This window comes from Protopterus annectens, chromosome 4.part1 (genome assembly GCF_019279795.1).
Source record: "Protopterus annectens isolate FY-2018-M chromosome 4.part1, PAN1.0, whole genome shotgun sequence".
NCBI classification, from domain to species: domain Eukaryota; kingdom Metazoa; phylum Chordata; order Ceratodontiformes; family Protopteridae; genus Protopterus; species Protopterus annectens.
The window spans coordinates 894,015,898-894,087,986 of NC_056734.1; positions in this window are offsets into that span (position 1 = coordinate 894,015,898).

Consider the following 72,089-nt stretch of genomic DNA (forward strand, 5'->3'; position numbering starts at 1 on the left):
CTTTTTGCCTGATGGTTTAACTTTTCTGTAATGATACCACAGGGCTTTCTCCTCTTTTGGATTTATTTAGTCATCCCTGTTCCAGTTGCTTGTTCTGCTCTATTCTGCACTTTAGATGTCATTCCTTATGAGTATTATTATTATACTAAAGATGGCACAGTGGTGCAGTGTTAGCATTGTCACCTCACAGCAAGAGGCTCTCCTGTTTGCTTCTCGACTGGAGTGCCTTCTCTGTGGAGTCTGCATGTCCTCCCTGTATTCATGTGGCTTCCTCCCACATTGCAAAGACATGCATCTGGAGCATTTCTGCCCAGGTCTCCACTGAAAATTGGCTTTGTTGCAAGTTGGACTGTCCCTGTAAACAAATGTTAAAAAAAAAAAAAATAAAATATTATTATTATTCCCACTGTCTATTGAATCATCAATCCCCTCTCAACCAATGGAGCAATTTGTTCCCACTCATTGACAGAGTCTATTATGTAGGTAGCTATCAGCAGTGGTTGTTTTCTTTTTCACTGCTTATACCATATACATTTGCACAGACTCATCAAAGCATGTGAGGGGTCATGTAGTGGGTTGGCCTTGGAGGCTGCCCTTTCACTTCTGGCAATTGCATTCCTTCCAAACAGCCCCATTCCTCCTCAAGAGGCATGAGAGCTGGTTTCATCTGTCTCTACCAAGGAAACTGCCTTTGCACCATGTCCCTCTAATGAGTGCAGTCCTCCCCGGCCCCAGGCGATGTGAGTGGGTCATGCTCTTTCATTCCGACTGTGATGCCCCAACACTGGCCCAGTAATCAAACAGCCTCAGTCCTCACCACTACCACCAGTGGGGGACGTATATTGGGAGAATGACAAGTTACACATACAGTATTTCCAGATGCAGCTCTCTGCATCAAGTGCAGTTTCCATTAAGAGCGCACAGAGACCACAGTCAGTCTGGGGCTAGGTTCTCCCTCTTTCTCCAGACCCCAGTAAGACTCCCCATTGGCACAGCTGTCTCAGCTGAGTGCTCAAGACAAGGCCTCCAGCACCCTCTATGTCCAACCAGTGCTTCATGTCCCTGCCGAAGTAGCTGACACACACACTGTTAGAGATTTGTTTTACACACACATGCACACAACTGGGAAAGGCTGGCACAGGTTTAATAGCTATGCCCCCTTTTGCCCACACTATAAGGTAGTTATCACTGCCACTAGCCACATCCTTATCAGCTACTTTAAGGCCCTTAACAAAGGGTGTCCAATCTTAGTGTGTAATGTTACTATCAATACAAATGGTAGTTTGACCAAGGGCCAGGCTCTTAGGAGTGGCCTGCACAGTGTCACCAAATAAATATGCAAGTATTCCCAGAATTTAAATTTGTGTCACAAATATTAGCAACAATGATAGATTTAAATATATTTATTAATAAATAATAAAAGAATAAGAAAATACTCAGTATATAATCACAGTTACATCAGAGTTCAAAATCACAGGAAATATTTAAAACAACATTGCAGGACAGGCTCAAATAAATAAAGAAAAACATTTAAATTAAGCTCAGCTATATTCCTGACTTACTTACAGAGCAAGCAGGCAGATGTGGTGAGTGCATGTTCTTGTCAGGTCAAAGACAAAATACAAAATGTGCAGTCTCTCTCTCTCTCTCTCAGAGAGTTCTTAAATTAATATCCCAAATATTACTTGCTGGGATTCTTGCAGAATGACATAATTTCTTGTCATCTGACTTTATCCAGGGTCAAAATCCCCACTGATGCAGTTGGTAGCATTTAGCATCTACCTTCGAAAACACATAAACAAGGGCATTTCTTAGATCTAAGGCAGATCCTGGAAGTCATAAAACAATAAACACTTCCAAGACAATACAAAAAACTTCTAGTTTCAGACATTGTGTCTGTTACTGCGAGATAACATCTTTTGTTTATGGCCCAGCCTTAAAGTAACTTAATTTCAACTATTCTTCTGAAGTTTTGCAAGTTAATTTCCTGTGTTCCATACTCCCGTTAAAATATATACATCTAAACAGTTACAATAGTGCATATACATTTCTGCTCAGTACTTTACAAAGTATCTCTTTAGCACACATCTGTACGATATGACATACAATTCTAATATATCTGTAACACAAGCATCTTACATGAAACATGTTGACATTCACAAATGACACATAACCATTCACAAAATTCCAGACAGCTGTGCTGGCAGTATCTCCTTTTGTTACACTTCTATATAAATCATGTTAATATTCACAAATGACATACAATCCTTTACAAGATTCCAGCTAGCTGGGCTGGCAGTATCTCCATTCGTGACACCTACCTCTGTCTGTCTGCTCCACTGCTGGACCTACAAAATAAACCTTAGCTACCTGCGTTGCATTAAGGGCTCCATCCTTGTGTGCCACTTAGCCAGGTGTGTGCAGCCTTATTATACTTGTTGAAGCACCATGCTTTAGACTACACCTGCAGTCCCCATAGAGCTTTGTTATGCTTGCTCCTTCATCTGTCTTCACTTTTATCAGACTAAATGATTTTGCATACTACTGTTCTCACCTGTTTCCTTGGTGATTACTGCATACTGAAAGATAAAAGTCAACATAAAATAATGAATTTACATAAAACGCTGTGGTCCTGAAGGGAAAGTTATTCAAATAAAAAAATGCTCATTCTGTACAAATGGAGATGGCAGGTAGAGGAGTGTACATAAGTAGCAGATAAAAGATGTAATATAGGTAGGTAATAGGCTATTGGCCCTAGGGCCTATACAAGCCTAGCCAAAATGTATTCTGGCTTTTGCCACCCAAGAAAATTATTTTCCTGTGCCCCTGTCAAGCAGAGCCATAGAAGTGATCCCCAGGGTGAATTTCCTATTACCCATCCAATCATCAAGATTTTTCTTGAAGATTGCTAATGAGGAACTCTGTTTGACATAGATAGGTAGTCTGTTCCAGAGTATGGGAAGTCTCTGGGACAGGAATCTATCCCTCCAGCATGTTCTGTTTATTGTGGTGACAAGGTTTAGGTCCGTAGCACATGTAGCTTGGAGGGATTGGGATTTCTTTAAGTGGAGCATGTCCAACAGCTCTGGGTTTGACATAGCTATGTATGTTAGGCAGAGATCACCTCTGAGTAGGCGATATGCGATGGAGTAAAGCTGGAGTTTTTTGAGACGGTCTGCGTAGGGCATCTGTTCGAGGCCAGTAATCTTCTTTGTGAGGTATTTCTCCAGCCTTTCCAGTTGTTGTAGATGTCTTGTGAGATACATACCAAAAGGGGCGTTGTACTCTATAATGGGTCTAATGAGTGATGAGTAGAATATATTTGTTAACAAACATAAATAAATAAATAAACTTTATATCTGAAGTAACAAAGTACTTTTTACTGAGAAGATAGTTGGACTGTGGAGAAACGTTTTGAGAACCTGGTAGAGTGCAGGTCTCTGGACACAATATTGTTGATTGGTGTGTGCAAATGAGGAGGATTGAAAGGGAAGGGGAAGCAGCGTCTGCATATAGATGGGCTGCAACAGTTGAGACACGTGGTCAGCCAGGCACTTGATAACATACATATGTCTGAAATTTATAGTCACTAATCATGTAGGTTAACTGGATGTGATGAAAGCAAAGGTGCTCCTGAAGACAGGAAAAAATGTATTCATTGTTATTTTAAAGCATTCTGTCTTTCCCTTGTAGAATTCAGTAACTTTGGTGATATAGAGATCAACAAGTCATTTCCATGTCACTAGGTCATATAAAAAAATACCACATACAGATCATGTTTCAGCATTGTATTTAGCTAACATTGTTTCAAGAAGAGACAATAACTGCACTTTAAACATCAAGTTACAATCTAAAAATATGGCAGTCAGGCTCTATCTTGTAAGAATTTTATATGTGTGGACTATTAATGGATCATGAAGCCTTAGGCAGACAGGTTATTTTTTGTCACAGGGCCAATGACCACTGTTACTGAGCAGTGTATACTTTGTGTAATGGCCTATAAAGGAATTTTGTGCTCAGACTCTGGCTGAAGTCATTACATGATTTATGTGTAACCTGCCCTTGGAGCAGACAAGCACGATCAAAGATTGAGGCTAACAAACACTTGATCATGCCTAGCAAAAAACTAAGGAAAGAAGGGGGATGAGAGGAATGATCTGGGCTCACCATAGTGTCAGGGTTCGAAATGAGTGTGTGGATTATAGAGTAAAGGACAAAGAAAGTAGGGGTATGCCTAAAAACAAAATAGAAGATAGAAGACTAACAGGCTTAAATAAATAAGAGATATATCGGAATTAAGGAAGTATTTTTATTGAAAACATAGTTGGACTCTGGATGTGAAGTAGTGCAGGACTCTAGACACGTTAGTGGACTTAATTGTGTAAAAGAGGGGAATCAAAAAGGAAAGAGAAGAAGCATCTGTATATAGATGGGCTGCAACATCTGGAACACAGCTTGTGTGCTGAATGTCAGCCAGAAACGTGATGGTATATATATATATATATATATATATATATATATATATATATATATATATATATACACATATAATATGTTTTCTTCAAAAAATGTTGCTGTGGTTGACATTATCTCTTACCCCGAGGTACAGCAACCTCAGAGTTGTGTACGCTTAGTTTGGAGATTACTTCACAAAGCCCTCTGTGTAAAGTTATGGGTGGGAGGCTTCCCTCTCAACTTCCATCCCCAGAAAAAAACATGTTTCTGTAAACCATATTTATCACTGTTTTTTTTTTTTTTTTTTTTCGGGGGGAGGGGGAATCTGTCTCAAATCTGCAAACATCCTTTTTTAATGGTATCATGACATCCAAATGGGTGGACTACATAGCCCACTGTATTTCTTCTGGAAGTTTGCTGCAACATCTGGAACACAGCTTGTGTGCTGAATGTCAGACAGAAACTTGATAGTATATATGTCTACAATATGGATTCTTTCAAAAAATGTTGCTGTGGTTGAGATTTTCTGTTACCACGAGGCACAGCAACCTCAGAGTTGTCTACACTTAGTTTGGGAATTACTTTACAAAGCCCACTGTGTTAGGGTATGGGAGGCTTTCCTTCCATCCCCACCCCCAGAAAAAAAACAAACGTAAACCATATTTATAACTGTTTTTCTGGGGGATGGTGGGATCTTTCTCAGTCTGCAAGCATCCTGTTTCGATGGTGTCTTGACATCCAAAAGGTGAACCACATAGCCCACTATATTTCTATTGCCTAGTTTGCAGGTTTGCAGTTAACAAGTTCATGCTATGAAATTAGCTTTTAGATGACAGGAAGTTAATGTTTTGCAGGGAGTTCATTTCAATGTTTTACAAGTTGAACTACCTTCTGTGTCTGGAAGAAATGACTAATAGCAAACATCTGCAGTGCAGTCAATTTTTTTTCCTGCAAGGTACGGATGAACTGATGTTTAACTTTTGTCTCCAGAATTTGACAACTACCAGGCTTGATTTCTCACTATGGCATAATTTTCCATTATTCTTTCCACGCTTGCTTTAACGCGGCTAGGTGTTAACACACTGACACTGTCTGCACAGAGCAGGCACAGAATGCAGGAGACAGTTTTAGAAGAGTACGAATCTTAACGACTATAAGAACAGCTTCAGATCTTCTGCCTAAAGAAACATTTGTATCATGTGAAAGAAATATCATGTTTGCTGGTGATAAAAGAATTGCAAACAGTCTCTAAATAGACTTTTTAGCTTTTTAAAGGGATTTTTATTTGCTGCTTTTCACACTGAACATTCCTGTCTGAAATTCCAGACTTTACACTCATTACACTTCTTTGTGCATGTGTTTTGTTCTGTAATGAGTCTGCCTTTGCTTTTAAATGATAGCCATTGTTAGAGTCTGGGTTTTACAAATGAATGGAAGCAGGTATAGCAGACTTCTACCAACACCCAGGCAGGAATATGTGTTTCAGCTGCTTTACTAAACATAACATTCCTGGCAATATAGCATAACTGCAATGCATTTTCTTAAAAATATTAAACATTTTGTTTATTGTCTTTATTTATTATTTGGCTATTACTAGCTTTGAGACATAGTCCCTGCAGCTCTGAAATAGCATTTGTTTTTGTATGTCCTGCTTGCCATTAGCACCTCACATTATGATAATGATGTATCCCTTTCCAGGGGTGATTTGTCTTTTGAGAGTCTGCTACCTTAATGCCCAAACAGTGGGAAGGACAGCTTGCGAGTTGTTAGCCATCCGTAACAGCTGGCATGTAAGGTGTAATATACAGACAACTCCTTCTCTGTCTGGCACTTGGCATTTACATAATGCTGGCAGCTCCATTCTATGCCAAACTTTTAATTTTAGAATGGTAATGAAGGGGGGGGGGGCTTAAACAGGAGGGCTCTAACATCATCTTTGCATAAAATGTCTACTTTTTCTTACTGTTGAGCACCACAAGATTCTTTGCAGTATAGTATAATAAAAATATTTTCTGCAGAAATAGAATCATTCTATTTAAAAGTATGTGCTGCCAGACCATCACATTGCACCAATCCTGTGTTTGATTCCAACATCCTCCATTTTCCTTCTTTGTGACTGTAAGCAGATCACTTAACCAGACATTGCTCCCAGTTCACCCATGAAAGGGGACTGTATGTCCAATGGGCTTACCCAGGTAACATTTCTTTGACTTGTGCAGTCTATCAATCCCTCATCTAATCCTCTTATTTCCACTTGCTCTTTCTGATTTACCACCCAAGCACGTCATCATAAGGTAAGATCTCCCATTTTTTGGAGGGATTTACTTTTCAGAGCCATACTCTCTTCTGGACAGATTTTAATTCTTGTACTTTTTTTTGGCAATGGGGTAGGTCAAGAAGCAGAATAGACTACAATAGATTTTGTGGTTTGTAGTGTATGTCATAACAGCAGTCTTGTCTGTTGCAGTTTTCACATATATACTGCCTGCAGTTCTGGGTCAGAACAAGAATAAGGTTTCTCACCATCTATTCACCAAATATCTTGATCCTTTTAGCAGATCATCATGGGGTAGCCTTGCAGCAGAGTTTGGAACATGTTTTAGGCAAACCAGGACTGGTGACTTATTCACATCCCACCAACTTGGATTGGTTGGGATGTGGGCACAGCTTGATCAGTCCATTCCATGGATCTGGCATTTTCAGAGATTTTATTTCTTTCTAGTTTTGATAAGTTGGTAACTCGGTGAGAAGTATCTACTTTCGGGATTCTGGAGTACAGTTGTTTGGCTTTATCTGTTTTTTACTGTCCATCTAAGGCCTCCATATTTTTCCTTAGTTGGTTTATTCACCTCCCCATTCAATTTACACATAAGTCTCAGTGAGACCGGTTTTCCAACAGGAAAATCATCATAAGTCTGCGATAGTGCTGTTATATTCCCAGATGATTAGGTTGATTTATTTATTTATTTTTATGACGCATTTCTTCTCACAGATGGCCGTTAGCATATACTCAGTAAGGCTGATGGCTGACTGCACATCCGTCACTTAGTTAACACATGAGTGATATGGTGGTTAGGTGCTGCTGCAGCAGGGAAAACAGTACCTTTCCCTTCAAGGATGTGAGCTTGTACTGCACCTCTCCTTTCTAACCCCCATGTTCCAACACACAGCTTGCTAATCAAGCCTAGGCTTCTGGCAATACAGACAGTTCACTGAACTCTTTGCTACTAGACTGGTAAAGTATTAGTTACTTAAATGATTTCTCTGGTATCCCATAATGTGCAAAAGGAAGCTTTGTGAAGTGAACCCATATAGGAGAGTTTCATCTTTAGGCTACACTGACAGAATAACACTAATCTTTTTGGAATATGAACCTATAGCTCTAATGTGTCCTCTGATAATATTACAAGGATACACAGTAAATCAATTTTATTTCATACATTTATAAACTGAGTAAGCAGCACCCTGTACACAAATGTCTCTTTTCAGGGGCGACCCAGGAGCAATGTCCAATTAAGTGACTTACTTAATAAAGTGATCAAATGGAGGTGGAAAAAAATCAAACCTGGTATCCTTTAGTCAAAAGAAGTAGCTCAATAACAGTTTACAATTTTAATTCTGTCTGCTTTCTGCCTATTTGTATTCTGCTCTGCTGACCCAGGGCCATTCACAATCATTAAAGTACTTAGTACAGTAACTCTTTAATACTTAATTTATTTTTACAAGTGGACAGTGTTCTGTCTACTGGTAATAATGAAATTTGGTGTTGCCAACCATTTATTTTCCATATGGGACCCCATCCATCCCAACTACAGCTACTGTAGTGCTGCAATTAATTCCCAGGTCACTTCTCAGAAGACAGCAGGCACAATATACGGTCAGCATTACTGACATTTTTGTACTAATGTCCATGGGAATGTTAGTAAATGTGGGAATTGGTTTCTAATGATGAGCTTTCCCCGTGACTCTGTTCTGTTGTTGCATATTGATTGTAATTTACCCCTGAATGGAGGAAGAACATTACAACAAACTCAGACTGCCTTACCTCTCACCTGTAACAATTTCTTACCACATTTCTAGGGATGTCTAGACATGGCCTTGTATCCTTTTAACATGGTATCTCTGCCAGCAGTCTTACTTCTAGCTAGTCATAACATAATACATTGCTAGATTGACAAAACATTTCTATTATTTCTATATTGAACTTAGCTGAGACAATTAACTAGAAGAAGTCTGTTTTGATAGGTAATCTGAGAGTGTTACTCTAAGAACAATTGTTAGCAATCCACAACAAGAATTAAAAATTAGATTCAAAATGCTGAGATGGCAAAAAAATATTTTTTTATGGAAACAACCAAAAAAAGAAATTCAGAAACATATATGCATACTGCACAACAATAGTAACAAAAGCTGTTATTAAGGTTTGTTTTCTATTAAAATTATATCAACTCATGTTGTAGCTTGAATTGTAATGATTTTTTAGTGATGTTTAAAAAAGAATAGCAAATGATGGGAAATCCCACAGTAGTATATGAAGGAGGAAAGTGTATTTGAAGAAGAGGGTCTGTGTTTAGCCATTGAATTAATATTACATCGAATGGCTGAACATCGAACATTAGACATCAAAGTAGACTTTTACTGAACAGTCAAATCTTCAAAAATGAATACATTGAATGGCCATAGTTGGCCAACATAAATGAACCCAACCTATTACTTACTATCTGGCAATGTAGCTGTAACAGAACCTACCCTTTCCCCAATTTAGTGTGACCTTGGAGTTGGTATATATAACTAGCAAGGGGTGTGGGGGGGCAAAGCCCTCCACATGACCAATGTCCAGTGTTCACCATATCCTTTTGTTTTGGGGTGCTGCACCCACCCAGACCCCCGCTAATTATATATATGCCAACTCCAAGGTCACACTAAATTGGGGAAAGAGCAGGTTCTGTTATAGCTACATTACTGGTTAGTAAGTAGTAGGTCGCAGTTTGTTTATGTTGGCCAACTATGGCCATACCATGTATTTCTTTTTGAAGATTTGCCTGGCCAGTAAAAGTCAATTTCGATGTCTAATCTTCAGTGTACATCTGTTCAATGTAATATTAATTTGATGGCTGAACACAGACCCTGAAGAAGACACACTGGTGTATTGTAATCTAATAATCTGTTTTCAAGTGTAGGCTGACACTGCACAAGTATCGAAGGAAAAGTAAAAAAACACACCAAGATACCCAAGTAATAAATATTCAGGGCAATAGATAAGGCAGTATGGAGAAGTAGTTCATTGCTTCAACAAGGCTTAACAAATCAGAGACCATTATGACAACCCCTTTGGAAAACTGTTGCTTTCCCAATAAGTTTTTTTGAGTTCATCACAGCTAATACATGCTATGTTCTCTTGCAGACTCGGTTTGTTTGCAGTCTAGGGCTGCACATGGTTTGTTTGAAGTAACCCTGTCTACACTTCCCTTCTGTGTTTTGTTACTTTTTATGAATATCTTCAGATAACTTATCTCCATGACTTAATTGCTAAAGATGGCTGACTTTTCTCCTTGTTTAATACAAAATGTATGGATTCTAGAATATCAGTATGTGTAGCATTAATGACGGAACACTAAAGCCTGACAGAAGTTCTATAATCCTGACCTGCAAAGCTCGGTGGCAGATGAAATCAAACAGTTGAAGATGTTGTGCTGTTGGCTGTTTAGTGCTAGAGAGTAAGGCAGTTGATAAGGACAATTTGTTTGAAAAAAATAAATTTACATTGACACCATTTTTTCATCACATTGTCCAGAATTTGGTTTGGTTGAATGTCACGTTGAATGAAAGGACTGTCGGTCAGTGACCTTAGGGTTTACATTTGGTATTTGGTTTGGAGTAAGTAAGATATGAAGTTTACAGATAGGGTTATGATTATGGTTAGGGTCAGGATTTTTAATAGGAACAGGATGGTGTTGTTCTTTGTATGGAGTATTTGGTGTGGATTAACTTCAACATAAACCCTATGAGTAACTCTGTGTATGTGCTTGGTTCTGTATTTTGCATTTTCAGTGAGTTGTGCAGCAGTTAAATGTTTTTGCACTTGCTGATATCTGATTGTGTATTTATCACCTAATCTTTAATGATGTCAATGTCAGTAAAATCCTATAGTTTTCAGAGTGGTATCTTGCTTCTGATTTTTTATTTTTTTTACCATGTTCTTCCTATAAAACAATATTTCATTCATTTATTCATTCACTCATTCATTTATTCTGTATCTACTTTACCCTGCTCAGGGTCATGGGGGAACCAATTCCCATCCCAGTAATCAGTGCAAGTAAGAGAACTGATCTTGGGTGGGGTCTACAATACACATGTTCCCACTACACACATGTATGGGAAATTTAGTAGATGATCAGTTCAGTCAATGTCATATCTTTGAGATGTGTGGGATGGCAAAGCAGATCACCTGATGTAAACCCATGTGGAGAAATGCAGAACTTGCAGAATCTTTGTAGTAGGTGCCCCAATCAGGAAGTGATCAGGAGTAAGAAAAGCCATAATGCAATAATGTCAAGAGCTGCATCACTGAGCCACACTATTATAGTTTTGATAATTATGTTGCCTGAAATACATTTCCCAAAATTCTAATGACTTCATTTATAAATAACTTTGCAGCTTTCTGACACTATCTGGTATTTGTCTGAGTTCCTTACCACATCATCTTCATTTTTAATTTTAGGAAATTTACCATCTACTTAATTTGCTGATGTCCTTCATGGATGCATCTGCAGTCATAACAAATGGGTTGTCCTGTCGTCAGGCAGCCCTTCGGTCGGCCGGATTCCAAAGTCTGGGTCCGGCTTCGGCTGATGTCGCACTTCGCCCGACGTCATCTCTGCTGGTCTTCGGGTATAAAGGCATCAGCCGATGCCATTTTCCTCCGTCTTTCTTGCCGCGTGGCACCCGAAGCAGAAGCTGTTCGCAAGTGCCGGTCGGTCCGATCCAGAGATTACTACTACCGAATACTACTTCGAAGACTTCTAAAAAGCTAAGTACCGGGGACTCTTTCTTGCCTCAGCCGATGTCAGAAAAAGTCAATAACTGTTTAACTTGTGGGAAACAAATACCTCATAAAGATTTCCACTCTTACTGTCTGCCTTGCTTAGGCCCAGACCACGACGTAGCAGCCTGTTCGGCCTGCGCTTCCTTCAACCGACGAGCGGCTCAGGCGTCGGTCGGAGTTTGCTGAACAATTTTTTGGGCCAGACTTTGTTTACATTATGCCGTCGGATCCTCTGACTACCCAAATTGTTAAAAAACGCAAGGAAAAAGACCGACACTCGCGGTCCGCTGTTTCGGCCGAAACCACGGTTAAGCAAGCCGCGAGTGTCTCGGTTTCGGCCGAAACCGAGAAAACTGGTCAATCCTCAGCCGAATCCATGGCTACTACTGAGGCTCCTGCTACCTTACCTGAATCGGCCTCAGAAATTTTGCCTAAAATTGTGGTTTCTAGTGAGTTATCAGACACCATCCCTTTGGATGTTTCTACCCCAGCACGTGGTGCTGCTAGACCCCCTGCAGCCATGTCTATCAAGGCCTTTGCCAGGGCTAAAGCAGCCAAATCTGCTAAGTCAGTGCCTGTTAAACCTCCCTCACACAGGCCCACCTCTAGTTCACAAATGCTTACTCTGGCAGAAGATTTAATATCCTTAATTAGGGGATCCCAATCTCACCCAGACAGGGCCTCTCAGCCCCAGAAAAGAGACCTAGGACAGAGCCCCGAGCCAGTGTCCTCTGATGATTCTGCGGATGACTCGACTTTACAGAACAGCCAGAGGATCCTTTTCTACTTATGAAGACTCCGATGCTGAAGAATCCATTCCAGCTGCCTCTCCACCAGAGGAATTTTCCTTTGGGGAAACCTTACATGCCATGAGAGAACAATTTCAATGGCAGGGACAAGATTTCTCAGATTCAAGAAAAAGGCTTAGGACCTTTCTGCATTTACCACAACATAGGCCCTTAGCTATACCTCCTGTTTTGCCTGTTGTGGATGATGCATTTAATGATGTCTGCACTGCTCCTGATTCTTTACCTCCAGCCCCTGCCAAACCTGATAGATTTTACAGGGTCCCAGACACTCATCACCACCTATACAAGGCCCCACTGGCAGACCCCAAAACTATTTCCCAGGGGCCTAAGGCAGTAGCCTCGACCACAGCAAAAAACCCTATTCCTTCAGAAAGGGAATCCAGGTCCTTGGACAGATGGGGGAAAAAAGTTTACACCTCTGCTACTCTCTCAGCTAGAGCTTTAAACTGTCAGTTTCACATGATCCAATACCAAGAGTTTATGCTTGATCAGTTAACTAAAAAAGTATCCTCTGATGAATCTATAGATAAGAAATATGTATTAGAAATGGTGAATAACATACAACAGGTTAGTAACCATTCCTTAAAATGTGGCTATGATGCACTGGAGGCTTCATTTAGATCAGCCATGACTGGCACAGTGATAAGAAGACATGCATGGTTGAAAGAGCAGGTCTTACTGGATCATGTTAAAGCTAAGCTATTAGATGCTCCTATGGATAAGGCCAGTTTATTTGGTACACCTGCCCAGCAGGTAATGAAGAAAATGGAAGAAAAGGCAAAATCTGTACAAACAGTTAAAGATTTCTTACAGGTTCAGCCCCCAAGGTTTAGCAGGAACTGGCCTGCCAAAATTGGTCCTTTCCTGACTCCGCAAGATCCCAAAGGGGCAGGAATAGACGCTCCAGAGGCAGAAATCAATCCAGAGGAGGTGCCTACAGAGGACGACAGTGGCAAGGTAATAACAGAGGCACAGACACAACCACTACCACTGCAACAGGACAATCACAGTGACTTGGCTCTAACTCCGCCTACCAGGGAGCAAATAGCAGCACCATTAGGCGGAAAGTTAGCCTTATTTTCGAAAAATTGGCACTATATCACAAAAGACAAGTGGATTTTGCAAACCATAGACCAAGGCTACCGGTTCCACTTCCACACCTTACCAGTAAAAAGAGGAATGCCAAACCTGCCTCCAAATCAGAAATTAGAAGCTCTACAGCAGATAATGAAATTAACAAAGATGAGAGCTGTGGAAAGAGTACCAATAACAGAACAGGGCAAAGGATTCTATTCCAGACTCTTCCTAGTACCAAGAAAAGAAAAAAGTTGGAGACCTATTCTCGACCTGTCCATCTTAAACACATATATCATTGTCCCAAAATTCAAAATGCTGACCCTACAGCAACTTCTTCCCATGCTGGGCAAGGAGTGTTGGCTGGTAACTCTAGATCTCAAGGAGGCATACCTGCACGTCCCCATTCGACCAAATTGCAGAAGATACCTCAGATTTCTTGCAGGATCAGAGCATTATCAATTCTCAGCATTGCCCTTTGGCTTATCTACTGCGCCCAGAGTATTCACAAAATGCCTGGCATCAGTAATCGCTCACTGCAGACTACAGGAAATCCAAATTTATCCATACCTGGACGACTGCCTGCTACAAGCGGACAACAAAAGCAAGCTGACAACAGATTTACAAAGGGTCATTTACTTGCTACAAGCCCTGGGATACACAGTCAATTTTCAAAAATCAAGGCTGATACCATCCCAAACAAGAACATTCTTGGGCGCGGAATTGGACACAGTAAAACAAATGGCATTCCTAACTGCAGAAAAACAAAAAGAACTCCCTCTTTACTTCTTGGCATTAACAAAACAGAACAAACTAACAGCAAGAAAAGTTCTGCAGGCCTTGGGCTTCATGGCATTATGCATAATCTTGGTCCCACATGCCAGACTGCATATGAGAAAACTACAGTGGTACCTAAAGAATTTATGGTCTCAACACAGGCACAGCCTAGAAGCAGAAATACCACTAATCCCATGCCTAAAACAGGAGTTCCTATGGTGGGCTCAAGCATGCCAGTCAAACCCAGGCCTATCCTTCCACAACTTTCGAACAAGCCAAACAATCACAACAGACGCCTCAGACCTAGGATGGGGGGCGCACATGCTGGACAAATGCGTACAAGGATTGTGGACTCAGGACCAGCTGCACCTGCACATAAACCCAAAAGAAATGCTGGCAGTAAAACTGGCAATCCAAAAATTCAGACCATTCCTCAAAGAAGGCCATTTGATGATAAGGACAGACAACACCACAGTCATGTGGTACATCAACAAACAGGGAGGCACTCATTCATACCCCCTATGCAGAATGACTTTGGACCTATGGAATCTGGCACTCAGCTACAACATCCAGTTACAGGCAATATTTGTACCGGGAAAAGAGAACACCCTAGCAGACATGTTAAGCAGAACCACCTCGGATGCTCACGAATGGATGCTACACCCGGACATCTTCAAGACCATCACAAAGAAATGGGGAATGCCACAAATAGATCTATTCGCTTCCCCTCTCAATCACCAGCTCAAAAAGTCTGCACAAGGACATTCCACTCACTTGCATGGAAGGTGGATTCGCTCTACTTCAGCTGGAAAGGTCTGACAGCATATGCATTTCCACCTCTTCCTTTGATACACAAGGTATTACTGAAAATCAAAGAGGAACGTCCAAGGATAATCCTGATAGCTCCGAACTGGCCAAGGCAACACTGGTACCCATTGCTGAGGAGCATGTCTCAGGAGAAAATGTGGTCAATACCCCTGATGCCTTTGATGTTAACTCAGAACAACTACAGCATCATGCACCCAAACCTAAAAACTTTGCAACTGACTGCCTGGAACATCACATAGCAGCAACTAATCCAAATCTTTCCCAAAGGGTTAAAGACATTATCCTGGAAGCCCGCAGACCTTCAACAAGAAGGAACTATGCAGGAAAATGGAAAAGGTTTGTCATTTGGAGTGCTGAAAGAGGAAAAGATGTGTCGAATATAGATATTGCTAACATTCTGGAGTATTTGGCAGAGCTTCTACATACAGGCCTGTCCTATTCCTCCATCAAGATACATGCATCAGCTATCTCAGCAGAATACAGCTTTGATCCACCTGTCTTTTCACACCCTTTACTCAGGCAGTTCCTCAGAGGGATCAAGAATGTAAAACCTCCTAGGAAACCACCATTACCAGCATGGGACTTGAACTTTGTGCTAGAAAAGTTGACACTCCCTCCGTTTGAACCAGCAGCAACAGCAGATCTACAGCACCTGTCATGGAAAACTGCTTTCCTACTGGCATTTACCTCAGCAAGGAGGGTTTCTGAACTACAGGCCTTAATGGCAGTACAACCCTTCCTAATCTTCCATCAAGACAGGGTGTCCATGAGAACTAGTCCTACATTTATGCCTAAGGTGATATCCAGAGTGTCTTTAAACCAGGCAATCCACCTACCTACCTTCTTCCCCAATCCACAAAACAGAGGGGAAAGAATGCTGCATACCTTGAATGTACATAGACAGCTACGCTACTACCTGGACAGAACCAAAAGTAACAGAAAAGCTGACCAGCTTTTTGTAGCCTATGCAACAGGAAGGGAAGGAAAAGCAATTTCCAAACAGGCAATCTCCAAATGGATAGGAAATTGCATAAGATTCTGTTACTCCTTCCATGGAAAACCAATTCCACAGAACATAAGGCCTCATTCTACAAGGGCTACAGCCACTACCACAGCTTTCTTACGAGGAGTGGCAACCAAGGACATTATTGAGGCGGCTACTTGGACCTCCGTGCATACATTTGCCAAGCATTATAATTTACCTCTGTATTCTAGATCCCTAGCAGGGTTTGCCACTGCTGTACTGCAAGGGATCCTAACCACACCATAATTTCTTCTTCCTCCTCCCCTAGTTGGCTATGGTATTCTACCCATTTGTTATGACTGCAGATGCATCCATGAAGGACATAGTACAGTTTTGTACCTACCATAAATGTAGATGTCCGAACTGGATAGCATCTGCAGTCAGGATTACCCTCCCTCCTTCCCCTCTGTGGTACTCCTAGGGTATTTACCCTCCAAATAGCTAGCTGGGGGGGGGGGTCTCTTATGGTGTATTTGTTTGTATATATGTACATACATGCTTATTTTTTGTGTTTGCCTTCTATCCTTTTGGAAACATTGGCATTTATCCAAAATTTAGCCTTCCAAGAGGGCAACTGGCATCTGGGGCAAGAAACACTGAGGAAAATGGCGTCGGCTGATGCCTTTATACCCGAAGACCAGCAGAGATGACGTCGGGCAAAGTGCGACATCAGCCGAAGCCGGACCCAGACTTTGGAATCCGGCCGACCGAAGGGCTGCCTGACGACAGGACAACCCATTTGTTATGACTGCAGATGCTATCCAGTTCGGACATCTACATTTATGGTAGGTACAAAACTGTACTTTTTGTCATTTAGCTGTTTTTTTTTAGTATTTCTGTATTAATATATTCTGTAGCTGTTACTTTTTTTGAATAATCACATGCCTTGCTCTCTCTTCCTTTCATTTCCCCCGACAATGGGTGCTCTGTTGCTGTTCACTTCAGTTCTTCAAGGTCTTTTCAGTCTACCATTACAGCAGTAGCATTCACCATTTTAGACTTTCTTTTCTCTTTCAAACTGCCTTGGCATAATTTTTTAACTGCTCATTTGAATAAGTTAGCTTTCTAAAAATATTAGAAATAAAATTCTGATTGTTAACACCCTTTTATTTTTCAATATCAAGACAGCATAACCGATCCTTTGTAACCTCATATGAGAAACAAAAAAAAATCAGTAGTATTATTGATGCACTGAAAAAATTCTTCTAATTGCTTAATAATTCCTCTCCATAAAGTAAATATATCATCCAAAATCTTGTATATAGGGACAAATATGTAACATGTCCTGAACTAAACTCAAATTTCTTTCCCACTGTACGATAATATTAGCGAAGATTGGGGGCACAGATGGGCTCCATCACTTCCCCAGAAATTTAATGAAAATAGGCCCCTTCAAAATATATAAAGCTGTTTCTTAACATAATTTCGATTAATTCATTTAACATATTAATTTCTAAACTAGACAGCTCACTGGTGTTGGAAAGGAATTGTTTTAGTAAAGGCTTAAATGAGTGAATGTTAGGCAATGACCTGATAGTGATCTGGACTCAGTTAAAAATTTGGCCACGGAGTTGAAATATAAACTGCCCTACAGATGTTTTTTTTTTTTTTTTTTATGGTTTATAGGTTTCAAGTATAGGTTTCAAGTATTAGTTTGTTAGTTGAGTGACGGGGTTAATTGGGAAGGTACTAGTGGATGGTGTTGCTGATAGCTATGTAGGAAGAAGGGTTGTATATTATTTTGTGGGTAGCAGTAGAGGGGATTGTCATATTTGATTCCATTGATTATACCAGTGTCATGTTCTGTATCTTAAGGGATGAAATTAAGTATTTGGAAGTTTGTGGATTTTAGGTATCCCAAAAATGGTTGGGATAACTGGGTGCTAGTTCCTCAAAAAATTGCACATATCTATCATTACAAACCTCACATAACAGGATCTAAGATCTTATTTATGGTGTTATTTTTGGACATTTGTCTTGCGGGAGGATTGGAAATTTTAATTAGAGATCATTGTACCTTTAAGGTCACCATTTTTAATTAAGCTAATAGCCTATATAAAGTAGACATGAATACAAGGTTTCAGTAATACTAAGGTTTTTGCTCTTTTTATTGTAATAGGACAAAATTGTTAAACATTTTGACATTTTGTGTGCATCCTAACTTAAAAATATAAAGTATTTTTTATTTTACTTTGGGCCATGCTTCTTTGACTCCCATGAAAGGCTTCTGCTGTGCAGCTGAATTTAGTTACTTGTTTTTGGTTCTGTACAATTACTGCACCTGCTGTGTCATTTCTGAAAATGTTAAAAAAGAGAGGATCAAGGATGGAGCCTTGTGGGACACATTTACTGAATGATAGCGGGATGCCAGTAAGACTCATTTTACTGACTGATGTCTCTGTGACAAGTAGCTAGAAAGATATTTAACTGTAGTGACAGACAGGCCCAGGGTAGACATCTTTGACAGGAGTTTGTTATGGGAGACTGTATCAAAAACTTTTGATAAGTCTTAAAAGAGAGATGAGAGACATTTGTCATTTTCTCTAGCCTTGTTAATGGTGTCTAAAAAGGATACTAGTACAGTCAATTTATAATGATCTGGTCATAAGCAGTTTTTCTTGGAGAAGATTATGGAAATGTTATTTATGTATACACTTTTCCAATATTTTGGAGAGAGGGTAATATTTAAAAGTCCCTAGTATCTACTGCCGTACTCCCAAGTATTAGAGGCTTTACTTAATAAACTATGAAAGCAATGGCAGCCATCCCCACTCACACACATGTATTCAGGCATTCTTACACACACACACACACACACACACACACACACACACACACACACACACACACACACACACACACACACACACACTCTCTGACAATCAACATAGATCAAACCTCTCTGACCTGGTCTCACTCCCAGACACACTCACACATTTATACCTACATTTTATTTATTTATTTATAAAGCCTTCATCATACCTTTGCATAAAGGTGGCAATAATAACAGTACTTCAAACTTCCTTCCCATAGCTATCCTGTCCCCCATCTCTAAACTCCTAGAAAAGTGTATCCATATACAGCTCCTACCTTATCTCTTAGACAATCACCTAATGACTCCAACCCAACATGGTTTTAGACCCGGTCATAGCACGATGACAGCCCTCCTTTCCTTCTCAGAAACCATTAATAAAGCACGGGACTCTGGCAACATTGTTTCTACCCTGCTACTGGATCTCTCAAAGGCCTTTGACACTATTTCTCACAAACTACTTTTAACTAAACTCTCACAACTCAACTTATCACCTTCCTCACTGAATTGGTTCTCTAGTTATTTATCTAATAGATTTCAAGCAGTCAAATGGAGAAAAAGCCACCTCCTCATTCCTTAATACCCCTACAGGAGTCCCCCAAGGTTCCATATTAGGTCCTCTTCTGTTTAATATATTCATAAATGACTTCCACAATTCCATCCCATTTTCCAATATCATTAAATATGCAGATGATTCAACTATTATCTGCTCAGCCACAACCCTCCCAGTACTCCAAAAACTTACCAATCACTGAACAATGGATGAAAGCAAACCTCCTAGCTCTCAATGCCTCTAAAACCAAATTAATGATATTTACCCCTTCTAAATGCAACTCTTTCAACGCAAACTCCTTTTCTATCACCAGCAACAACAACACATCCTTGGAACTGGTGCCATAGACCAAGTTACTTGGGGTACAAATTGACAGTCAACTCAAATTCAACTCCCACATACAACTTAATATCAAAAAAACTCATCAAAAACTAGGCATGCTTTACTGACAAAATCGCTACCTTACACCCTCAACTAAAATCACACTCTGTTCTACATTCCTTATCCCCTCTCTTCTATATGGAGCCCCACTCCTAACTAGCCTTCTGTCTTCCCTCAAAACACAACTTTCCTCATGCTACAACAAAATAGCCAAATTCGCACACAGTCACAAAGCATCTACCCACCACTGCTCTTCTCTCCACAAACTCAACTGGCTTGAACTAACCAATCAACTCATCTATACTCAACTTTCTCTAGCTTATAAGCTCATTTTCAAACCCTCCCTTTGTCCATCCCTTTCCTCTGCCTTTAAAATGCATCTTCCCAACAGAGCTCTCAGAACTAATAACCAAAACCTAATTGAGTTATACAAACCTACTCGTCCCCCAGGTAAAAACCTCCTATCCTATGGTCTAGCACATCTCTGGAACTCTCTACCTCCAGCCATTCGTACCACTTCCAACCACTATTCATAACAATCTCTTCACTCTTATGTGCTAACCCAATGGGAATGCCCTTGCTCCCATCCATCTTAATACTACACTGCCTTACCTCCTCTCCCTCTTTTCCAACAACATGCTTGCTTCTGCCTCACAAGTAAGGACGCCTCAGTATTTTTTCAGAAATGTTTTCCAGTTTCTAGTCTATATCATCTGTAACTGTCTGTAACTGTCTTCTGAATGGCATTCTCTAACTGCATAATCTTGTAAATAATGCAATGTATACTTCTGTATTTTCTGTAATGTTCACCACCAGTTTGATGCTCAAATTGCATAACTTGTAAATATTGTCTCATGCTCACACTGCATAAGTTGTTAATATTGTTTGATGCTCAAACTGCATAATTTTGTAAACATCGTACCACACATTGTGACCCTTCTTTCTGGAGCTTTTCTCCCCAGGACTCCATTGAAAATGGGTTCATATTGGCCCAATGGACTATCCTGGTAAACCAACTACAAATAAATAAATAAATAAATAAAACATACACACACGTATTCATCTGAGAGGACATATATCTCTGCAGGCATGTATACAAGCAGCCACACTCTTACCCCCACCTCTCTCTACTACCTCTGTACAGACACTTACTGGTCATACCATTACACAGCCACTACAATGGGGAATACAGTTTTATGACTCTATTCATTAGCTTGGCTGGCCTTGCTCATTTACAAAGCTTAGAGATTTTCTTAATAACTGTTCTGTGTAAATCGCATTGTAGCCTCGCAGTAAGACATTGTCCTGTTCGATTTTCAGCTAGAGTGTCATCTGTGTGGAGACATGCGTGAATGGGCGTACCTTCGTTGAAGGTTGTGCATCAGGGCTGGCAACTCGGCATGTAAAAATCAACTGCCAATCATTAGCGGACCGGAGTTCCACTGTGGCGACCCGTAACCGGGAAAAGCCGAAAGAAACAACAACAACTTATCTGTGTAAATCCCTTTCCATTTCCAGGAACATCACATAGCTAATTACCATATGCCACTCCCCCAAAATGCTTCAATGCAGTGATGTTACAGATCATGTAGAATCACTGTTATGGGCCTCTTTCTGAATCAGAAAGTGCTGCTGCTTATGATAGTAGTCCATGTTAGGGATTAACACTGGCTTTGTTCCTTTCTGTAGGCCAGCACTTGAATAAAGGAGTATTTTTCTGTAAGACTTGTTTTAAAAAACAGTCTATATGAAAGCCAGTTATTTTGTGATTTGTATAATGACAGTGTTTTAGTTGTAACTGTAAACACATGTTAGTTGATTTTAATGTAAAGAAATGGTGTACATATATGGCTCAACTGCCCATAATTTTGCAGAAAGTCCAGATATTTACCTTATATTTTGTGGACTATTCCTTATGAAATTTGTGGGGTTTTTTTTGGCAAAGCATTGAAGACTGAAGTCACTGATGTTAGAAATTTGAGTCTCAGACTTTATATCCTTCAGAAAATGCATTCTAATGCAAAACCTGTCTCTGATTTTGGGCCTTTGCTCCTTCTTTATATTTTTGACTTTGTCCAGACTTCTTGCATTAGGAGGTTGAGAGATATGGTTACATGTAAAAAGGTATCTGTTATTATTTTGACGAAGTATATGCTTTTAAGTTTTAACTTATGACATGGTTTTATTTATTTATTTCATTAATCAACTTAGCTGGACCTCCAGTGTTTTAAAGCTGCTACTTTTATTTATTAAAAATACATTCTTTATCAGTGTTTCTCAAATTACTGTTGGGTGACATTTTTTGAATGCTTTAACAGGTAGACACCGTTTTCATAACTTTTTGCATTCTGGGAGATGTAGTGATAAAGAAATTGTTGCAGAATATAAGAAAAGATCTGTTGTACAAAAATAACTCATTTATGTTTTCTGAATGGACATACAGTATTTATTTATTCTTTACCTTTGCTGGTTAAACCACTAATACATTAGTCAATAAGCAGAGCTCTGTTACGAAGTTGAAGGAAATGAATTACATTTTGATGCAGTTATAAGATGATGGATAATCCATATGTAATGAAGTTCCATCTGTGACAAACAGTATATACCTGACTGTAATAGGAATGCAATAAGATGTTCAAAACATCTATTATGTGATTACAGTGTGGAGAAGGAACAATATAAATTAAGGATCAGATCACTGTTGAAGTGTAATTCTTCACATGGGAATTAGGAACAGGCAGGTAATTGTCATCAAGCTGGAAGTCTAGAGCTGCTGTTCTCCCTAGGAAGAGCCTGGGTCTCCTCTCCATGCTAAGGGCATCAGTTTAGCACTAAGTGGGAGAGGAGCACATGCTATCTTCAGTTTTTGTCAAAAGATAAATACAGCCCTCTCTGTATCAACACCAGCCAGATCACTTTGAGCATATCAAGTACTCCAGTCTGGGGAAATTAATTACTAACTTCCGAGTTCACTCAGATAACTGATGATCATTGTTGTTTTTTTGCTTGTGTGTTTTGACTGTGTTGTTGTTGTGTCTTTCAGCTTTTTCTGGTTAGGGGTCGCCACAGCGGAACTCCGGTCCGCTAATGATTGGTAGTTGATTTTTACGTGCTGAGTTACCAGCCCTGACGCACAACCTTCAACAAAGGTACGCCCATTCACGCATGTCTCCACGCAGAAGATGCTCTAGCTGAGAATCGAACCGGACAGCGTCTTACTGTGAGGCAACAATGCTACCGCAGCACCACCACCGCGGGTTGCGTTTTGACTGTGTACTGTAGAATATTTTGGTAGCCACTGACATCCTAACCAAATTACATAGAACTTTCTGGTATAAGAGGAATTCTCCTGAAACACTACCTCCTTGGGTGAGTGCATTTATCTGCTTGAGTACTGACCCTCAAGTCACCATTAGATAACACTGGAAATTATTTGACAAGGTGACTTTGCTCCATTGTGCTTAGAATCTTTGACATCTTTCTAGAACACACAAAACTTCCTTTATGTCCATCAATTTCATACCTAGAGAGCCTTCTACAGGCAAGGGTAAAAAGAAGTCACATAGGGAAAAGCATCAGCAGTAAAAAACGCATAAACTGAGAAAACTGATTGTAAATAATTCTTTTGTCAGATAGCTTGTGATCTTACTGATCCACCTACTCCTGCACAAGCCTAAGGGATCTAATGTCATAGTTGTGCAGTCTTGTTTGCCCCAGTCTTGCTGCCTAATTTTCCAAAGCCCTCACCTGTGTTAGACCCTTTGAGGACAAGTAGTGGATTCCAAGCAGCAGCACCAGAAATCGGACAGATCTCATTATAGTTAGTCATCTACTCCCAGGGCAGAGGTTGTCCTATGTAAATTAATGGTTTTTCTTCCCAGGTCATTAAAGCCCTTCTGTTTTGACTGAGAAATCAAAAGTGCTAGATGTGGCTCCTGTTATTTCTTGTATTCCCCAACTTACAGTCATTTCATCAATTTCATAAGTACCGGTGTCCAGCCTGCAGAGAGCAGCCTCACTGATGCCTGCTCCAGTGTCCAGCCTGCAGAGAGCAGCCTCACTGATGCCTGCTCCAGTGTCCAGCCTGCAGAGAGCAGCCTCACTGATGCCTGCTCCAGTGTCCACCCTACAAAGAGCAGCCTCACTGATGCCTGCACCAGTGTGCACCATATAGAGAGCAGCCTCACTGATGCCTGCTCCAGTGTCCAGCCTGCAGAGAGCAGCCTCACTGATGCCTGCTCCAGTGTCCAGCCTGCAGAGAGCAGCCTCACTGATGCCTGCTCCAGTGTCCACCCTACAGAGAGCAGCCTCACTGATGCCTGCACCAGTGTGCACCATGTAGAGAGCAGCTTGACTAATGCCTGCTCCAGTGTCCAGCCTGCAGATAGCAGCCTCACTGATGTATGCTACAGTGTCCACCCTGCAGAGAGCAGCCTCACTGATGCCTGCTCCAGTGTCCACCCTGCAGAGAGCAGCCTCACTGATGCCTACACCAGTGTGCACCATGTAGAGAGCAGCTTGACTAATACCTGCTCCAGTGTCCAGCCTGCAGATAGCAGCCTCACTGATGTATGCTACAGTGTCCACCCTCCAGAGAGCAGATAGCAGCCTCACTGATGTATGCTACAGTGTCCACCCTCCAGAGAGCAGCCTCACTGATGCCTACCCACATTTTGATTATATGATACTTGCTAAAGACTCATGACACCCTGGCAATGACCTATAACCCTCCTCATTAGGACTTCAAGCCAATCACTTCATGTGTCACTCCCCAAACCAAAATAAAGAAATTTCATTCCCTGAAAGTGGCATGCAGTTCTGATTGGAGGATAAGGAGGGTCTAGCCTACTCAGATCAAATAGAAATCTTTTTGGGTTATGTTGTGGATGAAGAGGACACTGTTACATTAGGATGTCTACCAAAATGTGGTTTCTTTGGAAAGAATAATTTTAGTGAGTGAGAAAGGAGTTACCAGGCTCTTAGAAGTCATATCTTAAACTCTTGGATATAGACCAGCCTAGGCCCGCTGTCATTCCACAGTCACCAAGACCTTTACAGATACATTTGAAAGTTCTTTAGCAGTGCATGTCTGCTAGCCACCACCCACCCCCAAAGAAGCCTGCCTGTTTTTTAAAGTACAAAAATGCAAATCTTTTAATATGAAATCATTAAGAGATATGCAGTAATTTCTGTGGACACAGATGGTGAACAAACATTATCAAAAGGCATCATCTCAGAAAGGGAAATCTGAGTATTTGCCAAGTTCTGAGGAAAAACAAATGTTTACCTTGTCCATCCTCTGAAGCAAAGTAATAAATTGCAAGAACCATATAACTCAGTTTCAAGGAGACATTCTTAAGCAAGGTGAAGATATGAGATTGGACATTCAAGAGCAGAGTGACAGACTGTTCTTAGTGACAGATACTGCTGTAAAAGTGGGGAATTCTGATTAAATGCAGGCATGTTGTACCACGGAGTCAGCCATAAACAGCATTATCAATAGGCATGCTTGGCTGAGGATTTGATCCCATCCCTAAGATACGAAAGAACAGTTATTCATTGCACCCATAAGCAAAGATCTGCTGCTTGGCCTTTCCTCCAGAGGCATATTTAAAATTGTGAAAGAGTAGGGAAAAACTATTTAGTTACTGAAATTGCCTTTTCACCCTCCCATTTCCAAGGTACAGCAGAAATTGGGTCTTATCTCATAAAACACCCTTGGCAGAATAATAGAAGCAGTAAACTTTGCTGAAAAAAAACAGCAGGCTTGGAGGGGTAGAAGAGGTAGGGATAGGCAACAAGGCAGAGGTAAGATTAGCGGATACTATTCTCTACCTAACTCCTTTCTCCCTCCTTTACTTATCTTCCTCCATCTTACATCCTGGGCAGGTAGGTTTTCTGTTTCAGGCAAAACTGGTTTGATCTGTCATTCCACCTTTATTAAGGTATGGCCTAATACTGGAACTTTGGGAAAGAGGTTACAAGATTAAATTCAGAAAACTCCCACTCTTCCTTGGGCTACTTCTTCTCATACCCAACCAGATAATTGTAGCTTTACTCAGTATTGATCATATTCTGAAAAGGGGGGGGCCATACAAAAGTCTTCAAGCAAGTGCACAGAAAAATGCACTCAAGGCTATGTCTGTGACTAAAAAATTATGTCCTCTGGAGTCCATTGTTAGACCTTTCCCAGGACAAACAATTGACAACAGCTCAAACACGTTAAAATGTGTGCATTACAGGTCCTGCTGCCATTACTTATAATTGATGCACAATTTGGGACACTGCATATTAAAGATGTCTATCTGAGTACCCAGTTCACGGGGACTACAGGCAGTTCCTCTGATGCATGATGGGGAATGAACAATCATACCTTACTACCTGTCATTTGTCCTCTTCATTGCTCCCAAGGTAATCACCAAATTCTTATCATCAGTGTTGTCCTGGGTGATTCAGTAGTTATATGACTGCTGTGTGTAAGGCAGCTCAGAGGAGGTGCTCATGAGACCCATTAGTACACTCTCCTCTGTTTCACTAACATGGAAATCTTTCTGAACTTGTAACCTCAATCTCTACTAAAGCCTTTCTGGCAATAGTAAAGGATTCCAGAATGGGCAGGCTGCCATTGCATCAGAAGAAAACACTTCTGCTACAACAGCCTTTTTTTTTTTATAACTTACATAGCACAGAAGAGTCACCAGACCATTAGCGACTTCTTAAAAGCCTTGGGCAACAGCTGTGATTCATTATTAAGCCACATGAGGAAAAAAAACACACATGCTTTATTCTGATGAAGTTTTGCACCGACAGACGAAAGCACTAAATAAAATTTTATATCCAGTGCTGCGGAATCCTACTTCTTGCCGTTTGTTACTCCTCCAACCCTTTTCTCCCATTATGCATTTAAACATTTCTTGAAAAGGAACCTTCATCTTAGGCAATGAAGGAGACCCCTGAGAGTTCATCATCATGACTGAAAAAGTTACACAGCCCTGTTTAAACCAAATAAGCTCAATAGCATTGAAATTTCTTTTTTGAAAAAACATTGTTTTCAATAGTTATCACTGTTGCCATACAATACTCTGAAATGTAATTCTTAATGTGCAGGAAGCCTTATATTTTCTTTCACCAGGACCTATCATATCCTTCTGAAGTAATCCTGATTTGTCTTATCAGCAATCTGTTTTCTTTCTTAAACTGCAAAACAAGAGATTAATGAAATACATGGTAGCTTTGTATAAAGGTACTTAAGATATTATGTAGTATCCAAACAGAAGAGGCTCACCACGACAATGTAATAAAATAAAAACAATTTAATAACTGCAGTAAAAGTAAGCGCTTTCACTTTTCAACAACGCTTCCTCAGACTTTAACAAACTGCCATTCACATTCACATATTTAAATAATGTTTCAAAAAGCACATCATCCAATCAAAAATTGTCAATGAAATACATCATTAACACACTTACTTAAAGAAATATGTTTAAAATATGTTAAAAATATATATCACCAACGCAACACATAAAACAATACCGTATAAACATAACATGTCTATTATAACTATTATAGTATACTGTTTATCTAAGACCATTAAAATATATATATGAAATATACATGTATAGAGAACTCAGCCTATAACTACGTGGCAGTGAAGGATCCAAAACTATATATAGGTGTTCTATTTCAATGTGTATGTGGGCGAGCTGATAGAAATGGTTTAAGTGTAACCTCATTCAGACTATGCCCTTTATAACTCTGTAACCTAATTATCCATCTATTCTCCCTCTCCTCAATATAATTCTTGATGTCACCTAACCTATTGGTTTTCTTTATTAATTCAAGTACATTAAATTTAAACTTATGGGAAGTGCCCATTTGTAGAACATGTCTGGCCAATGCATCGGTTTCATTTTCTTTATTTATTGCATAAATATGTTCCCTGACACGTTCCCTAAGGCTCCTGTTGGTTTTTCCCACATAAAAACACGAGCATGTCTGACAAACTGCCACATATATTACGTCTCTAGATTTACAATCAGCATAAAAGTTCATATTATATCTGTGAGTTGTATCAGGATGCACAAAATTATTACTGCCAGACATATAGGTACAATGATTATGTGTTCTACAAGGAAATGTGCCTTCTCTAATAGTTCTGATGAGTTCTATGGTGTTGTTCTCATAGCACAATAATCTTTTGAGCGATTTTGTATTTTTATATGAAAAACTTGGTCTAGTTCCCACTATCTGAGTAATCCTTTCATCCGTGGTTAAAATACTCCAATTCTTATTTATCACTTCTTTCATTTTCAAATTCTTATTAGAATAAGGAATAATTAACCTCTTAAACTTCACTGGCTGATCATTGTTTGCTACATCCCTATTATTTCCTTTGTGTTCATACAAACAGGGCTTTCCCTTACACTTCCTAACAGATTCATTGACTTGAAAAATACCATCAGCCTCATGTTTACTGTAACCTCTTGATAGTAAATTTTGAGCTAACATCTGTTGTTTAGAATCAAATCTCTCGTCATCAGTGGTGAGGCGTGACATTCTAAGACTCTGACCTGTTATAATGTTATGGTAAATATGTTGAGGATGCATACTGCTACGATGCAAAATGCTGTTCTTCCAGCATGGTTTTCTATACATCTCTGAATGGATGGCCCCATCTCTTTTTAGGATCTGAACATCTAGGAATTCGATCATCATATCTGAGCTCTTATACTCAAGTTTCAAAAAATCAGTGGTGCCATTAATATAATCAATAAATTCTGTTAGCTCTGTCTTAGTACCATCCCATGTAAAAAAGACATCGTCTACAAAACGCTTGTAGAACTTGATGTGCTTACTACACAAAACATTGGCCATAACATAGGTGTTCTCCCAATATGCCAACACCAGGATGGCATATGAGTTGGCACATGGAGTACCCATGGCAATGCCTTTGTTCTGTAAATAATATGTATCATCATACAAAAACACATTGTTGTTCAATATTAAATCGAGTAATGCTAAAATTCTTATGATGGAGTTCCTTGGTACTCCTTTCTCAATTAAGAACAATCTCAGAAATTCCATGCCAGTATTGTTAGGAATTGATGTAAATAGGGAAACAACATCTAAAGTAACTAATAAATCATTTTGAGTGCTATTGTCCAGTGATGTTAAATATTCACCATAGCTTTCTAAAAAATCTTTTGTATCCCTCAATATAGAATTAGTAATATTCACAATCAGTCTCAATCGCTTTTCAACAAATATAGAGGCTGGTTCCAAAAGCCATGCACTGCCTGAGACTATAGGTCTCATGGGTGGATTGATAAGAGCCTTATGTATTTTCGGCAGTCCCCTAAGAATAGTTACACTTGGTTTTTCAACCAATAAAAACTTATGCAGTTCTCCATCAATAGTGTGGCATAGAAACATGTCATATAGTTCAGAATGTACATTTCTAATCAAGTTACTCAATCTAACACTATTTAAAGCCTGATACGTCTCTATGTCTTGTAACATACATATCATACTATTAGTATACATTGCAGCATCTAAAATCACTATAGCACCACCTTTGTCGGCTTGTCTAATAACTATGCTATGATTATCTTGTAACTTCTTGATACACTGGAACTCATATGTTAAATTGTAAAACTCAGATTTATTGTTCAATTTGTATAATTCAAATAAATCTCGCTCACAAGCTCGCTCAAAGGCTTCTAATATAGGATGCCCTTGTGGTATATAAGTAGGTTTACTTAGTATATTACTTCTATTTGTGTCATTGTTACCAAAAAGCAAGCACAAGCCAATTTGCCTAGTAAACATTTTCACATCTAAAATCACATCTGTAATGTCCACTGACTTGGAAGGCATAAATGAGAGGCCACGAGTGAGTAGCGACCTCTCATGTTCAGTCAAATTATAACTAGAGATATTTACCACTAGTTCTTCGATGTGGGTTTCAATATCTTCCTTTGGAATTCGTGCTCATTTGTTCCCTCTTGAGGTATAATTAAGGTGCTAGGGAATAGGCCAGTTTTCTGATCCTGCAGGCTGTTCTAACTTCCTCTCCATTGGCTTTTGTATTTTGCATCTGTTGCTTTCTGGGTGTGTATGCCAGCTACTGCGTAAAGCAAACAGTGTGCATAAAGTAAACGGTATATCACTTCCATGTATATCTAAAATAAGCAAGAAGAACATAATTTATTTTATTGTTAAAGCAATATTCATTCACAGTTTATATCACTTAATTGTATAGCTAAAAGAAGCAATATTCATCTATTTATTTCTAAAGCAAGTAATATTCATATATTCATATATTGTTTGTATCACATACCTATAGAGCTAATACAGTGAACAGGGCGCATAAGTTTTACGTTCTGCATAGCTGAGTCAAGTTAGTTAAATGTGTGCTCCAAGAATTTATAATAGGTTATTATGTGGATTATACAGTCTTCACAAATTTGCTGGATATTCAGTGATTTATTCATGGATTGTTAACCCAACACTAACTTACCACACCACCTCTGACACCGTGTGACTCAGGTTTCCCACCAAAAGGTATTAGAACAAAGGTTCTAAAAAGTCACCGCTAGCCTTCTTCTAGCTATAGAAACATCCTTGGGCCTTCCACAGATAAAAATAAAAGAACGTTCGGCCTCACAATAGGAAGTGTTTATGTCTGTATAGGGTTCCTAGCTTTTGGTGTTTTTTTTTTTTATGTTGTCGTGAATATGATGATCGAATGTTAAGCTTTCTTCAATGGTAACACCTAACAGTTTTGTATGTGAGACGACTTCTAAGGTGGTTTTGTTAAGTGAGTAGATTTTGAAGTCAGGTTTGTTTATTGTGAATTTTTTTTAGGAGTGAAGAGAAGAAGTTTGGTTTTGTTTGGGTTGAGTGCAAGATTGTTAGTGGGCATCCAGTTTTCAATGGAAGAGAATGCTTGCTGAGTGTGTGTGAGTAGTTCGGGTATGGTTGTGATAGTGGAGATTATAGTTGAGTCATCTGCATATTGAATAACAGAGTTGTTGGGAACACAAGAATGAAAGTCATTGATAAAAATACTGAAAAGAAGGGGGCCTAATATGGATCCTTGAGACACTCCAGTGTGAGTATCTAGGAATGGTGAGGTAGAGCATCCCATCTAATGGATTGTTTTCTATTAGATAGGTATTTGGAAAACCAGAGCAGAGTTGGTGGAGATATACCCAGAGTGGAAAGTTTGGAGAGGAGAAGGGAGTGGGAGATAGTGTTGAATGCCATAGAGAGATCGAGGAAGAGGAAGGAGATAAGTTTTCCTTCATTACGAGCTTGGTTAACAGTGTTTGTGAAAGATAGGAGAGCAGTGACAGTAGTGTGGGTGGGTCTGAAACCATGTTGATAGGAGGGAAGAAGATTGTTGTGTAGTAGGCATTGCTGGAGCTGGGAGTGTATGCATTTTTCTAGGATCTTGGAAATGGGGGAAAGTATATTGATGGGGCGGAGGTTAGAGGCATCAGAGTTATTACCAACTTTATGCAAGGGAAAAATGTATGCTTTCTTCCAGATAGTGGGTATGTAGGATTCCTGGATCGATCTATTTAAGAGTATACTGACAAGGTAGGATATGGCTGTAGCTGATATTTTAAGGTATTCAAGGGGTAGGTTGTCTGGGGCATTGCTTCCTGGCTTTTGTTTGAGACGGAGCTTGGTTACAGTAGAGGTAGGGATGGGGGGGGGAGAAAATATGCTACTGGGAGGGTTTGCAGGTTGGTTATTATTGGGGCAGTGATTAGGTTGACTAGGTGGAGGTGGGAAGGAGGCAGTAAGATTTGCGATGGTTTCTATAAAGTACAAATTGAAGATAGAAGCAACTAATAAATAAAACAAATAAACAAACAAGCTACTGACCCAGAAAAAGTTTATTGTTCAGTACTTTAGCACCTTGGCTTAGCAGCCTTCAAGAAGTCTTCTTGATTGTTTGTCTTTTTTCATCTGGTAGGATTGTGCTTGTTCTTTAGTGTGAAGCTGATAGTGGAATTAATTTTATTTTGTGCAGAGATTATCATTATTTTTATATTTTTGTAGGCTATTCTGTACAGGCATTATTTTGTTTAGCCATATATTGCATTGGGGTTTTTTGTAGTTCTTCCTTAGCTTTATTAATGTGTCTGAATGAGACTCTCCTAGTCAGAGAACTTCCTGGTTGCCTTCCACAATTTAGAACTTAAAAAGTAAAGTCTTTATCTTCTTTAAGATAATCAGGAACTTGCATTGCTATAAGTCATAGTCTGGGTATCGGGGTTAGGTTGATAAGGTCTGAGAACGAAAATTGATTTTGATTGCTGCTGTCTTGACTCCTAACTTTCCTAAAACAAGTATAACTACTTGTGTTTTACTTGGGAGTGAATGACCTGGGGTTCAAAACCCTGAGAGATATGCAGAGTGATATGAAGGAACTCTCTAGGCATGTGACATATCCAGGTAAGACTCTGGTCCTGGGTCAAACCCTTCCTTCACCAAGAATGATGTATAATGTAGCTGAACCATGGAACCACATCCTACTACCACTGAAATTCTTTCAAAAAGTAAACTCATTTAAAACACAGTTAACACTTTACCTATCAAATCAGTGACTTTCCAGGATAAACGCCACTCTCATCTTCAGCTTGCCATATCATCAAACCTTTTCTTTTCATTCAGAATCCTATGCCCAACAATCAGTCTTAATTATTACCTAATTAATTTTATTAGCATCTCCCAGCGATATACTTTATTTTGTGACATTGCTCACCCCCACATTTACACTTATATAAATTTATGATAACCATATATATATAATTATCTCTGAACCTGCTTTACACCCCACCTCTTAACTACAATATTAATATTTTCTACCCTACCTAATTCTTTCTCTCACCTCCATTTCTTTGAATTTCTAAGCACTAATCACATGATCTGTTATCTATTTGACAGACCCACAAATACAGTCAGCTTGAAAAAGTGCAACTGAGAATTTGAGATCAGTCACTTAAATACAACAAATAGTAAGAACGGTAAATACATGGATCTCAAACTAGTGCTTGTGCACACAGATAAATACACCAGATGTTCTGTGATGTTCTTCATTCCACATTGCTGCAGTCCTAACTATTGGGGTAGTCCGCTGTCCAGTCGGCCCGAATACCAAAGTATATGGCTGACGTTGGTCAGGGCGCATTAGACTGACGTCAGTACGTCAGGGTACTAATGCGCATGACCGACGTCATATCCTCAGTCTTTTTTGCCGCATGGTCCGATGCAGAAGCAGTTTTGCGAGTGCAGGTTGGCGTTCTGAAATTTTCTGAAGTCGGAGTTTCAGACCGAATCAAAGTTGGCTAAGTACCCGTTGGGAACATTTTGGTTTTTCTTGCCTCAGTATTTAACCGGATGTCAGAAAAGTGAATAACTGTATTTCTTGTGGGAAACAGATACCTCATAGGGATTACCATACCTTGTGTATACCTTGTTTAGGGCCTGAGCACGACGTTGTTGGATGCCGCTCTTGTGCTAGATTTAACAAACGCACTATTAAGAGAAGGTTAGACTGTGCCAGGTTAGTGTTTGGGAAGCGTTGTAATTATAAAATGCCGCCGGATGCTCCGGCCCGCTTCCAAAAGCGCAAGGACAAAACAGCGAAGCCTAGGGTTGATGAACCGGCAGTCCCGGACGTCGGTTCTTTAGAAGGCTCAGTGGAGCCAGAGGTTTTGCCAGGAGTTTCTTTGGAGTCTCAGGCAGAGACTTTACTGTTGCAGGATGTGCCTTCTCAGGAGGTAGGCCAGGCTGAGGGGGCTTCTCAGGTAACTGTTCTTCCCTCTCTTCCCAAGGTAATTAGAGCCTCTCCTTCTGTTTCCAAAACTTCTTTGAGAGGTAGGCCAAGTTTAGCTTCAGTGGGGGCTTCTCCTAGCACTTCAGGTTCTGTGCCTAAGAAACATATGCTTAAAATGGCAGAAGATTTGATTACTCTGATTAGAGGTTCTATGCCCCCTCCTGATAAAAGGCCTAGGGTGGAACCTGAGTTTGAGAGTTTTGAACAGTGTTCAGAGGCTTCTGAGTCTTCTGCGGAAGACTTGCAGGAGTATCCTCCTTATTCTGATTCTGATGTGGATGATTCCACTCCTACAGCTTCTCCTCCTGAGGATTTCTCATTTTCAGAGACTCTGCATTCCATGAGGGAGCACTTTAAATGGGAAGGCCAAGATTACTCTGATTCCAGGAAAAGGCTTAGGGAATTCTTGTTTTACCCCAGCATAGGCCCTTAGCTATACCTCCTGTGTTGAATGTGGTGGAAGATGTTTTGCAGAGGCTTCCCTGAACCCTGATTCTTTGCCTCCTGCTCCTGTTAAACCTGATAGGTACTATAGGGTGCCTGAAGCTCATAAGTATCTTTTAAGAGTCCTAGGGCAGACCCGAAACTGTTTCTCAGGGACCTAAAGGTGTTAAGGCCTCTGTTGTTAAAAACCCTGTTCCCACTGATAAAGAGGCAAGGGCTTTGGATAGATGGGGAAAGAAAGTGTATACTTCTTCCACTTTAGCCATGAGGGCGTTGAATTGTCAGTTTCACATGCTAAAATATCAAAATTATCTCCTTTCACAATTGAAATCTAAGGTGGATGCTTTGGCGGAAGGTATTGAGTGTAAAGAGTTGCTGGATTTAGTTCATGTGTCTGAACAAGTGGGTAAGCATTCTTTGCAATGTGGTTTTGATGCTGTACAGGCCTCCTCGAGGGTGGCTGCCACTAGTTCTGTTCTTCGCAGGCATGCCTGGTTGAGGGATCAGAATTTAGCTGAGCATGTTAAGACAAGGATTTTGGATGCTCCTTTACAGTCTGATGTGTTGTTTGGTTCGCCTGTGGAAGCAGTTTTAAAGAAAATGGAGGACAAAGCTAAGTCTATGCAAACTGTTAAAGATTTTTTGCAGGTGCAGCCACCAAAGTTTAGTAGAAATTGGCCTACTAAGGGATGGACATATCCTGCTTATGATTCCCAGTCTAGGGGTAGGTCTAGACGTGGTAGGGGCAGAGCTCAAGGTTCTTTTAGGCCTAGAACAGGGAGTTCACCTGCTCAGACTTCTGGTGAGGGCAGGGGTCAGTCCTTTCGTAAACAGACCCAATGACCTGCCTTTTCAGCTGCCAGTAGATTCTCGCCTGGCAGCTCCTTTGGGAGGAAGACTGTCTCTTTTCAAAGAAAATTGGGATTTAATTACTCAAGACAGATGGGTGTTGGATATCATTCACCACGGTTACAGGTTTTATTTCCATGCATTGCCCCTTTCAAAGGCATGCCAGACGCTCCTCCTCCACAAAGGAAAGAGGCTCACAAGCAAATTTCTCTGTTACTCCAAATAGGGGCCATTCAGCCAGTCCCTGTATCAGAAAGGGGCCTAGGATTTTATTCTCGCCTGTTCCTAGTACCAAAGAAGGGGAACACGTGGAGACCAATTTTGGATTTATCTATCCTCAACACTTATCTGGACATTCCCAAGTTCAAGATGTTGACGTTACAACAGCTTTTACCTCTGCTGGGCAAAGATCACTGGATGGTAACTTTAGATCTCAAGGAAGCTTACCTTCATGTGCCTATAAGACTAAGTTGCAGGAAGTATCTGCGCTTTCGAGCTGGAAATTCTCATTATCAGTTCTCTGCATTGCCCTTTGGCTTATCTACTGCCCAGAGTATTCACAAAGGTTCTGGCTCCAGTGATAGCTTACTTCAGGCTAAAAGGAATTCAAATCTATCCTTACTTGGACGACTGCCTGATTCTGGCTCAAGAAAAGGAAGACCTTCTACAGCATCTGGAATATGTTATAGCAGTGCTAAGATGCCTAGGGTATTCTGTGAACGAAATAAAGTCCAGTCTAGTACCCTCTCAAGACATGTGCTTTCTGGGTGTGAGACTGAATACAGCAGCCCAGATGGCCTTTTAACCCCGGACAAACAAAAGAGTCTATCACTTTACTTCCATCAACTATCTCATCAGTCCGTGCTGACTGCAAGGACAGTCCTTCAAGCATTAGGGTTCATGGCATCTTGTATTCTGGTGCTTCCCAATGCCAAACTGCATATGAGGAAGCTGCAATGGTATCTCAAAATGTATGGACACAGCACTGCCAGGATTTGGACACTGTCATTCAAATAATACCTTGCCTTCAAAAAGAATTTTTGTGGTGGGCTCAGGAATGTCACCTAAACAAGGGACTCTCTGTGACCCGGCCAGAGGCGAGTCAGATTTTAACGACAGATGCCTCGGACATTGCTTGGGGAGCTCATCTAAATGGAAAGTGGATACAAGACAAGTGGCCTGCCAGACTACAGCATCTACATATCAACATGAAGGAGATGTTAGCAGTCCAGTTTGCATTAATGGCTTTCAAGGAGTTACTTCTTCCAGGGCAGGTGTTGATTCTAACAGACAACACAACTGTCATGTGGTACATCAACAAACAAGGGGAACACATTCTTATCCTCTATGCAGGCAAGCAATGATTTTATGGGAGACTGCGCTCAGCTTGCAACTAACTCTTCAGGCAAGGTTTCTGCCGGGAGCACAGAACTCCTTAGCAGATGTGTTAAGCAGACAAATCATGGATCCCCACGAGTGGAAACTGGATCTTCATGTATTTCAGACATTGACAGTGTCATGGGGAACTCCAGACATAGATCTGTTCGCTTCTCCACTAAACCACCAGCTGCCAAAGTTTTGCACAAAGGGGTTTCATCACACAGCTTGGAAAGTGGATGCTCTTTCTTTCAGTTGGAAAAATCTTCATGTGTATGCCTTTCCACCTCTGCCTCTTCTTCCAAAGGTGCTCTTAAAGGTCAGACAAGACAAGCCAAGGATGATTTTAATAGCTCCAGATTGGCCTCGCAACACTGGTACCCACTACTAAGGAGTCTGGTAAGGAAGCCTCCATGGCCTTTACCTTTGATTCCACATCTGTTATCTCAGAAGGACGGTCATCTGCTCAATGTCAAGCTTCACTCTCTTCATCTAACAGCCTGGCATATTCTGTGTTGAAACACAGCAGGTCTCAACTTCCTCAACAAGTTTTAAATGTGATTATGGAAGCTAGAAGACCTAGTACAAGGAAAGTGTACGCAGAAAAATGGAAGAGATTTTTATTTTGGAGTACAGCAAAGAATTTGGAGATTTCTGAGCCTAATTTGAGTGTGGCTCTTCAATATCTTACTGAGTTATTGGACAAAGGTTTGTCCTTCTCTTCCATTAAGATTCATGCTGCAGCAATTTCAGCTCACTATGATTGTGACCCACCATTGTTTTCGCATCCTTTGTTCAAGCAGTTTCTTAGAGGGGCAAAGAATATAAGACCCCACGAGAGCTCCTACTCCTGCTTGGGATCTCAATTTTGTGTTGGAAAACTTACTCTACAACCTTTGAACCTGCGGCTACTGCTGAATTGAAATACTTGTCATGGAAGACTGCTTTTCTGTTGGCTATTACTTCTGCAAGAAGGGTGTCTGAGTTGCAGGCCCTTATGGCAGTAGAGCCCTTTTGATTTTCCATAAGGATAGGGTATCATTACGTACTAATCCTTCCTTTATGCCTAAAGTGGTTTCTAGTGTGGCTTTAAACCAAACTATTCATTTGCCTACTTTTTATGCAGACCCCCAAAATAAAGGGGAAAAGATTTTGCACACTTTAGATGTACACAGGCAATTGCGTTATTATTTAAGCAGGACTAAGGATTTTAGGCAGTCTCAGCAGTTGTTTGTTTCTTTTGCTTTGAGTTCAGGGCAAGCCTGTGTCAAAACAAACTATTTCTAGGTGGATTGGGTTTTGCATTGCATTTTGTTATTCCCATCATGGCAAGGAGATTCCAGCTGGGATTAGGCCTCATTCCACTAGGGCTACTGCCACTTCAACAGCATTTCTAAGGGGGGTGGCAACTAAGGATATTTTGGAGGCAGCTACTTGGAGTTCAGTGCATACTTTCTCTAAGCATTATCACCTTCCTCTCTACTCTAAGTCTAGGGCTGGTTTTGCCACAGCTATTTTGCAAGGCATGTTGTCAGCTCCTGCTTCTTTATGATTTGCCAGTCTCCCTTACCTCTGCTTTGGGATTCTACCCAATAGTTAGGACTGCAGCAATGTGGAATGAAGAACATAGTACGTTTTGTACCTACCATAAATGTAGATGTTCAAGGATCCACATTGCTGCAGTCCAATTTACCCTCCCTCCTTCCCCTCTGTGTTTAGGGGTTGTTGTGTAGGTGAGGTTATATGCTGATAATTTTGTATATATTGTACATATTTTTGGTGCAGGTATATTGGGCCTTGTCTTTTTAGGGTCTTCTGACATCTGGGGCAAGAAAAGACTGAGGATATGACGTCGGTCATGCGCATTAGTACCCTGACTTACTGACGTCAGTCTAATGCGCCCTGACCGACGTCAGCCATATACTTTGGTATTCGGGCCGACTGGACAGCGGACTACCCCAATAGTTAGGACTGCAGCAATGTGGATCCTTGAACATCTACATTTATGGTAGGTACAAAACTGTACTTTACAAGTAGTAAAGCAATCAAATTCATAAATATGCTTTGTTCATGGATGCTCATAAGTAGCAGAAGGATCAGTGTGTTTACTAAACACAGTTATAACATGGAACAGTACCCACTAATACACCCCTTCAGATGTTCAATGCTCAACATCGACTAATCCATAAGTATATTTGATATTGTAATAGTTGCCTCTACTTTCATATGAATATAGTATAATTAGAAAATATATGTGTAATTGTTAACATATGTTATTTAGTGTCTGTTCATGTTTAATACTGGATGCCTGTTTAAAATGTTTATAATATTTTGGAACTTTTCTCCCCGAGCCCCTGCTGAAAATGGTTATATGACTAAACAGACTCTGCCAAACTAGGTAAACAAAAGCAAAATAAAATAAAATAAAAATAAATAAACGGTATAAACAGATGATAACTGGCTTTAACAATTAGTGTTATGTCTGGCATCATTCCAGGGGGATCCATTATATCTCACCTTGTGCCCTGTTCAGTCACAGCCTCACCTCAGGCTTTGTCCCTACAGAATGGTGCACTGCTACAGTCATCCCTCTCCATAAAGGGGTAGCGACTACAGACCCTGGGAATTACCGCCCCATTAGCCTGATGAGTCTGATATGTAAGGCTATGGAGCGCATCATCATGGACCTAATTAACAAGGATATAGGGAATCTCAAAACTCTGGATCCCACGCAATTTGGTTTTGTGAATAGTAGATCATGCCTGCTTAACCTGGTTGACTTCTTTGAGTCAGTCACCAGAGCTGTGGATGAGGGCAAGGCAGTTCATACAGCCTACCTCAATCTGCCCAAGACCTTTGTACCATTCCTCACTCAGGAATTATTGATAGGCTCACCAAACTAGGCATCAACCCCTATATCACTACGTGGGTTGCAAATTGGCTCACAGATAGTACCCACAGTGTAAAAGTAGCAGACTCCAACTCAGACTGCCGACCAGTCATGAGTGGAGTCCCACCGGGATCGGTCCTGGGTCCTCTCCTGTTTGGCATCTAATTCTCAGAAGTCCAGGCCAACACGGACAGACTCTGGCTGACCAAGTTTGCTGTTGATTGCAAGCTGGGAGCATTATTAACTCCCCAAGTGATGTAGACATCCTACAGAAAGGCCTCACTGAGACAAACAAATGGTGTCAAAACCATGGCCTTAAGCTTAATGCCAAAAAATGCGTCATAATTCCTTTTGAGAAAAACTCAGTTCCCATTAATTACCACACTGATGGTAGCCCACTGAACACTGAAGGCGTTATAAGAGATCTGGGGACACAGGTTGACAGCAACCTCTCCTTCGACCACCACATTGCCACTGTGGTCAGAATGTCCTTCTGTGTGGCACATCTCATTACCAAGGGTTTTGCATCCAGGAAGACAGAGGTAATCATCTCTGTCTACTCTTCCCTCATTAGACCACTCATCAAGTATTATGGCCCATTTGGTATGTACCTCACTAGACACCTCTAATTGCTTGGGAGGCCACAGAAGTACCTCACAAAGAGGTTCCTAGGCATTAAACACATCCTACACAGACAGACTCATTAAACTCCAGCTATTCTCATTGTCATATCACCTACTTAGAGGCTATATGTGCTTGACTTACAAAGCTATGTCTTCTTTAAGATAATCAGGAACTTGCATTGCTATAAGTCATAGTCTGGGTATCGGGGCTAGGTTGATAAGGTCTGAGAACGAAGATTGATTTTGACTGCTGCTGTCTTGACTCCTAACTTTCCTAAAACAGGTATAACTACTCGTGTTTTACTTGGGAGTGAATGACCTGGGGTTCAAAACCCTGAGAGATATGCAGAGTGATATGAAGGAACTCTCTAGGCATGTGACATATCCAGGTAAGACTCTGGTCCTGGGTCAAACCCTTCCTTCACCAAGAATGATGTATAATGTAGCTGAACCATGGAACCACATCCTACTACCACTGAAATTCTTTCAAAAAGTAAACTCATTTAAAACACAGTTAACACTTCACCTATCAAATCAGTGACTTTCCAGGATAAACGCCACTCTCATCTTCAGCTTGCCATATCATCAAACCTTTTCTTTTCATTCAGAATCCTATGCCCAACAATCAGTCTTAATTATTACCTAATTAATTTTATTAGCATCTCCCAGCGATATACTTTATTTTGTGACATTGCTCACCCCCACACTTACACTTATATAAATTTATGATAACCATATATATATATATATAATTGTCTCTGAACCTGCTTTACACCCCACCTCTTAACTACAATATTAATATTTTCTGCACTACCTAATTCTTTCTCTCACCTCCATTTCTTTGAATTTCTAAGCGCTAATCACATGATCTGTTATCTATTTGACAGACCCACAAATACAGTCAACTTGAAAAAGTGCAACTGAGTATTTGAGATCAGTCACTTAAATACAACAAATAGTAAGAACAGTAAATACATGGATCTCAAACTAGTGCTTGTGCACACAGATAAATACACCAGATGTTCTGTGTTACAAGTAGTAAAGCAATCAAATTCATAAATATGCTTTGTTCATGGATGCTCATAAGTAGCAGAAGGATCAGTGTGTTTACTAAACACAGTTATAACATGGAACAGTACCCACTAATACACCCCTTCAGATGTTCAATGCTCAACATCAACTAATCCATAAGTATATTTGATATTGTAATAGTTGCCTCTACTTTCATATGAATATAGTATAATTAGCAAATATATTTGTAATTGTTAACGTATGTTATTTAGTGTCTGTTCATGTTTAATACTGGATGCCTGTTTAAAATGTTTATAATATGTTGGAACTTTTCTCCCCGAGCCCCTGCTGAAAATGGTTTTATGACTAAACCGACTCTGCCAAACTAGGTAAACAAAAGCAAAATAAAATAAAATAAAAATAAATAAATAAACGGTATAAACAGATAATAACTGGCTTTAACAGTTGGTGTTATGTCTGGCATCATTCCAGGGGGATCCATTATATCTCACCTTGTGCCCTGTTCAGTCACAGCCTCACCTCAGGCTTTGTGGCTACAGAATGGTGCACTGCTACAGTCATCCCTCTCCATAAAGGGGTAGCGACTACAGACCCTGGGAATTACCGCCCCATTAGCCTGATGAGTCTGATATGTAAGGCTATGGAGCGCATCATCATGGACCTAATTAACAAGGATATAGGGAATCTCAAAACTCTGAATCCCACACAATTTGGTTTTGTGAATAGTAGATCATGCATGCTTAACCTGGTTGACTTCTTTGAGTCAGTCACCAGAGCTGTGGATGAGGGCAAGGCAGTTCATACAGCCTACCTCAATCTGCCCAAGACCTTTGATACCATTCCTCACTCAGGAATTATTGATAGGCTCACCAAACTAGGCATCAACCCCTATATCACTACATGGGTTGCAAATTGGCTCACAGATAGTACCCACAGTGTAAAAGTAGCAGACTCCAACTCAGACTGCCGACCAGTCACGAGTGGAGTCCCACCGGGATCGGTCCTGGGTCCTCGCCTGTTTGGCATCTACTTCTCAGAAGTCCAGGCCAACACGGACAGACTCTGGCTGACCAAGTTTGCTGTTGATTGCAAGCTGGGAGCATTATTAACTCCCCAAGTGATGTAGACATCCTACAGAAAGGCCTCACTGAGACAAACAACTGGTGTCAAAACCATGGCCTTAAGCTTAATGCCAAAAAATGCGTCATAATTCCTTTTGGGAAAAACTCAGTTCCCATTAATTACCACACTGATGGTAGCCCACTGAACACTGAAGGCGTTATAAGAGATCTGGGGACACAGGTTGACAGCAACCTGTCCTTCGACCACCACATTGCCACTGTGGTCAGAATGTCCTTCTGTGTGGCACATCTCATTGCCAAGGGTTTTGCATCCAGGAAGACAGAGGTAATCATCTCTGTCTACTCTTCCCTCATTAGACCACTCATCAAGTATTATGGCCCATTTGGTATGTACCTCACTAGACACCTCTAATTGCTTGGGAGGCCACAGAAGTACCTCACAAAGAGGTTCTAGGCATTAAGCACATCCTGCACAGACAGACTCAGAAAACTCCAGCTATTCTCAATGTCATATCACCTACTTATAGGCTATATGTGCTTGACTTACAAAGCTATGTCTGACCCAGCCCTGTTAGAAATGTTACACTTAAAGAAATCCCAATTTCTCCACACCACATGCTCCAGGGACCTCAGCCTCACTACTACAATCAACAGAACATGCTGGAGGGACAGGATGTTCTTTGTGTTTCACTGTCGCAGTCATCACACTAGGGTTATTTGCCTGCAGGTACCCCTCAGTCGGCCCAAATGCGAGAGTCTTGGGATTTCAGCAGGCAGCCCTCAGTCGGCCCAAATATGAGAGTCTTGGGATTTCTGCATCAGATGCTGTTGCCTCTTTCATGACGTCATGTCATCAGGGGTATAAAACATGCAGCCGACACCATTACATCAGCTTTTCCTGCTGTGCGGGAGCCCGAACCAGAAGCAGTTCGCAAGTGCCGGTCGGCTGCTACCTGAAATCTACTGGACCCACACGAGTGGAAACCAGAACCCAACTCATTCAAACTTCTAACCCACAGGTGGGGGACACCAGAGGTGAACCTCTTTGCCTCCACCGAAAAACCATCAATTGAGCAAATTTTGCACAAGAAATCCCCACAGTTAAGCATGGAAAGTGAATGCCCTATCCTTTACATGGGAAAACCTCTCAGTTTATGCCTTTCTCCCTCTGCCCCTGCTCTCAAAAGTACTACTCAAGATCAAACAGGACAAACCAATGACAATTCTTATTGCACCGGACTGGCCCCACCAGCATTGGTACCCACCCCTACGCAGTCTGGCAACAGTGCCACCCTGGCAGCTACATTAGAACCCCTCCCTGATGTCCCAGCAGGAGGGACAGATTTTGCATCCTCAGCTTCAAAACCTGAACCTTGCATCCTTGCTTATTCCCTGAATACACCACCAGCAACCTTCAGCAAACAGATGTTGGACGTCAACCTTGAGACCAGAAGGCCTAGTACTAGGAAATCCTATTCAAAAAAAAGGAAAAGATACTGTTCTTAGAGCCAGTCTCAAGGAAATGGCCACAGCCATGCCCACTTTACCTCAAATCCTAGATTACTTAGCAGAGCTGCTCCACAAAGGCCTATCTTTCTCTTCTATTAAGATTCATGCCTCGGCCATCTCAGCTCATTATAATACTGAGCCAGCATTCTTTTTTCACCCTCTGGTCAAACAGTTCCTGAGAGGAGCTAAAAATTTAAGACACCCGAGGAGAGCCCCCCCCCCCACACCTGGGACCTTAACTTTGTACTAAAGAAGCTCATGCTTCCCCATTTTGAGCCTGCTGCTACAGCAGAGTTAAAATTCCTCTCTCAGCCTTACTTCTAGCCATCACTTCAGCAAGAAGAGTGTCTGAGTTACAGGCACTAATGGTTGTGGAACCCTTTATTATTTTCCATGCTGACCGTGTTTCCCTCCGCACTAACCCATCTTTTATGCCCAAGGTGGTATCCAGTGTAGCTCTAAACCAATCATCCATTTACCAACCTTTTTCCATAATCCTCAGGGAAAGGATCCTGCCCTCCTTGGATGTACACAGACAATTCAGGATGTTAAGTTGTCCTGTCTCGCCTTTGTTCTTGCTGTTTGGGTTCAAAGCCGACCCTCAGCTCTAACTCGGCCTACTTCTATAGCTCGAGAGCTATTTACTGGCTTGAGGCTAACCCTTATCCCAGCTACTCAGATCTCGTTTGCTGCTTCAGCTGCGAGGTTGCTTCATTACTGGCTCAGGCTTAGTATAGTTTTTTCTATGATTATAATTGTTGTTTATTCTTAAAATTTGTCAAGGTTTTTGTGTAGATATAGTTCTGTATCCCTTATTGCCTTTCTTGTGTGTGTTGTAGCTTTGTTGGCCATCGCTCCATATCTCACAGGCCTTCTGTTTCCTCTTAGGACAGCCATTTAAATTAGAGGCTCTCTTGTTCCTTAACTGTAAAAAAAAAAACTGTTTGTTTTTTAGTATAGTCATGTATAAGGAGGCTAAGTTTCTGGCTTCAAAAAGTGTGACTCATGCTGTAAGAAAATGTCTCTGACAGATGGGCACACTAGCTGTGTTTATTGTTTAGGGGCTTTGCACCTGCAGGACTCCTGCTCTGTCATGCATTAAGTCCAAGGGTCCTGCAGGAGCGCAAAAACAAATTAATCCTTCAAGGATTATTGAAACCACAGGATTCCCCGGCTAAAGGTTCTCAGCCAGTGAAATCCTCTAAGTCTGTCAAGCCATTGGCTCCATCCTCAGAACCGACTCCTGGGCTTGAAGAACCAAGTTTGTCGGTGCCGACTAGCATCGACAAGTCATCTCCTCCCTTGGCTCCAACTGCCACCTTGGAGCCATCTCAGAGCCACAAGCGAGCAAGGTTTCCTTCATTGGAGCTGATCCGCTCAGTGCCAGTAGTCAGCAGGTTGCTTAAATCACAGGCCCTTGCGAAATTACTTTCCAGCCCACCTCAGCAGGTTGCGGCTCCATCCGCCTCCATCTCTATTCCTCCTCCGACTAAACTTAGTTCAGAGCCGGAGACCATGGATGCACTGATAGTAGAACCGATCATCTCCTCTTCGGTTCCTACATCAGCTCTGATCACCTCGATTGTTCCATCCATCGAGGGATCTGGTCACCGAAGCTCTCTCATCGGGTCCGAGGAGGGAAGTGGCATCGTTCCCTAGTCTGACCCCGCTCTTCATCTTGGAGCTCCGGCGTAGGTGAGCTCGGCTCCCACATCGGACTTGGAGCTGTTGCCCTTGATGCGGAGAAGGACTCCCATCTCTTCGGAGCTGGAGCTTTCTTTGCCTTGGGATGGTAATGCCTTTGAGGTCATGCAGAGTGTGCTGTCCCCTGAAGCAGCCCTACTATCAGCCCCATCGGCTCCTTCTCTTGTGCTGCCTGTGCCAACCTCTGCTCCTCCTCCGGCCCAAAAGCATAGGGAATTTATGCGACAGGACACCTCATTGGGTGACCCATCTTCTTCTTCCAAGGCCTCCCCTGATCACTCAGAGGAGCCTCCTCAGAAGAAGAAGTGCAAGAGGAAGCACCTAGACTCCCCTGAGTCTGTCACCTCGGATACAGACCTGGATGAATCAGAAGGGTCCCCCAGGTTCCCCTCTGAAGATGTTTCCTTTTTGGACATCCTTGAAATGCTTAGGTAGAGGGGTGGCTGGTCTTCCCTAGCCACTACCAAGGATGAGTCTGTATACCTGGAGGCATTCGGTTCCCAACCCTCCACCTCCCGGGTGTCTCCACCTTTCGATCCACTCATGTCTGCAGTGGCTCGAAAGGCTTGGTCAGCTCCGGATTCTGTGGAACCTACTCTGAGGAGACCAAATAAGTTCATAACAGCCCCACAGGACAAACAATTTCTCTATAAAGGTGTGCCAGTTGATGCCATGCTGGTAGCAGCAGCCACCAAGAAAGAGTTAGCAGAAACTTCTTTGTCTGTCCATCCACCAAACAAAGAGTCTAGGATGATGGACAGATATGGGAAGCAAATGTTTTCCTCAGCGACCTTCTCAATGAGGTCCCTGAATTATCTCTCTCATTTTACATGACCTCAAAGGGATCTCCTAAAAGAGCTTGGAGATACCCTACAAGATCCTACCGCTGAGGGAGCATCAGCCAAAATAGCTTTCCAGCTTGCGATTCTTAATTCTATAGTCAACTCCTCCATGAGGCTGATTTCCTATGCAGCCGATAGAGCAAGCAGAGCCACAGGTACAGAAGTGGCTCTCAGGAGACATGCTTGGCTGCAGCTGTGTCAATTTGTGGAACCCATTGAGGCGTCCTTCACAAATACTCCCTTTGATGGCTACTCACTTTTTGGGCCTCAGGTGAAAGACACGCTTACCAGGTGCGAGCAGGAAGGCAAGACTCTCTCAGCTGTGGGAGTTCGTTTTTCCACTCCTAACAGACCTTAGCCCAAAGGTCAGAAGGGTGGAAAGATGTGGTTTTGTAAGTCCCAGGGACCCTTGCCTGACACACGTGATTTTTCTTCCAGGGGCAGAGGGGGAAACAACAACAATGGCAGATGCCACCCTCATGGCAGAGGGGGACTGCAAAATCAGGGTGACAGAGAAACTTTCTCTGCCAAACCCTTCCAGCATCCCTGATGGGTTGCCGACTCCTCACCTCTGGAGGCAGGTGGGGGAAGACTTTAACTGTACCCAAAAGTCTGGCAAAATATAACAAGAGACAAATGAGTACTATCTATCATATTCGTAGGTTACAAAATCCCCTTTCATCAACCCCATCTAAAGTCTAAAAAGTCCATCCCAGATGTCCCACCCAAACTAAGGGATCAAGCAGTTATACAAGTTTCAAAACTGCTAGAAAAAATAGCCATTCAGGAAGTCCCCGCAGACCAACTAGGATCCGGAACTTACTCAAGATTCTTTTTAGTACCAAAAAAGACAGTGGACTGGAGATCATTACTGGATCTCAGCAGATTGAACAAATCTGTAAAAAAAAAAGTTCTGGATGGTAACACTGCAGTCCATTCTCCCCTTTCTGGGTCAGGACAACTGGATGTGTTCTATAGATCTTCAGGATGTGTACTACCATATCAAAATGGACAGATGCTCCAGGAGATTTCTTCGCTTCTGGGTAGGGGCCAGTCATCATCAGTTCAGAGCTCTGCCCTTTGGTCTCACCACAGCCCCCAGGGTGTTCACCAAATGTATGGCAGTAGTCACGGCTCACCTGAGACGTCAAGGATTCCAGGTGTTTCCCTATCTAGACGACTGGCTCCTAACTGCTACAACCAGACATCAACTCTTAGAGGCATGGGATTATACAATATCAACCTGCACCCAACTAGGCATTACAATAAATTTCGAAAAATCTACCTTGTTGCCCTGTCAATCTGTTACATATATAGGAGCAGAATTAAACACAAAACAGATGTTTGCAAGGTTACCTCAGGAAAGAGTTTTTCTATTCACCAACAAGTGTCATTTCTTATGCAGAACAGAAAGATCCAAGTCAGACATGTCCTGCAAGTTCTAGGCTCCATGGCAGCTGCCATTCTTCTTGTACCATTAGCGCGTTACCACATGAGAGTTCTTCAGTGGCTTCTCTTCACACAGTGGTCCTTTCCAGAACTACCCATGTCTCACATCATTCTGATTACAGAAACATGCAAAAGACACCTCCCTTGGTGGATGGTCTCCCCACTGGTGACTCAGGGCAGACCTTTCATTAATCCCCCTCCGGTAGCCGCAGTGACCATGGACGCCTCACTGATAGGGTGGGGGGGCATTATCTAGGCAGGACAGTCCAAGGCATGTGGCAACCTCACGAGTACCATCTGCATATCAATGTCCTAGAGATGAGAGCAGTGCTCCTAGTGTTGCAAGATCTTCAAGACTCTCTTCCTTCCGGGACTATTGCGATCCAAACAGACAACATGTCAGTTGTGTGGTACATCAACAAGCAGGGTGGGACCAGGTCCTTTTTGTACCATTAGCGCGTTACCACATGAGAGTTCTTCAGTGGCTTCACTTCACACAGTGGTCCTTTCCAGAACTACCCATGTCTCACATCATTCTGATTACAGAAACATGCAAAAGACACCTCTCTTGGTGGATGGTCTCCCCACTGGTGACTCAGGGCAGACCTTTCATTAATCCCCCTCCGGTAGCCGCAGTGACCATGGACGCCTCCCTGATAGGGTGGGGGGGCATTATCTAGGCAGGACAGTCCAAGGCATGTGGCAACCTCACGAGTACCATCTGCATATCAATGTCCTAGAGATGAGAGCAGTGCTCCTAGTGTTGCAAGATCTTCAAGACTCTCTTCCTTCCGGGACTATTGCAATCCAAACAGACAACATGTCAGTTGTGTGGTACATCAACAAGCAGGGTGGGACCAGGTCCTACCCCTTGTGTAGAGAAGCCCTCAGGCTATGGCAATGGGCAATTTCCTCCCAACATTTTCTGACAGCAATGCACATCCCTGGGAAATCCAACGTAATAGCGGACAGGCTTAGCAGGGCTATCCTCATGCCTCATGAGTGATCTCTGAATCAGGAAGTTGCGGACCTTATCTTCCGCAAATGGGGCCAGCCTTGCTGTGATATATTTGCCACCTCCCTCAACAACAAATGCAGCAGCTACTTCTCCCTGCTTCCTCCTCCAGGTCAAACTCCCAGGGATGCTCTAGTCCACGATTAGCCTCAGGGACTCCTTTATGCATTTCCCCTTTTCCCCTAATTCCAAGACTCATACAGAAAGCAAACTTGTCAGATTGCAAAATGATCCTCATTGCTCCCTATTGGCCTCGACAGATATGGTTTCCATTCCTGCACCTTCACCTTCTAGACCAGCCTTGGGTTCTGGACCCAGTGCCAGATGTGTTGATTCATCAGCCAGATGGGTTACACCAATCCCTTCAGCCTCTCAAGTTCACAGCTTGGTTTCTCCACTTGCTACCTTAGCCAGGCTTCCAAGTATCTCCCCAGCAGTTCGCAATATTATTGTATCCCTCCCATAAGTCAACTACGAGAAAGGCTTATGCTAGCAAATGGAAAAGATTTTCTTACTGGGCAGAATCTAGAAACTTAGATCCCTTTTCAGCCCAGTCAATCAAATTTTAGAATTTCTAGCAGAGCTTTTTCAGTCAGGTGTGGCTGCTGCTACCATCAGGGTACAACTGGCAGCGATATCTAATTTTCATATTAGAATTCTTAATTATAGCATAATGTCTCATAAGCTCTGCAAAGCCTTCATGAGAGGAACATCGCTTCTTAGACCCCTAGTGAGGGATCCACCTCCTCCTTGGGATCTCAATTTAGTTTTGACTTCTTTGATTCTGCCTCCCTTTGAACCAGCAGCTTCATGTCCCTTAAAATTTCTTTCTTGGAAAACACTTTTTCTGGTTGCTATTACCTCAGCTAGACGTGTTTCAGAACTCCAACCACTCTGTGTTCGTCCTCCATATATAGTGTTTCACAAAGATAGAGTTTCTCTGAGAACCAACCCATCCTTCATACCAAAATCTGTTCAGAAAACAATTTAAATCAATCCATTGATCTCCCCGTCTTCTTTCTCAATTATAGCAACAAGGCAGAATAAGGTCTTCACCAACTGGATGTACACAGACAATTACGTTTTTACCTCCATAGGACCAAAGAGCTTAGAAAGTCAGACCAATTATTTTCTCCTATGCTCACAATAAGCAAGGCCTTCCAGTTTCTAAGGTGACCTTATCCAAATGGTTATCTGACACCATTGCCTTTATTTATCAGTTAAGGCAGAAACATGTACCAGCAAAACCGAAAGGTCATTCTACTACAGCATTAGCCACATCTGTAGCCTTTTAGTCTAAATTGCCCATAGACTCAATTTGTGCAGCTGCCACTTGGGCAAACCCTCATACCTTTATCTCTCATTACAAAGTGGATGTGGTCTTCCGGAGCAGGGCTTCCTTTGGTTCCACTGTTCTGAAGTGTCTGTTCTAATGAGCCACCCGAGGTCTTTAGGCACTAGGGACACTGTCCCAAACAGCAAGAATGAAAGCGAGATGGGACAACTTAACATAAAGAAGTTATGTACCTACCATAATGTTCCATGTTAGTTGTCCTTCATCTCACCTTCCTTCTTGCATCCCCCCTCCTTCCCCATTCCTGGAGGATTGAGAGGATTTCAGTATGGTTCCACTGGCTATTTTCCTTTTTCCTGGTTCACATGCAAGGTAATTTTGACAGTTTACTCTGATCTGTTATTTTGGTAAATCAGTTTTAGGTTACTGGTTACTTTATATGCCTAGTGTGCACTATCACAAACGAGATCTGGGTAGCTGACACTGGGCATTCTGGGATAAGGGTTGATAGTAGGCTGAGTCGGAGCCGAGGATTGGCTCCGAACCCAAACAGCAAGAAGGAAGGCAAGATGAAGGACAACTAACATGGAACGTTATGGTAGGTACATAACTTCTTTTTCTACCTTGACAGGACTAAGCCTTTCAGAAAATCTGACCAGCTGCTAGTCAGCTTTGCTACAGGGGCAGAGGGCAAGGCCATTTCAAAGCACACTGCATACATTTCTGCTACAAACATCATGGAAAAACCTACCCCACAGGATATCAGAACTCATTTCACTAGGGCTAGCTCAACCTCTACAGCATTTCTCAGAGGAGTCCCTACATCTGGACATTTTTATTTATTTATTTATTTAAATTTGTTGACCGGGAGTGTCCGACTGGACGTAGGTCCATTTTCAGCGGAGGCCCGGGGAGAAAAGCTCCACAGTTAAAATAAACAGAGTATATATATTGGATTACATAGTGAATAACAATTTACATAGCAATTACTTACAGCATATTTCCAGATGAAGAACATAGTACATCAGTAGACAACTAGAATCAGTAGACATCCTGGAAGCTGCAACCTGGAGTTCTGTACACACCTTCACCAAGCATTACCACTTACCCGTTTTTTTCTAAATCCAGAGCTGGATTTGCCATAGCAGTCTTACAAGGCCTGCTAGCCAGCCCTACTATTACTTGACTGCCTCCACCCTTCCTCAGCTTTTGAGAATCAACCCAAGTGTGATAACTGCAAGAGTGAAACACGAAGAACATAGTACAGTTGTGTACACTTACCATAAATGTAGATGTTCGAGTGTATTCAATGTTACAGTCCTGGTTACCCCCCCTCCAGCCCCCTGACTCTTCTGTGCTTTCTACCTGTCTTCTTTTTGACCATATCTTATGGCTATGGTATTTACTTTTAACTGGAGGTGTTCCACACCATGTAATTGCTTCCTATTTTGGGGGCTCCTGACATCTGGGGCAAGAAAAACTGATGTAATGGCGTTGGCGCATGTTTTATACCCCTGACGAGCTGACGTCATGGAAGAGGTGACAGCATCCGATGCAGAAATCCCAAGACTCTGGTATTTGGGCCAACTTTGGGCTACCTGCAGGCAGATAACCCTTGTGTGATGACTGCAACAATTAATACACTCGAACATCTACATTATGGTAAGTGTACACAACTGTACTTTCATAACCCAGAGACTGCCCATGCTCTGGAATAGACTTCCCATACATGTCAAGCAAAGCACCTCACTGGCCCTTTTCAAGAGAAAGCTTGATGAGTGGATAGGAAATAGATAGTTCACCCCGGGGATCACTCCAGTGGCTGTACTTGATACAGTCACTGGGAACTAACGATGGCAGGATGCCAGGCCACTTCTGTGGGTTAGGGTTGTAAAGGATCCAGGGCCGTTGGCCTAGTAGACACCTATGAACCTATGAGAGAAGAGATTGTCCTAAGTATTATGTAAGTGATGGCCTGCAACTCTCATTCAAGGGTATCCACAAACTGCCAAAAAGCCCTTACTGCCCTTATAGTACCCATTTTTAGGCAGATTCCATCTAATGATCATACCAACTTAGCAAAATCTTCAAACCCTATATTGAACCACATTAATGTGGCTGTTATCAGCACCAGGAGTCTCAATAACAAATTGCCTGAGATTGTGGTGCTTCTGCATCTGGAACATGTCCACTTATGTGTAGTTACAGAAACTTGGTTTAAATGTAAAGAAACTGTCTTCACGCTTGGGTTTTGTGCTTATCATGACTTCAGAACTGGTAGAAACTGTGGTGGTATTTCTGTATTTGTCAACAGCCATATCTCATTTAGAGATATCCAGATAACCACAAACCAAACTTCTGGAACTTCAGTTTACCATGGACAAGATAAGTTACCAACTTACAGTATTCTACAGAAACTCTTCCATGTTTTGAGATGATCATGTTACATTCCTGGAAGCAACATTTTAGAAGAAATTCCTGTAAGCAGTAACACCATAATAATGACTTCAACTAGCCAGCACTGGCCAGGATAACCTATACTTCTAATCTAGGGAATAGTAAAGGATTTCTGGATTTGATAAGTAGTTCTTCACTGGTCCAAATAGTTAGCCACCTCCCTAGAGGCCAAAATATTCTGGATTTGGTCCTTAGTAATATTGCATCTACCTGTTCCCCTCTCCCCTAGGCTCTACATCTGCAGTTTAGAGCATAAAGTTGTGACAGTTACTCTTAGAACTACCACCCTTCCCTGTAACCAGTGTCTCTCTATTTGAGGTCTTCAATGTGAGAACCTTGTACATGTACATGATGAAAACTTTAAATTTACCCATGGCGTCAGTACTGTTGGCGGTGACACTGATACCAACACAGCAGTCAACTTAAATAATGAGGTTTATTCCCACATAGAGAAATGCATAGATATGGAAGTCCCAACCAAAAGAACACCAGTAGATTTATATTTCTGACTAAATTTTAGTGGCTGGCTAGAAAGTGCAGTACCTGGATACCAGGAAAAAATAAATACAGAGGACCTCAAAGAAAATCAGCTACAAAACATGAGAAAAAGCACTGACTGGGAAAGTACTGCAGCTGTTCAGCACAAAGCAGTACAAGCTTCAGACCTGACTTCCAGTAACCTAGAGGAAAATATATAACTGCACACAGACCTGATTAAAATAAATAAAGCACTGCTGGAGTATATCAAGTCAAACTACAAAAGTCTGTTAAAAATGGAAGAAGGGGGAATTGTGCTATATAATGCAAATGAGTACACACAGAAAATATATCAAATTTTAGCCAATTCCGGGAACTATGAAACTTCCTCTATAAATCAAATAAATATTGCCCATGGGAGAATTGATTTATACTTCGAAGAATATTTACTGGATAATAGAAATGACAAAGAACTGTATCAGTTTTTGAAAGTAGAACATCTAGTTTTGGCTACTGTAGTGGGGATCCCCAAGATTCACAAGAATATGGAGGATCCCCTATTTGGTCCCATCATTTCTGGGAGCAAAAGTAAGATGTTCCCTTTCGGAAGAGTAATAGACAGATGGTTAAAAAAACTTTATAGTAAGGTCCCACACATTGTTAAAGACTCTTGGGAATTTTTGAGTAGAATAAAATCCCATTTATGGAATGACAGTGTTATATTTTTAACAATTGATGTGGTCGACCTGTTTTCCTGTATACCTAGAGAAGATGGAATAACTAGATTTATTAATAGTATACAGAGGTACACACAATTTGATTGGGAAAGAGTTAGCCTATTAGAAGAATTCATGGGTATTGTGTTGGATAATAACTACATATACTACGATGGTGAACATTACAGACAGACACAAGGTGTTGCTATCGGGGCCCCGTGTGCCCCATGTTTGCAAACCTTGTTCTGTTAGACTGGGAGGATGAATATATGTTTGCTAGCCATTGGTACCAGTTCACTAGTTGTTAAATCAGATTTTTAGATGATATGTTTATTTTGTGGACTGGTATTATGGATGAAATAGTATTGTTCTTAGAATATCTCAACAATTCTAGCCCATACTTAAAATGTACCTATAAATGTAACAGTAGAGGTATAGCATATCTTGATACATATAGCTGCACTATGAGTATGGGCTTTAGGTCTAAAATATATAGAAAAGAGACCTTCAGCAATACATATCTGGAATTCTCCAGTAACCATCCATGGAATCAAAAGAAATGTATAATCAAGGGGCAGTGTATTAGAGCAGCCCGGATGACCTCGTATCATTCGGAGATGGTTGAAGAAATTGACCATATAGGAAATATGTTTATAGAAAGGGGGCACCCTAATGAACTTATCAGTGATGTTACAGGGTATGTTAAAAAAGAATGGGGGAAAAAGTATAAACCCTTGTTGGGTGTAGACCTGGAGATGAGTGATGAGTCCATTAACAACAAGGACAATAATAAGAAATATAAAAGAGTTTGTATCCTGGGGTTTAACCCTTATGTTAAGGAGGTCAAAAGTATTATATACAAAAATTGGAACAGTTTGTGGTGTGATGAGGGGGTGCATACCAAATTAGGAACAGAACCCCTTTTTGTATATAAAACCGGAATGAATTTAAAAAGGAAAATCCAATACAGTGATAAACACAATGATACAATTAACACAGGTACAAGTAAATGTGGACACTGTAATCAGTGTTATGTCATATATGAGCAATACACTCGTACTATAGACAATATTAACAAAACAGTAGTTAGGTTTAAAAGGGGTAATTGTCAGACACAGTATGTGATTTATCTAGCTATCTGTACCAACTGTTCAAGTTTCTACATCAGAAGAACTGAGAGGAGGTTAAGAAATCGTATATATGACCATCTTTATTGTATCGGAAAACAAGATACTAATAATTCCCTATATAGACACATCAGGGATAGTGAGACTTGTAATACCTTCAAGTTTGCAATTTTAGAGTGTGTGTAAAGATCAATCTGAGAGGAGGTGATATGAAAGGTATATTGGGGGAAGTGAAGTGGCAAATTTTATTAAATGCAGCCACCTACCCCAGGCTAAATGATTGTATTCCCACTAAACCCCTTTTAAGGGCTTAAATAGGTTACCGCAGAAGTAATATCAAATCTTGTACAGGAGGTGCTTAAGTTTAGTACACTTATTAAGTCATCAGTTTCCCATTGTTTATGTGCTTCTTGTAAGACACAATTACTATCTTGCATTTTTAATACTGTTTATTTTGTTTTTATCTTGTGCATTTTTTATCATAATTTTATTAAGTATCTTGAGAGTATTATATCATGGACAACTGTATTTATAATTGTGATTTTTATGTTTTTATGTTTCCTTATGATTTTTTATGGTTGTTTTTTTGTAGAGTATAAGGTTGGATCAACTCATTAAAATTCATGAGACTTATATTTATGAGACTAATTTGGTGTACCATAGGAGTGGATAATAAGTATTAATTAATAGTATTTAAATGTTGTTAGTCTGTCCAGTGGTGTTCTGATGAAGTCTATGGAGGATAGATGAAAGCGCTTAACCAGATGTACCAATAAACAACAGTTCCAGCACATATTCTGTCTCATTCTTTGGAACCATACACCGTTGTTCACCAGTTATATCGAGTTCATTGATTGGCAAGTGTTGGGTTTGACTGGTGTTTTTACTTTTTTTTAAAAAATGGAAGAAGCTTTAAACAGATATTCAGATGAGGTGATAAAAATGCAAAAATCAGAGGTCAAAATGAAGAGAATGCTGGCTGAATATGAGACTGCTCAAGAAGAGATGTTTAAAAAATAATAGAATTAGAGGACAGAGCATGAAAGGAAAACCTTAGACTGAATATCTAAAGGAAAGAAAAGACTGTATTAATTTTATGAAAGCACAAATAAGCAACAAACTGGTATTCCACAACAGGAGCTATTAACTGAAAGGGCACATTTTGTGTATGCCCCAAACCTAGTTATGAGAAAGTAACCTAGACCTTTAATATTTAAGATGCATACTACCAGCAGAAAGAGTTAATTCTGACAAAAGTGAGACAGCAGAGTGTTTGTGGAGAATGATTACTCATTGTACACCAGGCAGTAGAGGAGTAAATTTATTACACTATTCAGAGAATGTTGAAAATCAGGCATGAGATTCCAACTGCTGTACCCAGCTATCTTCAAAATATTCTTCCCTGGATGGACAAAATCATTTTTTGATGAAGTACATGCTAAAGAGGAAATACAAAGGTTTGTCCAACAAAAAGTGAGCTGTAAAACAGAAGGAAATTCTGCTTTTTGTTCTTTTGGTAATAAAGAGCACAGAGAGACTGTGCCAGTGAAGCTTTTTCCAGTGTTTCAACAGAAAATGCTAGATAGAAGGAAAAAAGTACAAGCGCTGACTAGAAGAATAGAGAGTAGGTTGGAAATGAAGCAGAAACAGGATTTGGGAGATGAAGATGTACAGGAATAAAAATGGTAATTTGGAAATTGACAAATGTGGGATTACGAAGCAATAATTACATTTGTGAAACATGACAGAAATATTGGCCTGTTTTGGACTTTGCTTAAGTTGTAGGGGAATCTAATAGGGGACTCTAAAACATATGCCCTACTTCATGTCATTAATGTTTGGAAAAATACTCAGGAGGGGAAGAGGTGGGCAAAAGTAACTGTGGGTAAAATTTTTTTCTTAATGGTACTATTTTTATAGTGCATTATTTTCTTTACATTCTATAAAGTAAAGTTTTCTCAATTATTTTAAGTGTAATGGGAGTACTGATGTAAACAGGTATTCTTTTTTTTCTTTCTCCCTACTTCTTTCCCCTTGTTCAATTTTAATAAATGTAGGCACTGCAACATTAAAAATGTCTGGTTAAAAGAGCATAACAAAAGAAAAAAAATAGTGTGTTTTTTTCCTCATTCTTGCATGGGGGAATGACTGGATTAAGACCCTTAGCTAAATCTAGCAACACCTTTCAAGAGAAAGCAAGTAAATGACAAAGAATATTGAATATTATAAGGATTTTTTCTAACAGGTGAATGTGTGCTTAGTAGCAATTTTGTATCTGGCTGTCATGTCTCCAGGAGATAATATGATAAAGAGAAATGGCAAGGAGATAATAGGTTCATAGGTTAAATATTCTATGAAAGCATTCAGGTATTTACTCAGCTGGGAGAGCTATAAATATAAGAAGCACTTAGTTGAAGCACAGGCTACACCATGTATCTTAGCATGGATAACCTTTCTTTTAGGTTAGCGTGGCTGTCAGTTTGGTACATTTGTTCCTATTAGGAGGGTAAAACTGCAATATGTGAAGATGTACATAGTTTTGTGTGTTATTATTATGTTAATAGGGTTTGCAGGATATTGGGATTGTGTTTATTTTCTTTTGTTTGAGGGCTTTCTATAAAAGAAAACGTTTTATAAGATGTGGCATAGGCAGAAATGGATATGACAACAGACAACTGTATAAGAGATCAACCTGCCAAACAGTGTATGCATGTAATATGAATGCTGGAACTAGTCATTTAAAAACAAGCTGTATAACATAAAAGATGGGAATAATAACTTCTCAGTACAATAATGCTTTCTATAATGTCTTTAAATGTAATGGTCTCATAAATAAATACAAAAAAGAAAGAGTACTGAACTATATTTAAAAAATGTAGAGTGCAAATAGCTGTGCTACAGGAAACACACTTGGAAAGAACTAAACATATGACTTTGATAAAGAAAGGTTATCAGGATGGTTATTCAGTAGAAAACCTGGGACAAAAGAAAAGAGGAGTACTTATATCCATTGCATGAGGACCTCCAATAGTGATAAAAGAAGATAAACAGATAATAATGGTAGGTTTATAGTACTAAGGGGCTGTTGGTAATGGAGGAAGATTAAACTAGCATGTATTTATATTTCACTTAAAACTGCTATAATGGAGCTTAAAAAAATTCTAGGAAGAAATAATTAGCTTTCAGAAAGAAATGTTATTTATAGGTTCATACTGGAATTTGATTTGTAACAGCGAAGATGTGTCTGGGGGGCCAGAAGGAAGAACGCTAGATTGATGAAGAAATTTATGAAAATGTTTGAAATGGAAAATGTGAATTCAGTACTATGAGTGAATTTATATATCATTCCCCAAAATACAAAAATTGGACTAAGACTGAGAGAGTTTACAATTCACAGAACATGTGCATTTAATTGAAGGTCATGATATGCACCCAGTAATTATTTCAGCTCATGTGCCAATAACTATGATAAAAACATAGGGTTAAAATCAATGTCTTTTAGCTTTTCCCGGTTAGGGGTCACCACAGCGGAACTCCGGTCTGCTAATGATTGGCAGTGAATTTTTACGGTGTCAAGTTGCCAGCCCGGCACCGAGCCTTCAAACAAGGTACACCCACACATGCATGCACCTACCTGCATGTCTTTAAATTCAGTCAACTGTGGGGAGGACATGCAGAGACCGCAAAGAAGGCGCTTCAGCCAAGAATTGAACCGGAGAAACTCTTGCTGTAAAGCAACAATGCTAACTGCTGCACCACTTCGGCCTCAATTAATGAAAATATAGGGCAATGAAATAAAAATTGGACACTGGCACTTTTTCCCACCTATCTGTTGAAAAGAGAGGCATTTAAAGAATGGGTAGTGGAAATTATTAGGAAATATTAGAGAAGATAGATATTCCTTCTGAAAATATAACTAGGAAGTGGGATAAAATTAAAGTGGAGTTTAAAATAAGGTGTAAACAAAAAAGGGCCTATGATTAAGAAGTAACAAGTATTATTTAGAGGGACTGACAAATGCTAAAGTATTGCAAAATAGGGAGAATCTCACAGAACAAGAATAGGAGCAACTACAGAATGCTAAACAGAAAATAAGGGATTACCTCAAGAATATGCATGGGTTTAGAAAGATTGCTGTTAAGCAACTGTTTTTTGATGATAACTTTACAGCAAAAAACTTTTAGCACAACAATTCAGGCAACAGAAAGTAGAAAGGACTGTTGCCATGCTTTGGGAGCCTATAACGAGAAAGATAAGAGACCGTGTAGAAGCATTAGAAATATTTTGGAAATTCTTTGAAAGTCTTTGTAAAACAGAGAAATATGGAAATCAAGAAAAAGTACAAAAGAAATGTTTATGGAAGAATTAAATATGCCAAGGTTAGAGGTAGATTAGGCTCAATTTCTAACAGGATAGGAGGAGATGCAATAAAAATGGTGCTGTATAACCAATCTACATGAAAGTCCCTAGGAATAGATGGTATTCCTGTGGAAGTTTGGAAGCTAGGAGGGAAAAATTGATAAAGATCTGGAAGGTTAAGTTTATCAGTATTTTAAGAGGAGGAGAAGTTCCAAATTCTTGGAAGAAAGGTTGGTAGCTGTCATACTCAAGGAGGGTAAAGATCCATCAAATCCAGCTTTACACACACCCATTTCAATAGTAAACCATAATTATAAAGTGTTTATGCCTGTTATGGCTAAAAGAATGGCGAAAGTGATGCCAAAATTGATAGATATGGATCAGTGTAGTTTTGTGGAGAGGAGGCAAACATTTGACATCATTAACAGAACACTGATGATCCAGAGTAAAGCAGAATGTAAGAAAATATATAATATCATTGTTGGTGTTGGGTCTAGATGCAGAAAAAAGCATTTGACAGAGTAAGCTGGGACTTTATGTGTAGGGAGGAAGCATTTGTGTTCCTTGTTAAAATTATAAGGTTGATTAGGAGGATATAAGAGGGAGTGAAGGCAAACATTAAAGTGGGTGGATTCCTCTCTGATAATTTCTGCTTAAGCAGAGGAACCAGGCAGAGGTGTCCTCTTTCCCTTTGTTATTTGCATTATATTTAACACCATTAGCAAAGAAAATAAGGAACTCAGAACTTCAAGGGTATAACTGGTATGGTGGACAAGAAAAGCTGCTGTATTTGCAGAATATTATTTTATATTTGATAAAACCAGAAAATGACATTACAGTGTTGTGGAACATTTGGGACAGTTTCATATCTTTTTAGGATACAAAATTAATGAAGCTAAAACAAAAGGAATAGCTGTAAATTATGTACCCACGCACAAATTGGTTCAGCAATATCCATATTTATGGGGACATGATAAAATTAAGTATGTGGGAGTATGGACTAAAAACGATTCTGGTGTGGCAGCTACTGATATGGGGGAAGAGACTAAACAAAAGATATTACAAAAACTGAGAAACTGAAAGCTCTGTTATATGCATATGGATAGTAGGATACAAGCAGTTAAAATGTTTTTAGTCCCTTTAATCTTATACACAGGTCTGGCATATTTTTTGTCAGCCATAGTAGACGTTGTAGAGAGCAATTACTAAAGAACTGAAGGATTTTATCTGGGAAGGGAAGGCAGCAAGAGTCAAGTGGGATAAGATGATTCTTCCAATAGAACAAGGCAGATTGGGATTATCCAATTTGAAGGGGTAATTCATACAGAATAATATATTATAAAGTAGCATAAATTATTCTAAGAACTAAGCCAACATGGGAATGGAGAAGGAGATAAGGAGATTCTGCCGATAGGGATGACTGCAATTAGGGATACAGACAAAAGGCAAGAGGGGGATGGAATTTATTGGAGAAAACTGGCAAAGGAACCAAGGTATTGGGAGCAAATAACTACAGAGGAAAAGGTAATAGAATGGAAAGATGCCAAGTATTTATTCAGACTGCAGGTTAGAGATTGCCTTCCCTGACAAGGATTGATATCAGGATATAGGCAAAGAGAAAGACGTGGGGAGGGGTCCTAAACAAAAGACCAGCACTGGTAGAGTTTTTAGTAATGTCTTGAACAGAAGCAGCTGTCAAACAAGGAATAATTAGTAGACCATATAAAATATGACATGATAACTATAAGAGCCAATCAAAGAAGGTTAGAAAGGATTTGGAAGAGAGATTGGATAAGCAAGTCACAAAGAAACAATGGGCGATATATGTTTGTCTCCCAGATATGCAACAAAATCTAGAAGATTTAGGATTTTTGCTTGAAATATTTAGATATATATTTGTATACACCAAGTAGACTCCAGAGAATTTTTCTTCAGGTAGACAGCAAATGTTGGAGGTGTGATGGGGAAGAAAGAGGCAATCAGAAACATATTTTCTGGCAGTGTAATGAGTTGGCAGACTTTAAATATTCCCTCCAGAAAGCTCTATCAGAGACACTGGGGGAGTAAATTGGTGTAACTAAGGAAATTATTTTTCTAAGTTATGATACAGAATCGGAATTGCTTAGACATAGTAAGGCCTTGCTGAGTCTAATTATGGTGGCTGCCAAAAAAGCAATTACTAGAAAATGGAAGTCAAAGTCTAAACCAACTATACTAGAATTATTGACTATAGTAACAGCAATAAAACAACTGGAACTGGAATCGAGAAAAGAGTAGGAAGAACTTCCATAGGAAAAAAATGGGACTTGTGGGAACCATACATACAAGGGAGGAATGAGGTTTTAAAAATGGCAGGATTTGAATAAGTTATATAATATTTGACTGACGATGTTTGAGTAGATTATAAGTGATGTTTAATGTTTGCAACTAAAATTATGTCAGTATAGTTTGTGGTATAAAATGACTGCACCTAAGATAATGGCATGATGGTTTAATTATATAAATGTATTATTGCCTGTGTCTCAGGTGACAGTTTAATAAAGCTGTTTCTTGTTTAAAAAAAGAAAAAAGAAAATGAAAACACTAAGAAAAGGTAAGGTGACCCATGTGCAGTTATAAGCTTCTTTAGCAAAAGAAAACTGGAAATCCTTCTTTAGCTATATTTAAAAAGCTAAATAATAACACGCAACATTGCTCTGAACTTCTGCTTAATGAGACCCCCCCCCACTTTGACCCAGATGATATTGCAAATGTACTAGCAAACATGTTCTTTGCAAACTTCACCCACAAAACATCTGTTCTAGCACCACTCATCCCAGATTCCCTTACTCCCCTATAATTTTTAAAGAATATGTTATTGTAGTGTTATCTAAAAATAGCAACACTTCCTCTCTGGGTCCTGATAACTTACCTGAGTGCCTATTAAACAGCATCAAATGGAGTGTTGCTGACCCTTTCCTTAAACTGTTTAACTTAAGCCTAGCTATGGGGTACATTCCTGAATCCTGGTGCGCTGCTCTGGAAATGCACCCCCCTCTACAAGGGTGGCCCTGTCAGTGACCTCATTAATTATGATATCCAAAGTCTCATTAAGCTTGACCACCAAGACTTTGGCTTTGTCAAAAGCTGATTTATACGTAATTCCCATGGTCAGTGGTAGGGCCAAATTATCAGCGCTCAAGCTTAATGACTTTTTTCATATCATAATTAACAAGCTCAGTTATAATACACTATGACTTTGTAAAGAGGAGCTCATGAATGTTAAAACTGCAAATTTCATTGAGAGGGCTATGCAGACTGTTGACAGTGGTACTGCTGTTCCATAGTTGTCATGATCTGGCCGAAGCATTCAGTACCATACCTCATATCAGAATTGTAAGGGAACTTTGATCCTGAAACATTGATCCTGATGTGGTAAGATGGATTGCCAGTTGGCTGAAAGACAAAACCGACACAGCTCATGTGGCAGGTGCCTCTTCAAATAGCACCAAGGTAACCATTTAATTCCTCAGGGGAATGGGCTGGGTTTTTTCCCGTTTACCATCTACTGCTTTGATGTCAAAAGTTATGACCAAGACATTTGGTTAACCAGATTTGCTGATGACTACAAACTGGATATAATTGCTAAAACCCCTTCAGATATCTGCAACCTTTAGAAAGTAGTTACCTTAGTTAATTCCCATTTTACATAAAATGGGTTTAAACTAAATGCTAGAAGTGCTATGTTGTTTCTTTCAGAAAATAGAAGCTGCCCAGGAAGCAGGACAATTTGACCCCAATGCAATTGGATGCACTTTCATTTTAAAATTTACATTTATTGTCTATGAAAATATTTATTGGACAGTTTGACTCTGGACTATCTTACCCCAATTAAATTTAATAAAATAATTTTAATACTTAATAGTCTAATTAGAAATTTTAGATAGAAATTTAATATATTATTTAACATTTTAATATGTAAATGATAATTTATTTAACATATTATTTAATATCTAAATATAATTAATTTAATTAATAGTTTTTAATATGTTAACAGTGAACTCAATCATGAATTTTACATAGGAAGTTGGCATATTTAACTCGTGTATTTGAAGATTTACTCAACGTATCTGAAGTTTTATTCAGTTTTATGCACTTAATTGTTATTAAAGCTGGTTTTATTCTCCAGACAACGTTCCATTGTTTTTACTTTGCTAATGTGAGTTCTCTATGATTGTACCAGGTTACAGACCAGTAGTACGAATAATATTTTGTTCTGTATAATGACTGGTTATTTTATGTGCAATTGTGTATGATTGTCATATGTTTTCGCTATTCTTGTGAATGTTATAAGCTATTATAAAGCCTTGTTAACTAGGGTGTAACAATAGTATCAAACTGTATTCAAAGTGTTACAGATCTAGGCATGGAATGTGTTAATGCAGGGGTCAAAATATCCCATACTGCTGCCCACAAATTCCGGTGTAGATAACATACCGTTACAAAGCGAAAAAAGTAGTCATGAACCTGGATACTCGCATTGAAAGCTCCCTGTGCTTTGACCATAAAGTGGCTACTGTTGCCAAAAAATGTTTTTACTTCATATGACTAATAGCCAGCTGTATTTCATCTAGATGCAAAGGTGTATTGTCTTCTATATTCAGCACTGATCAGATCCAATCAGTATGTATTTCACATAACATTGTAACAAATATAATAAGTGCCATAAGTTCCTAACAAAAAGATCTTTGGTGTTAATAACTTTAATGATCAGGAGAGTTTGATATTGGCAAGTTCCACATCGTCAGTAAACTTAAATAGCCTTTAAACTCCCCTGATTCTTATTTTATAGTACCTCAGGAGTATGACTGCCATCTACAACTATTAGATACCTACAAATCCAGGTCCTCTTTCAGGATTCATAGAATCCTAGGCTGACTGGAAATGCAAGACAGTAGAGTCTTGCACCCATGTACACCTTGCCAGTACCCACCCTTAGAATGTTCCTTTTCAAGGAGCACTAGGCCAGTAAATCCAGGGGAGAATTTGTTAGTAACCATCCAATCCTCCACTTCTTGTTTGGTTTACGGTAATGTATCAGTATGCTTAATTTACAGCGGGAGACTATTCTAGAGCTGGGCAAGGCAGTTTGTAATGAACCAACCTCTTCACAATGTTTTATTTATCTACTGGTGAACATTCAGATCCATGTTTCTGGTATTCGTGGGACTGTTTGATTTGTGAGGATATAAAATATCCATGATTACTGGGTCCTTAATGGTATGAAAAGCAAGGCAGAGCTTGCCCATCAGAAGTCTGTAAGACACTGAATAAAGGAACTGTACTTCTAGTCTTTTCTGGTATCTTAAGGTTTTTAAACCAGTGCACTGCAAAAACTCAGCTTCCAAAAAATAAAAAAAAAAAATAGAAAATAATGCAAATATTACTTAAAATAAGCAAAATTATCTGCCAACAGAACAAGAAAAATTCACTTGCCAAGAATATTTAAAAACAAGTAAATATTTCTAGCCTCCAACCCCCCATGGGCATCTTAAAACTAGTGCATTCAGACTTCAAACAAAAAAATAAACTAGTGTATTCAGACTTAAAATAAGTAAATTTGTTTAATACAGAGAAAACAAATTAATATTTATTTTCTGAATATGTAGGAAAGTTCGCTTTAATTTAGAAAGTGCTAGCCATTGTCTTGAAATATGTTTAGGAATTATATCTTAAAACCATTGCAACCACACTAAAATCAAGTATTTTTTTAGATGCAAAGCAAAAGATAAGTCCTTTTGTCTAAAATTGTAGGAAATGTTGCTTGAATTTAACATTCATTGCTGGTTTAAATACTTTGAAATGAGACAAAATACCCTGAAATTTACAGAGAAAAGTTTACTATACTACAAATTGACTGCTTAAATAATTCTTTATCCAGAGGCATGTATGGCAGGACAACATGCAAAAACAAGGCCATTGCTCACTGTGAAAACGAGAATGTCAGCATGTGCAATATATCAAACACAGTGACTTTATGAATAGACAAGCAGCAAACTAAACCAACACCCTGCCAAACAATTAAAGATGAAGTCATATTTGAAGTTCGTCTTGCACTACAAGGGACACAATAACGACCGGAAATGAAAAAAATGGTTTTGTGCATTTCTACTCAGCAAGGAACTTTTCCACTCAGCCATAGCTTTTATATATGAAGAGGTCATGGATGGCATCTGACAGTACTTCAGTCTGCAACACAGAGAGAAGTGTCTCAATGCACTTAGGATATATAAGGTGAAAGGCGTAATAACATGCCATGAGAAGCATCACACTTTCATAAATGGCTTCTTTTGGGAAGGTTATCAGAGGCATGGTTCCAATGGCCAGTAAGCAGTTGGTTTTGCATACAATCATGACAGGGCTGAAGAATGGCCTTGTCTGAAGAAAGGTGTTGGGGTCTTCTTTACACTGACCAAAACAAGGAAAAAATAAAAAGATTATGACCACAAAAATGATTCATTGTAATTTATGCTGAAATAATATATAAATTATCAAAAATTCACAAATTTCTTACCTCAAAGATGTGAAGCATAGCCTCACTTGCATGTAACAGGTGATCGGAGCATGTTTGGTAAAGGCTTCATCAAGGCAACTGAGTGCTTCACTGTTAAAAACAAAATCAGACATCTGATTTACTGTGGCCAGTTGTTTTCAAAACCTCAGGGTAGTTGATTTTTTTATACACTTAGGTTGTGATGTCATGATATAGGAAATTTTACATTTTGATACAATACCAATAAAAGTATTGAAATTCAATACCATTTCTATACTCAACACAGTAAATCTAAATCAAAGTGTGTTTACATTGGAGTTTTTTTTTGCATGCATTAATGTCTTTTCAGTGATAAAGAAACACTTTGAGACCTATGCAGAGTTTAATTTTTTGATAGGTTTGAGGTAATTAATGTGTGGTGGTAGCCCAGTCTCAATAGTCAAGAGTGAACTGGAACTGCATGTTGTAGAGGAGATGCCATGAAAAAATGAATTGAAATACATGATCAAATTGATGCTTTCCATATATTTGATGACCACAGTATGAGGTACTTATTACCCATACTCAAACTGTTACCTACAGTATGATGGCATAAGCCCAAGTTTGCAGAAGCAAACAAGAACATAGAAACAAATAAGAGCTAATAATGACCTTTGTCCAGCAACGGTGGCTTCATGAGCTTTGTGAATATTGCATAAAACTGTGCCTTCTCATAAAAGGTCCCCCAGCAGGTCTGCAGATCAGTTAAACAGGAGTTCCCTCTATCAAGGATCTGTCAGAGCTCATCCATAAGCTGATGTACACACAGCCAGAGAGAGCGCACACTGCTTTTCAAAAAAGATGTTTCTTGACTTCCAACTCTGTGCCTGTGTATAAGACATACTGTGGGCTTAGAAACTGTACAATTTTGTTGATACTATGCTGGTCTCTTGGCTTTGGAGAATGTTGGGTGGATGGAGAGGGATGAGGGCTAGGAGAGGGGCTGAAATCATAGGTCCGAGAGGAGGTGCCTGGTCTACACAAGTCTGATTCTTTCTCCTGTACATGAGAAGCATATATTTAATGGTAATTATAAGGCAAAGTACACTGACTGTAAGAACAAGGAAACATAAAAAAATACAGTTTTTAAATGTATAATGGTCATGAAATGATTATTCAATAACAGAACATACTGCATGGTTATATTAAAGGTTGTCCTATGTGAAAATATGTCAAAAATGTGATTACCTCACTTTTACCATAATTAAGTCTCCAAATGGTTCTCCTTCTAAAAAAGTGCTCTGGCCCAGGAAAGAGATTGCATAAATCATCCTTAGAGAGGCTGGGCAGCATGTCTGTGGTTATATTAGCGGCTGAAAACACATTTACTCACACAATAAATGATCAAGGAACTTATTATTTTCAGCAACTTCAATCTTCAATTCATTTAAATGTGAAGTTTTGTAGTAATGCACATCATTATTATATCCAACATTCTAATACATTTTTATTCAGCTTTTCTTAAGGTAACTTTTACATCAATGAATAAAAGAAGTATAATGTGTCATGAAATGCAAAAGCACTAAAATAAAATATTTCACCCAAGCGACCCCTTCAGTAATGTCTGCAGGTATGCACCAGCACTAAAGTCAAACATTTCACAAAAGTATATCGTAAAATACAAGGAAAGACACTATGTCTTACAACCTTGTCATCTGAAAGAGAAAAAATTGTCGCTTTTTTGCAGCATGGAAATAGCCCAGTATACAACTCTGTACTTGCTTTTCAAATGTAGAAAACCTGCACTGTCATAAAATAACCCACTGTTATGTCTTGAACACGTTGGCTCCGCTACGCAGCTTTTGATCGGTTCATATACTGCAATTACTATCAATTGGCATCGGGCCCCCCAGAGCAGCCCCTTTTGCAGCAACCCCCTACCCCTCCAAAACAGCCATAGCCATTCCAGTGTTCATGACTTGGCTATCTCTCCACAGTTACCATAAACACTGTTCAAACCTGTTACATACTGCTTTCTTATTTACTTCTACAGTAATTACAGATATTGAAATAAAATAGCACAAACACTAATAGCCATTTGCTAAACAAACAATACAGTCTCACAATGACAATAGACTTAGCATGACCAGTAAACTTCTCTGCCTTGAAACTCATTGAAACGGCATTAAAATGTGCATTCGAATAAAATGCATCTGGCCAGAAGAGGATTACATTTACCTTTGGCCATTTTCAAACCATAGGCTCCTTGCACACATTTTTAGGACCATGCATATATGTATGTGTTCTTTGAAGCACCTTCCTGATTGTATTAAAATTATATTCCTTGTATAATACAGCACCACTTGTTAGAATATGTTTTAAATTTGTAGTTTTGAACATTCTTTCAGTAAGCAATGAAACAAAATGTATGAACCAATAATGAAAAAACTACTCATTTCAGAAAATTTCAAACATAAAAGGGCGCTCAGACATCAGTCATTACAATCCACCAATATCAGTCAATAAGCACAATCTCTTCAGAAGTAAAAATCATCTGAATAATTCCACATTAAAAAGAACTGTAAGAGGGTGCTACTGGCAAGATCATTTTAGTGTTTCATCTTCAAATTCAGTGCCTGCTCCCCTTGAAGAATTATACTGCTGATGTTACATTAAAAAAAAATTGGTAAGCTAGTAATATTGCAATATGGAATGACTGACAAACCAACAAGTTCATAGTTACTAGGCATCTCATACAAAAGAGGGCACACTCAGGAGTGCAGTACCATATCCCCCCCCATAAAATGTACCAAATAGTCAGCAATCATAAGGGCATTGCAATACCAGCACTCAATCTGCATGGTGTGGGAGCAGAACCCACAGCCTTCTGCATTAAAAACATGTATACTCCCTGCTGTGCTACAAATGCTTTCAAATACTTTATCACAGTTGCACATTGTAAACAGACTTGGCATATAAGCAACACAACATCTCTTCCCCTGAAGCTCTCAGCTCCTTGTAAAATGCACTCCACACACCTTCTTGTAAAATGCACTTGACACTCAGCCATATCTCTCAACTTTGTAGCACAAGACATCTGGAAAAAGCCAAAATATATAGAGGGAACAAAGGAGACTGCGGTGGTGGTGCTGCGGTAGCGTTGTCGCCTCACAGTTAGACGTTGCCTGTTCGATTCTCAGTTAGAGCGTCTTCTGTGTAGTTACATGCGTGAATGGGCATTCCTTAGTTGAAGGTTGTATGTTAGGCCCGGCAAGCCAGTACGTAAAAATCTACTGCCAATCATTAGTTGACCGGAGTTCCGCTGTGGCGACCCCTAACCGGGAAAATCCGAAAGACACAATCAATATAGAGGGAACAAAGGCCCAAAACCAGGGACACATTTGAAATATTACTTGTATATTAGCATTTCCTGAAAGTGCTAATACAGTATAAGCTAACAACATTGTGACTAGGCACACGCTACAGGCAAAGAAATGCAACAAATTCAGCCATCAGCCAGTTAAGTTTGCAGTGTCTTTACAATCAATACAGACAACAAGAACAGACCACTAATCTCACCATACTGTAGTGATTCTTTTAGCTAAATCAACATTTATTAAGCCAAACCTCTAAACTGATAAAATAGTTTATACTGTATGAGGTTTATCTGCTAGGCAGGTTATTGTATAGACACCAGAAATAATTAGCAAACTCACAAATGTCCCAGAAATAATCCTGGATAGATGCAATAAAAAATAAACATTAAATGTAGAGCTAGAAATCACTACAGTACAGCTGAATACAAATACCTACAATGGAGTATTGTTACTAAAGCAGATTTCAAAAAGAAATAAAAAATTACCTTAATCTGGTAAAGTATCCAAAACTTACAGTAAAACCACTGAAATAATGGCTTATACACACCACTAAGGCTTGCAGGAAACAGTAGAGCAGTTTAAAGTGAAAGAAAAGATGGCACCATATACTGGCTGAGACTGTTTGTAGGTAGTAAGGCAGTATGGGAGTGAATAAATGAGAGTACAGGACAGGAATATGTCCAAAAAGTCTAAGTAAAGGAATACATACAGAAAGTGAAACCAGACTGCATCTATCAGCAGAATCCTATTACTGGAAATGTATTAGACTATTATAGAATATTTAATAACAAGAATGCAAAGGAAAGGGTAAAAGGAAGAGAAATGCAAGGTATTGAGCTGTAGTATAAGGTAGGGATTACTGGATATCACAGAGTTAACACAAAGCAGTGAGGGGGTAAAAAGGAAGGAAGGAAATTTAAGGGGGGGGGCAAGTATTTGCAGAGAAATAGAGATGAACAAAAAGGGTGATAGCAAAGGTGGTGCATGGTGTGCAGAGAGCCTTACAAAGAATGTATAGGTTACAGGAGAATGATAAAAGTAATTTCAAACATTTATTTTATTTCTGTGTGCTGCAGACTGGAGATTTAAAGCACTGAGCTAGGTATAGGTGTTATTTGAAATTCATGTTGGGTGATTTGTAGACTTTTATGACCTTAATCTGCTAAAGTATTTAAAAACTTACAGTAAAACCACTGAAGTAATGGCTCATACACACTACTAAGGCTTGCAGGAGGCAGTAGAGCAGTTAAGCCATGATATTTTCTTTCACTTTTATCAAGTGGCGGTCACACACCTTGCACAGGCTACTAAGTTTGCAGATGCTTAAAATCTGGTTGATTTTACCTATTATACAATTCACAACAACAACCAAACTTTTGTACACATCAAATACTATCTTGGTGATATAATAGAATTGTATAACAGTTCAAATGACTCATAGTGTGTTCCCAGAATAAAATCTCCCAATTCGCATTGACTGCTACTGAGGATATTTCACACGCACAAATGCACGCGGCGTGCACACGCAAACACACACACACACACACACACACACACACACACACACACACACACACACACACACACACAGACACACACCCACTCTATCAAAAACTACTTTTTCCCATTTCGGGGTCACGGTGATCTGGAGCCCATTTCCAAAGGGCATAGGGCACTGGGTAGGGTACACCTTGGACAAGGTGCCAACTCATCCTAGGGCATGGACTACAACACTCACTCGCACACTGTACACATAGTCAGTTTCACATCACCAATTCACCTAACCTCCATGTCTTTGGACTGTAGGAGGAAACCAGAGTACCCAGAATAAACCCACTTGAACACGGGGAGAACATTGAAACCCCACCCACATGGGATTTGAACCAAGAACCTCAGCAGTGGGAGCATGAGTGATAACCCCCCAGTACAGTGCTGCCCTAAGGATATTTTGAACACGAAAACAGTGTGCAAAGTTGCTATGCTCACGTAAAAATGGAGAAATTTAGTTACAAATGGTTGAAATGTTTTTGTTTGCATGTTCTGGTGATATCCATCCAAGTCACATGTTCTTCAGGTCATCAGAATTGCAAGTGGATGTATCCTTTACTGTCATAAACGACATTGTTATTTGTGGAGATTATGATATTATTTGCATATTTGTGCTGTTTAATGATTTTTCAACAAATCAAAAAATTAACTTTTAACCAAAAACAAAAACAAAAATAGTCAGCAAGCTGTAGAATTCCAACCAGTTTATTGTTAGCACTTTTGTTCAGAAAATACATGAACTTCTTCAGGCACAGAAACCCCAAGAGTCCTCAGTTAAAATAATACTATCAATTAAGATGAGATAATTAATTATAAAACCAATTAACATAATTTAAGAAATTAAGAGCCAGTGTTATACCAGGTAAAATGTATATGTGAATAAATATAAATGCTTTTTTTAAAAATCAGCAACAATTTTGAAACCACAACACACCAGTCTTATTACTTATTTTCGTATAAATTAATCTAAATACTGTTAAATGCTAGATGACAACTTAAACAGCTCAAACAAGTGGAAATATAGAATTTGTATAGATGTATAAAGATAAATATGTATAAATAAATATTCATAAATTCATTTAACTAATAGAAAAGTTGTTATACAACCAAATTTCATCTTTGAAGAGCTTTCAATTTCAGAATCCATTTTATTGAGCAGTATTCATTAAGCCCTAGTGGAACATGTGCATATGTTTTAAAAAAACATTTATATTTATTCATGTATTTTCCGAATTAAAGCACTAACAATAAACTTGTTGGAATTCTACAGCTTGCTGCCCATTTTTGTTTTTGATTTTTCAACAAATGTTTTACTTTAAGTAGGCATGTATATTTCTAAGGTGACCCTTGAGTGGCTTGAAAGGTGGCTACAAAATGTTGTATTTCTGCTTGTGTTCATGTTGACCAGATGAATGTCAAACTTTATTTTTCAAATATCTTACATCAATAAAGGCAGTCTGAACATGTAAGCCTGTTCTTAAAAGACATGTTGTGCTATTTGAATGTTTGCAATAAATTAATGAAGAGGTGAAAGCAAAATATACTTGAAATGAGAACTTCTGCCTACAACAAACCAATTCTGCATGCTTGAGCATGGTTATAAATCTTATAGTTCTAGTTTTAAGCATTTATTTACTTAGAATCAGTAATAAAATCTCAGTACAAGTTAAATAATCTTATTAAGATAATTAAGGACAAAATGGCTTGAAACAAGCAAACTTCTCTTACATAAAAACTGGAAAAATCTTGTCAAGCAAAAAACAAGCATTATTTCCTTGATTTAAGATATTTAATCTT